Raw genomic sequence first — 72089 nt, forward strand, 5'->3', positions numbered from 1 at the left:
AGGTTTGGGGAATGACTCTGTAGAAAGGACCAGGTTCAACATTAGTCCACGAGAGCCAAATCCTATGCTCCTGATCCACTTAGCTCGGGGTTTAGCATATTCAGCACAAAAAATAGCAACTGGTCCTTGGTTTCATCAAAAAGCATACATGATTGACATTGAGCAAGCCTGGACTTTGCAGGGTCCCTCAATGAAGTCTACACAGCTGTTGGAAGGTTCTCATATCTGAACTGAAGAAACAATGAACAAGCATGTACAGGATATATATCATTTAAAACTTTAGGCATGCTTCAGGCATGGATTTTGCAGTAAGAGAATGCCTTGTAAGGCTCCCTGTGTGCCTAGGCAATTAATTTTGGGTGAAAACTATCTCACAAAACCTTGATTTGGCCATCATCCCTGCACGGGCTGGGATTGACAGAGGATCTTCTAAAAAATTATCTAGGCCTACCTCGTACCATGTTGTATTCTAAATAGGGCTGCATTTGAATGTATTTGTAGCATTGAAGTTTAATAATGTCAAAAATGCCCTCTCTGAAGGGGCATGGTTCGTCAGTAACCCAAATGCACACCAATAAAGTAACATCCTTGCTGTGGCCAACTCGGAGACAGGGTTAAGGTCAAGATCCAATCTAAGGTGCACCAGGGGTGCGCTGCTCCCTAATTCATTTAGGGCTCTAATAAAGCTGCTCTCACAAGTTCCCAATGTGGGCAGCCACTTGATTTTCTTGGAGCATTGCAGTTTAAGTATGTCAACAATGCCCTCTCTAAAGGGGCACAGTTCTTCAGTAACCCAAATGTGCACCCAATAAAGTAACAGCTTTAGGGAGGTCAGTTCAGAGGTGGGGTTAAGTTCAAGACCAAGTCTAAGGGGCACCAGGGGTTTACTGCTCCCTAATTCAGTTAGGGCTCTAATAAAGTTGTTCTCACTACTGCCCAATATACCCCTATGGCTATATCCCCGTAGTTCTGCACCATATAGTGCTGCATCCCTTGACTGCATAGCTCTTCTTTGCAAGTAGGATTGAAATGCCTATTCAGAAAACCTAAGAACTGCTCCTGCTCCAAGGATTAACAAGTGCAAACTTCTGGGAATCTGCAGAGCCCAGGAGCCAATCAACCAAATGAATTCCCAAGTATTCAAATTCCCTGACCCTTTCAAATGTTTCCTTCCCCAAGCTTATAGTACCCTTCACTCTCTTTGCCCATGGAGTAAGCCAACTGCCTTGTTTTGGAAACATTGATGTCAAGACCAGACAAAGAATAGAACAGTCTAAAGTTATCCACAAGAACTTTGAGTCCAGCCCTAGTTTTATCCAACAAGAGAGTGTCATCTGCAAAAAGAGAGCCAGAACTCTCTGGATCGTAATGGTGGGGAAGTCATGGAACCATTGGTCAGAAGCTGGACACAGTTGTTAATGTAATTAAGAAAAAGGATGGGAGCCAGAACACAACCCTGATGCACACCCCTATCAACGGGAATTGTCTGACTTAATTCTCCTTTTGTACCACATTGAACCCTGGAAAAGTTCTCCGTATGAAGCCGCAAAATTATGTTTAACAAATTACAGGGATTCCCCATCCCAGATAAGACCTCCCAAAGTTGATTCCTGGGAACCAGGTCAAATGCAGAAGGGAGATGAATAAAGACTACAGAAAGTGTTCCCCCTCCAACATCTACAGTATTCCACTTGACCAAAAGGAAGCACAAGACCTAATCGATCTGGTCTTGAATCTGAAACTGGCCTGGCATTTAGACAGAATGTGATTTTCACTGATCTAATCCAAAAGTCTCTCCAGGACATGTTTGCAAAAGACCTTTTGCAAGTTGTCAAGAGGCTAATTAAGCGGTAGCTGAACAGGATGACTGGGCTTCCCTTCTTATAGATTGGAACAATCTCTGCCCCTTTCCAAGTAACTGCCATTATTGCCCTTGTAGCTATTGCATTGGAGACTGTGTTAAGATGGGGAACCCATGTATTGGGGTCAGGTCTAAAAGGGTTGGATGGCATATTATCCAAGCCAGGATACTTCCCTTGATTTAGTGACACCACTTCAAAAGCAGTCTCTGCTAGAGTAAAAACAACAGGAGTAGGAGGTGATGTGAGTATAATATCTCTCTTGGTGGCAGTAAAGGTAAAATCGATTTTGTGTAAGCAGGAGTAGAGATTCTTAAAATGGGCAACCCAGTAACGGGGCAGAATAGATCACCCCTGTGGTTTCCCTGGATTCCCGCTGCTTTGGCTAAGTAGTTGCCTACATTTCCTAAAATCATTGTTGGAAGATGTGTCTCGAAGGTCAACCAATTTGTTGCTCTCCCAAGTAACTTTATCTTTCCTTACTTCATGCCGGTATTGAGCCCTGCATGCCCTTATTTCCTGGCTAGTCCCTTTATTGATTACTATAAAAAAGGCTTCTCTTTGCCACTCTGCGATGCTGTGTACAACAACCAATCATGATAGCCTTTGCACGGGCCCTCATGAACCCTTTTTGAAAGAAATCTTTGCGTTTAACAAGTAGTTTGGTGTGCTCATATACAATCATTTCATTATTCCCCAAGTAGTTGGACATGATCTCCATATGGTATGTAAGTACATATTTGAAAGCACCTTGGGTGAAGAACACAGCGCTTTCCACTTCACATTCTTATGAATTGTAACCTCTAATTGCTGGTCACCTATCTGGAGAGAAGGGAGAGAAGCGCTAGAGACCAAGGGCCAGATGTAGCAAAGGTTTTTACCCATTCTGTGTCTATGGGAAAAAGTGTTTGTACATATGGCCCCAAGTCCTTCATGATTCAAACTAGGGGATTATGGTCCCTCTCATTTCTCTCTCTGACACCTTCATATCTTACACCAATCTCCACATTATGAAATCTAAAATTAGGTAGCCACTAATACTCACATCTGACCCTCTTCTAAATGTTGGCAAAGGGGTAATATCAGATGTTGAATGGCTATTGCAAGCTCGCAATCCATCTACCACTTGAAGAGCAGCCCTTGTAGGGTTTCTCTTCACTGGAGAAACTAGGGATTCCCCACACTAAGGCCCTCATTATGAACACGGCGGTAAACACCGCTGACTGCTGTGGTGACGGTGAACAGAAGACCGCCATTGGCGGTGAACAGAAACCCACCATATAAAGTTGCAAAAATCAGATTCTGACAAAAAAGTCCCAGCCACCAGTCACTGCCAGGACCTTGTCGTTGGAAATGCAGGACCTCTGACCCCACCACCGCCAAGCACACAAACTCTCTCCCTCCAAATAATGATGCACAGACCACCGCGGTGGTCAGTGGAAGCCCAACAACCATTGGCAGTACAGACCGCCACGGCCAGCAATGGGACCCAACCGTAAGAACTGCACACATTGGCAAGTCTGAAAACCACACACCTGAAACTTCCACAACACAATAAAACACTCACAGACACACCCCACAATCCTTTGCAATGACATTCGGACAACTGATACAGAGAACTCTAGAAGCAGACACTGAACGCCACAATACACGATACATACACCCAACTACACAACAGCGCCCTCACCTGCATCCACACAACACACCACTCACAACACACACCATGGCACCCCCCAAACACCCACGCTTAACAGAAAGGCAGCTAGGGACTATGGTGGATGAGATACTGAAGGTCGAGCCACAATTATTCGGGGCACAGGTCCAGCACACACCCATCGCCAGGAAGATGGAGCTATGGCAGACAATAGTGAACAAGGTCAATGCAGTGGGACACCATCCACACACGAGGGACGACATCCACAAGAGATGGAACGACCTGCGTGGGAAGGTGAGGTCCATGGCATCCTGGCACAACATTGCAGTCCAAAAGACAGGAGGAGGAACTCCACCAACACTACCTGACTACACTGACTGGGAGGAAAAGGTAATGGCCATCCTGCACCCTGAGGGCCTCACTGGACTCACTGGAGGAATGGACTCGGGTAAGTCATCTACAATTACCCCTTATCCATCACACCTGTAATGCATGCACCACCCCACCCCACCCCTCCAACATCCACCAGGACCACTACCCCACCCATGCCACAATCATTACATCCAGTCACCCTGCATGTCCACTAACCCACTAAAAGGCCTACATCCCTCCACTGTGCACAGTCACCTACCCCTGCAAGGAATCACAAAGGCACTACACTACCCACAATGCACCTCTACACACTAAGCAAAATGCAATGCAAACCTCACAAAGGCACCCTGCATGGTCCAAAAGTGTAAAACCTCCACAAAACAGCCCAGCCCTCTGCACCCCATCCGATCATGCAACTGTAACAGACATGTCCATTACCCCCAACAGGCACCACCAGCCATGCCACCCTGACGGACAGGACAAGGAGTGGCAGTGCCCCACATGGGGACAGAGGCACCACCCAGGACACTGGAGAGGGAACCCTAGACAGTGACGAACACCCTGACCCCTCACACAGTCCTGGACTGTCACCATCCAGCAGCCCCAGCCAACAACATCAGCCCAGGGCAACTGTCCCCACACCTATGTATCCAGGCCACAGACTGGTGGAACACATGGACAGAGGCCACAGTCACCCCCTACCAACAGCCAGGAAGACAATGGCCCCAGTACAAGTGGTTCCACCAGATCTGTGAAGGGGTCACAGGCACGGGGGCAAGGCCAGAGGGAGGGCATCACTGGCCCAGGGGGAAGGCCACAGGATGGATTCTGCAGCCCAGGACGTGATCTCTGAGGTCTTGGGAACATACTGCCATACTGAGGACAGATTGGCCCAGATTGTTTCCACCCTGGAGCAGAGTCAAAGGATGCAGGTAGCACACCACCAAGAGGCCATAGAGCAGTGGAAACTGCACAATGCCACCATGGCCACCATAGCAGGTGTGCTGCTGCACATTCTTCCCAACCCAGCCTGCGGCCCCCACAGACCAGGAAGCTCCTACTACAGGCCAAGTTACAGACCGGCCAACAACATCAGCAGCAGCAACTGGACTTGTGCCACCATCTCAGGACACACAGGAGACCTGCATCTCAACCCGTACAGGCCAACACCAGGCACCCAAACGGTCCTCAGGTCCAGATATGGCACAGGAGCACCTGCCAAGACCAAGGGCCCCTCAAAGAAGTGACTCTGGCAAGAACTGTCTTCCAAGTGTGCCACTGAACCAACGTCCACACCGTGTAAAAACAACCCCAAAAACTGTAAATGATAGATGCATATACCACCACTGATATGTAGCCATATTGGACATCCACCAATAGCCCACTCCCATCAGTGTAAACTGCACAATGTCATCCTGCACCAAATAAAACACCTGTTCACCAATGTCAATGTCCCCTGCCATTATGTTGAAACAAATGGAAGTGTGGATGCAATAGTCTTAGAAATCATGTATTACAATCTGAGTTGTAGGAATTGCACCCCACGCATAACATGTGGTTGTGCCAACAGAATTGTCAAATAATTTCTCCATAATGTTACATGTCCCATGCAAACCTGGTCACAGTGACAATGTCCATAGACTTAACTCCCCCATCAAGGAGAAGGCACACTGACTGTATGCTGCACAGACAGCAACATCATTGAATAGTCCCACATAGTTACTGGAAGTAAAGTTGTATCAGTTGGATCCTGGAATGTACATCTTCCCCCTCCTCATCATCACCATCACTCTCATCCCCTCCCTGAGGAAGCTGGTCTGGATATACAGCACCCACCTCCTCCAAGAGGGGGACAGATTTCCTCACAGCCACTTTGTGCAGCATGAAGCAGGCCACCACTATTCTACACACCTTTTTAGGCTCATAGGCCAGGGATCCGCCAGAGATATGGAGGCAACGAAATCTAGCCTTTAGGAGACCTATTGTGCACTCTATCACCCTCCATGGGCCTCATTGTAATTCCTCTCTGCATCTATCTGAGGATTCCTCACTGGTGTCAGGAGACAACGCATGTTGGGATAGCCAGAGTCACCTGAAAAGGGGTGCAAAGCAGGACTGTCACTGACAACCCTCAGTGGCAGACAGCCTGGTTGTCTGCTATGTGCCAAAAAGTGTCAGACACACTTACCTATGATCCATCCTCTGTCCCCTTGTAGTTGTTCCATCTTGTGTGGCACACTACTGTTCCTCAGCACAAAGGAATCATGGACAGATCCAGGGAACATGGCATTCACATGCGACATGTACTGGTCTGCAGTACACACCAATTGAAGGTTCATGGAGTGAAAGTTGTTCCTGTTTCTGTACACCTGTTCACTGACTCTTGGGGGGATGAAAGCAATGTGGGTGCCATCGATGGCACCTATCACATGCGGAATGTTTGCACAGGCATAGAAGTCTGACTTGATGGCAGGGAGGTCAACACTTTGGGGAAACCTCACATAAGACTGCAGGTGTTGTACAAATGCATTCAGGAATCTGGATAGTATAATGCTAAACATGAGCTGTGAAAAACCTGCACCCATGCCCACTGTCACTTGAAATGAGCCTGTGGCCAGGAAATGGAGTGCAGAGAGCACCTGCAGTTCAGTAGGGATGGCATGCTGATTCCGATTAGCTGGTCTCAGTGCTGGATCCAGTAATGCATAAAGTTCATGAATAGTAACACGGTTGAGTCTGTAATTGATGTGACGCTCCACCATGGTCCTCAAATCAACAAGTGGTCTGTACACCGATGGGGCCCTCCCTCGCCACAAGGTTCTGTACCTAGGAGGAGTTGAGAACACACGTGAGGAACACACATACATCTGCCCACAATGTTTCCTATTCAGCACAGCTGGCATACAAGTCGATGACACATATGCATAGTAGGTGTGAAACTGGAGTAACATGTCCCCAATGATTCTTCAGGACTGTTGTAGTGAGTAAATGTATATTTGTTAATGCCTATGGGGGTTGGGGACAATAGGGCCTGCATGGGGCATATGAGGATTTTATAACTGCGTAGTAAAAGCCAAAATGTCTGCCCCCTGTAATCCAGAAGTGTTGTAGTGGAAGTGACCTCATACCGCTAGCGGTTGACGTAATAGCGTAAGGCGGTGTTCACCGCCGTGCAACCATTCATTGATTAACATGGTTGCCAATGGGGATTCTTAGCGTATCATAATCGCCGCCGGCGGTAACAATGCACATGGCCGCGGTGCGTATGCTAACTCGTCACCCCAACTTCACTTGACGCCCGGATTTCACGCATGAAGGTACTCCACTGAGTGTGCTGCTGTGTCCTGCCTCTGGTCATGGAAATGGCATGTGTGGCAGGGGAAAGGGCCCCAACCTTTACCAGGGAGGAAATGAAGAAGCTTGTGGACGGGGTTCTGCCCCTGTACGCCAAGCTCTACGGTCGATCAGAGGTACAGGTGAGTAGGTGGATTGGGGGCATGGATGTGTGTAATGGTGGTAGACCGCTGTAAACATGTGTGCACGTTTGACACTGTACAGTCCTGGGTTCCTGACATGCTGCGTCTGTGTGTGCTGTTCTGTTGTTGTAAATGAAAGTCCCAAAGTGGACGTATAGCCAGCTGTATGTCATGATTATTGTCTGACTTCTGTGTTCCTTTTTCTGTGTGTCTCATATAGGTCAGCGCCCATCAGAAGAGGGGACTGTGGCAGGCCATCGCCAGGGAGGTGCGGACTCTGCGGGTGTACAACCGGCAGAGCACCCATTGCAGGAAGCGGTGGGAAGACCTGCGGCGCTGGGTGAGGAAGATCTGCAAGGCCCAGCTGGGGAAATCCTCCCAACGAGGAAGGGGTGCCCGTCGGGCACGGACCCCCCTTTATGCGACGCATTCTGGCGGTGGCGTATCTGGACCGGGATGGGCGCTTGAAGGCTGCACAGCAGACACAAGGGGGTGAGTACAGAAACCATTGTATGGCTCCTTGATGGCTGTGGTATGTATGCTGTCTAGTGGCAGGGATTCTGACTGATGTCAGTCTATATAATGGCCCCCACGGGGAGTAGGGTTGTAAGGTTCAGGTCTGCAGTACTTCAGGTCCTTCAGTGCTGTGAGGAATGGCTGTAGAGCAGGGTTGCGGCCACTAGTCAGGGGCATAGCCATGTGTATAGCGGTAGTTGCTGCCTGGAGGAATATTTGCAGGGTGGGTGTATGTGTGAACCACTCATGTACCTCCATTCAGCTATTTGCAATTGTCTCTCCTGTTCTGTCTCCCCATCCCTGTTCTCTTGTGTTGTCTGTGTACATCAGCATCATCTGGCGAGGGAGCTGAGGCACCGGCGAGTGGGGATGCAGCGGCCCACAGTTCCATGGAGGCAGAGTCGTCAGACGCCAAGGGGAACAGTGGGTTGGAGGGCCACGGGAGTATCACGGGGGAGGCAACTACCACTGGAGGTAGTGACTCTGATACCTCCTCCAATGGGAGCTCCCTGGCGGTGGCGGACCCTAGTGCCCCCACCCACAGTGTGTCATCTTCCGCCACCACCCATACCATCACCACCCTCCCATTTTCTCCCCAACGAGTTGCCTGTGCCCGCTCACCCAGAAGGGTTGGCGTCTCCTTCGCCCCAGGCACCTCCTCCCCTGCCCCAGTCAGCCCTGCTACCCTCACGGAGGAGACTATTGACCTCCTGAGAACCATCTCTGTAGGGCAGACAACCATTGTCAATGCCATTCAGGGGCTAGCATCAGAGGTGCAGCAGACCAATGCCTACCTAAGTTGCATTCATGGTGCCGTGTATGGCCTACAGAGATCTTTTCAGACTCTGGCTCCTCTTTGACGGCAGTCAGTGTCCCTGCTCAATCCATCCCCCCTCCAACCACCTCTACCCCTTCAAGCACCCCACTCCCTTCACCCATCCAAAGTACACATTCTGACAAGCAGGCACACACCTCAACACACAAGAAGCACATTTCGAAACACAAGCACCACACTTCCCACCACAGGCATACACACAGCCAACATACACAGGCACACACACCAACATCCACTTCCCTCAGTGTGTCCACATCTTCCGCCTCCCTGTCTGTTCCCTCTACATGCACACTCACAGGCACTACACCCTCATTCTATGTTGCTGACCCTACTCTTGCAGTCACCACAAAATCAGACATCCGTTCATGCACCCCAGACAGCACACATGCACTCACCACAACAACTTTAGTTGACACGTGCAGCACACTTACTAAACTTGCAGACGCACAGACAATATACAATTACACTGGCAGTCTGTCTTGTCCCACTGGGTCCACCTCCCTCCTCCCAAAACACTCAAACGCACCAAAACACCCACCCAACACACATCCACCACACCTCAGCATACTGTCCAGTCACCTGCACTCACGTCACGCACACCTACACCTGTCATGACCACTCCCTCTACCTCCACTCCCACGCCTTCCTCCAGGTCAACTCTGATTGCCCCTAAAAAGCTTTTCCTATCTTGTGTTGACCTATTCGAACCCACTGACTCACCCCGTCTCGTCCCTAAACGTGCCCACCTCCTTGCCCTGTCCACTCCTCCCACGTCACATCCCCAGTCCGCCCTTCCCATTCCCGTGCTACCTCCCCTGTGAGCAAGAGACCCCGTGCTGGCCCCGGAACATCTGCCGCACCCCAGGACAAGTCCGCTCCACCAGCTTCACTGTCCAGACCCAAGCCCCCTCCACCTCCAAAATGTAAAGCCAAGCCCCCCCAGTCGTAAGTCCCCAGACCCACCACCATCCTGCCCCGATTCCCTGAGGTGCCTGGATGCCCCATTGTTGCCCCTATGAGGTGGAGCACCTTTGCACTTGTGGGAGTCAAGTTGGGGCCATTTTGGCCCATCGGCTACAAACGATGGACAGGCCATTGGCCTTATGTTGCACTTACGTTGCTCATTGAGGTGGATTAAAATTTGTCTTGCTAGTGTTGTTTTTGGCACAATCAGGATCGGTGGTTCATCCTTTCTTTGGTTGGGGGTGTTGGGCACATGTGTACTTTGGGCAGGTTGGATTTGTCTTGTGTCGGGTAAATACCTCTTGCTGTGGGGTGTATGGCTTGTGCTGTTGTGAGGGGTTGTGGGTGCGTTGCGGGGTGGGTGGAGTGGGTGGGTATGTAACTGTGCCCTTATTTCCCTTGTTTAGTAGGTTGCGGCACTTACCGTCATTGTCTTTGTCAGCGGTCTCGGTTGTGGAGGTGTATGGCAAGGAGCAGGGCTGGCATGATCTGCAATGCTCTATCCATTTCTGCTTCGGCGTGTTGTGTGTGCCTCCGGTGTTTCCTTTTATTTAGTTTGCTTCCGCCTGGCTTTGTGTGGCGGTGGTTCCTGCCCCGGAACTGATGGAGGTCTAGTGCTTCATTATTTGATAGGCGTGTAGGGCCTTTCCGTCGGCCTGTGGGCAGGCTCTGCCGTCGTTGTCGGCATTCCTCTGCTGGTGGAGAGTGGTTTTCAGGCTGCCTGTTTTTAAGGTGGTTCATAATTTGGCGGTCCAGACCGCCAGACTGTTGGCGGTTGTTACTGCCACTGCCGCCGGAGCGGTGTTTACCGCCGTGTTCATAATGAGGGCCTAAGTCTTTCTCATCACTCAAATCCTGGGTTATGCAATTGTGTTTGTATGTTAGGTTCAAGTCACCTACAATAATGGCATAATGAAACAGAGTGCTGAGCCAAAACCTCAGTCAACAGTTGGACAGAGGGAGATTCTTGTTGATTGTCACAATTTCAATTGTATATGTTGATCAGGAAAAGGGAAACATCTTTTGGAAGGATAAAAAACAGTGCTTGAATGTCTAGTGATCCTGTTTGGAGTTCTACTACAAGGCAAGAAAAAGTGGTATTCACCATGGCAAGCAACCCAAACGATGGACACCCAGCTTGAGACCTAATAGCAGGGATGCAGAAACTCTTAAAGCGGCTTGTGAATACGTGCTCAGTCACTACGTTTCCTGAAAAAGACAAATCACAACACTGTCAATAAATGGGCCCCACATAACATCATCTAGCTTTGATTTAATCCCATCAATATTATAACTAACAATAGCAGCAGAGTTGGACACCAAACTTACAGAGAGAATACAATTATGAGGTGGGACCAATGGCCACTGTGCGAAAGCCATGAGGTGGACTTTGTCCTCTTCAACCAGCTGGGCAACAACAAAGGGTAGTCACATAACATCAGCGATCGATTTAGAAGCATCATCAGGAGTAAACCTAGCTACTGTCAGTGGAACAACTCCAATGGAGTGCATGGAGGGGCTTGGAGAAACTGACATTGAAGGCCGGAGCAACAAAGTGCCAGCTCCAAAGAGAAAAAAACTAGGTAGCTATGGAGTTGTGGTCAGCATACAGCAAATCATCTTTGATAAGATTCAAAGGGGCTGTATGGTGACTAACACTATCACTGCTAGTAATTAATGATCTAGGAAGGTGAGTCAGAGGCATAAATCTAGACTAGGAGTGGCGATAAAAACAAAATGGAAAAAGAGAGATGTCAGATCGAAATCCAGTGGCAGGGCGATAGTTAACTAATAGCCTCTGTACAATGGCAGGATATCTAAAATTAACAATCAAGCAGTCATCCAAGAAGCAGTTTGCCAAGGGGCCAACCAACACTATGAACCATTAAAATATCAGGTGCCGCTGAATATGGAAAATGGACCTGGAAATTGCCCCTGGTATGGAGCCCATGGAGAATCTTGTTCTTAAACTGAGCACAGGACTTAACAGTTTTGGGTGACAGGCGGGGAGCAGTTGATAATACAACTGCATATGAACAAGCTTCAGGGGGAGGTTGATTGAGATGGGTTTAGATTCCTGGAAGGGTTTGCATCCCACTGCCCCAGTAGCCCCTTACCCAATGTCTCCCTTACACCCACTGAATGGACCTGTTAATTTCCAGTGGACTCTGGGTAGGCCCTAGAATGTGGTTGCTTACTTGCCCTTTCCAATCGATAATTTTGCATCAAACCAGTGTTGCCCTCCCTAATAACAGAGGTGTTAGTATAGATGGTTTTCGAAGGGGCCATGAGTAGCAGGTAGAAGCATATTAAGGGGCTGTGCTGGTTTAGGTTGCATTGTTCCACCTCAATTACGTTCAGGCATTCATAAACTTGCTTTAATTTGGTCTCCATAGTGTTGAGAACTTTACTGCACAAATCCCCAATTGCGTCAATTAAAATGTCTTCATGAAAAGGGCTGGAGATGAAAAACTAGAAGAACTGGAAGAACCTGCCCCCATAGTAGTAACAGAGACTGTGCTTCCCATCTCAGGGTCTGAGATAAAAACAACAGAATGAACGGGTTGCATGGGAAAACCTGGGGTGAGCGACAGACAGCACTCAGCAAGATTGTTTTCTTTGTTCAAAACACTTACTGCACACTGAAGAAATCCATCCAAAAAGGTCCAATCCATGGGTTGGACAGGTTGGCAGTTGGCTTTCACTTCACAATTCTTCTTGGTCTGAATAAGTTCTAAAAGTAAGTGCTGTAACAATACCTTATTGGAATACAGATGGATGATGTTAGGCGTTCATCCAAATGAATGGAAGTGGCCCAGCCCAGCTTCTTCCGGGCCATGAAGGGCACAGCAGGTTCCCCATCAATTCAATTAGGAACTGCATGGCATGACAATCAGGTTCCCCCACCTCCTGGCATGTGGGAGCCTAGATGATGAAGTCGGGCTGCAGCTAAGGATACCTGCACAGCGGGTCTCGAGGCAATTCAATAAGTGCCCCTATGTCACGACAGTCAGCTCCCCCAGCCTTCTGGCATGTGGGAGCCTGGATGGTGAAATCGATGCTGCAGCTATGGATTTCCCAACCACAATGTCACTCTAGACAACCACATGAAAATCAGAACCGACCCTACTCCTCATAGGAACAGTCCATCATGATATGCTACATACAGCTCCTTCCAGAAGAGACTACAACAATCCTAAACTCATTTTGGCCTTGTTAGGCCTTATCATTGAGGTAGAATATGGATACAGTTGCAAAGAGAGCAAAGGGCCCATGTATGGGCATACTCTTGGCCGAATAGGGCCTCACATCAAACACACAAAGGGTGATGAGAGAAATGCTTGCAAACAGTCTGACCACTGGCAGTCATTCTTGGTACCAATACTGTGCCACTCTAGACCGAGGTCTGCCTTATTCAAATCAGTAATGACCCTGCCCCACAATTAAAATGTTCAGCTGACTCCTCTGACCTCCTGGTCAGCGTCTGTTGCCTTCCCCAGCTCCTCCTGCTGCTGCCTCTGCCCTGGGAACAAACTGAGAGCCTGCCTGACTCTCAGTTTGAGGTCTTCCTCCACCCATAGGGTCCTGCCTGCACCTCATCCCTGGTGGCCTAGTGGCCATCTACAAGTAAGTGTCTTCTGTCTCCCTGTGCCTCTCCTTACTCCTTTTTTACTTCTGTCTTTTACCTCTGTTTTGACACAGTTTTTCTTTTTTCTTTTTCTGTCTCTTCTCTTATTTTACCTGTTACCCTCTCCCCCACGCCTCTGCTGCCCCTGTGACCCAGCCTCCTCCACCTGCAAAATTATTTTTCCACCCTCCAGCCTCCCAATTGACCGAAACCTCGCCTCCTTTCCCTTCTTAATGATTCCCACAGTGAGGCCATGCCGATGGTGCACCAAAGGTGCACCAAAGACAAGCCTGTCTGCGCCTGGACCGCACCCAGTGCCACAAACCCTGGTTCTTGCCCTGTCCACTGGTTCAACGCCAGCACTCTACGTGCCCTCAACCCAGAAAAATACACAGTCTGCCACCAAGCCGACCCCAGGAACACCCATGGACCTTCTTCTTGCTGTGCCTGCTCCATCACCCTCTAAGGACTACCCGATGCTCCAGCACCAAGCACGGAGAGCCACATCAAGTGCATATTCCTCAAAACGCACACCCTCGTCAAACACGCAGTAGAAGTCTGGGACCTCCTTGACTCAACAGCCCCAGACATCATCTTTTTCACGGAGACCTGGATCACCCCCACCACTGCCCCAGACAGCGCCACGGCCATCCAGGACAACTACAAAATCATCTACAAGGACAGAGCCAACAGGCCTGGAGGAGGCATTGGCATAATCTACAAGAACAACCTCCACCTGACTACCAGCACAGAGTCACAGTCTCAGTCAACGCATGAGCACCTACTCTTCCAGATCCAGACCAACCCAAACACCTCCCTACATGGCACCCTCATCTACAGGCCATCAGTACCCCACTTCTGCAAAGACATCACCGACCTCGTCACCCCCCAAGCACTCACCTCCTCTGACTACATCCTCCTCAGTGACCTCAATTTCCACCTTGATACCCTCAAAGACCCCAACACCTCAAACCTCCTGGACAACCTCACAACTCTCGGCCTCAAACAACTTGTCAACGTCTTCACCCACAGAGCCATTCACATTCTCGACCTCGTCTTCTCAGCAGGGAACAACATCACCATCTCCCACACCCTCAAACACCATTGGACTGACCACAAATGCATCCACTTTACCTACACAAAGAACACTGTCCCCTCGGCAGACTCTGGGGCAAAGTCACAGAAGCATAGCTCACCAACGCTCTCAACCACTTCTTCCACCGGATGCAACAGACGCTAATGAAGCTGCAAGCAACCTACACCGATGGCTCTCAAACTGCGCCAACCTCGTGGCCCCCCTAAGGAAATCAACAGGGAATTGACAGAGAAAAACACCCAAGTGGTTTACGCCAGACCTACAGGAATACAAGCGCACCTGCAGATAATTGGAACTTAAATGGAGCCTCAGCAAATCCACCGAAGACCACACAACCTACAAAATAGCAGTCACCACACACCACCAGAATATCAGAACCACCAAAAAAGCTGCCTTTCAAGCATGCCTCAACAACAGCTCTCACAACAACAAAGAGCTCTTAACCATCATCAAAGAGTTCACGAACCCCGGGGCAGACACCTCATCCATCCATCCCTCCCTCCCAAGACATCTGCAATGACCTCACCACCTTCTTTCACCATAAGATCCAGGACCTCTACAAGACCTCCACATTCCCCTCAGACTGGAAACATGCCAAAATCAACCCGCTGCTTAAGAAACACACCGCCGACCATAGGGAACTGAAGAACTACATACCCATCTCTTTGCTCTCTTTCCCAGCCAAGGTAACAGAGAAGGCCATCAACCAGCAACTCACTGAGTTCCTCGAGACATACCATATCCTGGACCTTTCCCAGTCTAGTTTCAGAAGCAACCACAGCACCAAAACCGCACTCTTAGCAGCCACCAATGATACACGCTTCATACTGGACCACGGAAGCACTGCCGCACTCATCCTCCTTGACCTCTCTACTGCATTTGACACCGTCTCCCACTCCACTCTCTGTGACAGACTGCCTGACGTCAGCATCTGAGACAAAGCCCTGAACTGGATCAGGTCCTTCCTCACCGGAAGCACACAGAAGGTCAGACTACCACCATTCAAATCAGAACCTAAAGACACTTGCTGAGGAGTGCCCCAAGGATCCTCACTCAGCCCGATGCTTGTCAATGTCTACATGGCCCCACTCACCAAAATTACCAGACAACACAAGCTAAACATAGTCTCCTACGCTGATGACACCCAACTGATTGTCTCCCTGTCCGAGGACTCTGTGCAAGCCAAGAGGAGTTTCCACAACGGGATGAAAGCAGTCACCGCCTGGATGGAGGCCAGCTGCCTCAAGCTCAACTCAGACAAGACAGAGATCCTCATGATCTGCTCTACCCCTTTTGCCTAGAATGACTCCTGGTGGCCCACCGCACTGGGAAACACCCCCACAGACCAAGAGACCATGCACGCAACCTAGGCATGATCCTGGACTCCACTCTATTGATGACCTGCCAAGTTTACGCCATCTCCTCGTCTGGCTTCCACACCCTCCGTCTCCTGCTGAAGATCTTCAAATGGATTCCCCCCGACATGAGGAAGACAGTCACCCACACACTCATCACCAGCAAACTGGACTACAGCAACACATTATATGCCGGCATTAGCAAGAAACTTCAATCAAGACTACAATGAGTCCACAATGCAGCAGCCAGACTCGTACTGGACATCCCCCGACACAGCTGAATCTCCTCCCAGCCAAGAGACCTACACTGACACCCAGTCAACAAGCGCATCACATACAAACTCCTGATCCACACCTTCAAGGCACTGCACAACACAGGACCAGCATACCTCAACCACCTCCTCACCTTCTACGTACCCAACAAATGTCTCCGTTCCTCCCAGCTTGCCCTTGCAGCCGTCCCTAAAACTTGGAAACGTACTGCAGGAGGAAGATCCTTCTCCTACCTAGCAGCACGGACATGGAACACACCTCCCCTGAAGCTCAGGCATACCGCATCACTGAAGCAGTTCAGGAAGGATCTCAAGACCTGGCTCTTTGACTGAGCAAGCATGCCTTCTTTCAGCACCTAGAGACCTTGTGGGTGATTTGCTGTGCTTTACAAATCCTTGATTGATCCTTGATTGATTGAGCTGTGCCCAGTAGTATGTCCACCACTTAGGATTTGCCACTCGAACCACTAGTCTGTATTATTATAAATAACTCACCTTTTTCCAGTCTACTTTGAAACTCTTGTTTCCATAGAAGTAGATAGCCATTGGTCCTTCTGCATGGCTTGTTGTTGAAACTTGGAGATTATGGGGGTCATTACAACCCTGGCGGTCTTTGACCGTCAGGGCTGTTTTGCAGGAAGCACCGCCAACAGGCTGGCGGTGCTTCCAGGGGGGATTACAACTGCGGCGGAAGCGCCGCGGTCACACTGCTGGGACCGGCGGTTTCCTGCCACTTTTGTCCCGGCGGGAGTAATCGTCCAGGGCAGCGCTGCTTGCAGCGCTGCCCAGGGGATTACGAGTCCCCCTCCCACCAGCCTTTTCATGGAGGTAAGAACCGCCATGAAAAGGCTGGCGGAAAGGGGAGTCGGGTGGCCCCTGGGGGCATCTGAACTGCCCATGCCACTGGCATGGGCAGTTCAGGGGCCCCCTGCCTCGGCCCGTGCAGCTTTTCACTGTATGCTGTGCAGACAGTGAAAAGCGCGACGGGTGCAACTGTACCCGCCGCACAGCCGCAACACCGCCGGCTCCATTTGGAGCCGGCTCCTGTGTTGCGGCCGAGATCCCCGCTGGGCCGGCGGCCGGAAACTAGGTTTCCGCCTGCCGGCCCAGCGGGGATCTCATTATGGCAGCAGCGGGAGTGCGGCCGGATTGGTGGCCGCCCGGCTGTCCAACCTTGGCGAGCGGCTTCAGCCGCCCGCCAAGGTTGTAATTACCCCCTATATTTCTTCCAAGAGGAGACAGACTTGGTGAACAAGAAAGTAAAATAATGTTAGTCTCATTACAACATTGGTGGTAAATGCCGCTTACCGCCGTGCAGAAGACCGCCAACACACCGCGCGGCAGCGGAATACCGCCACAGCTATTACGACCCACAGCTCGGAATCGCCAAAATCCAGACACCCACACAAGTCCGCCACACCAAAGGTCAGTGATAAACTGGCGATAACAAAACCAACACCGTCACGCCAACAGGAATAGGCCCACACTATCACAACCCACTAATCCACGCGGTGGTCTTTCAACCGCGGTATTCCATTGGCGGTACACACCGCTGCGCTCAAAATACACACACACTTACAAAACACAACCACATTGGACAAATCGAAATACACACACCTGATACACATACACACACCACTCCCAAACACACACTCACATCACCCACAAACCCCTACGACCACAATTGCGACAGAAGGCCAGAGAGAGACACCACCATCAACAAACTAGCATCTACAGGCACTCAACACCATCGCTCACACAACATCCACGCACCTCACACAACACATACAAACACATCCCCTCACACATCACAACACACACCACCTCACACATCATCCACACCACCCCATGGCACCCCAAAGACACCCCAGGTGTTCTGAGGAGGAGCTCAGGGTCATGGTGGAGGAAATCATCCGGGCAGAGCCACAGCTATTCGGATCACAGGTGCAGCACACCACCATAGCTAGGAAGATGGAGCTATGGCGCAGAATCGTGGACAGGGTCAATGCAGTGGGACAGCACCCAAGAACTAGGGATGACATCAGGAAGAGGTGGAACGACCTACGGGGGAAGGTACATTCCGTGGTCTCAAGACACCACCTTGCAGTGCAGAGGACTGCGGCGAAACCCCCACCTCCTCCCTCACAACTAACAACATGGGAGGAGTAGGTCTTGGCTATACTGCATCCTGAGGGCCTCGCAGGAGTACCAGGAGGAATGGACTCTGGTAAGGCAAATCTTTCACTACTTCATCCCCCACCCTACCTGCATGCCATCACATACCCCCACCCTCGCCCTCACCCCCATCACTCCAACTCCTCACATATGTCCCACTATCACAACCCACCCATCCCAACACCAAGCCCTGCAGCAACAACAAAGCATGGACACCCATCACCAATGCATGGCCACTACACATACTAACACAGACCCCAAACCAATGATCACACAAGGTCCTACACAAGAATGCAAGCACTGGGGTACAGGGTCACCCACCCATTGCACACCATGGCACACACAGATGCAATAATTATGCCTTTACACCCCTGCAGGACCCCTACCCAACATCACCAGACTGGATGTTCCAGACATGTCCACTCCACCCACAGAAGAGGCCCACAGTGATGACAGCAGCTCTGTCCAACTGGATCTAGATGACCAGCCTGGCCCATCTGGGACCTCGGGACAGTTGGTTCCCATCACACTGGCACAAGCCACAACAGAGCCTCCCCCCTCTGGAAACACCAGCACAGCACCCACCCAGCGGGCCCATACCTCTGTCCCCAGGACACGTCAATCAGCAGTGTACCCACCACTATAGGGAACCCAGGCTAATCCACCACGCCAACAACAGCAAGGACCTGGGGGCAGTGGCAGTGGGCGCACGGTTCAGGGGACAGAGGCCCAGGAACACAGGGGAACTGGGAGGGCTGCTGTGCGATAGGAGGAGGACAGGCCCAGGGAACCCATTCTCCACAAGGCCCTCTCCAACATCATGGGAGCCTACCACCATTCCCAGGAGATGATGGCAACAGTACTGGCCAAGTTTCAGGAGACCCAGCAGCTGCAGGAGGAACAGAATTTGGGGTTCAGGGAGGAACTCAAAGCCATCAATTCCACCCTGGGCACCATTGTAGGGGCACTGAAGGAACTCATCAACACCAGGAGGGACACTGTGGCACAAGAAGGGGCCCCTGACACTAGCCTGGATAATGAACTGCCCACCACCTCCGCCGGCGCTAGTGGACAGGAGGCACCGCCACAGGACCACGATACCAGCACCCCACCCCTTGCAGATGGAGAACCACCCCGCAAGCGGTCCCTGAGATCCAGGACAAAAACAGAGAACAATGCCAAGACCACAGCCAAGAAATGAGACCACTCTGATTGTCATCCTTTTGTACCACTTTGTCACCCTGTCCATCCATCAACTGCCCCAGCTCCACTTCCTATGCCCCTTTGGACAATGCACCTGTGAGACTAATAGACTGGACTCTGCCATGGATATTCCTCCACCATCACCCCTGACCATTTTACAAACCCCACCACTATTTATCACTTAAATAAACACCCTTAAATCACAAAACTATCTGGAGTCAGTCTGTTCTTTCAAAAATGTGTATTTGCAATAACTGAGGAAAAATGCAATATCCATTGTATTGTCAACATACATATGTCACACAGCTCTTGTCCATGAGGAAACAAAGCAGATGTCACACAGTGGGACTCTCATCTGTGAAATTGAAAGGGAAAGTGACAACTCAGTGTTCATACACTGGGTGAAAGTGACAGACAGATGAGAGGTAGAACAAGTGTATTAGATGTAGCAGGCAGTGATGTCTTCTTACCTGTGTCTCACAGTATTGATGAATCACTGTGTTTCTGTTGTCGATGTCCTCTTCTTCTGCTTCCTCATCTTCACTGTCCACAGGCTCCACAGCTGCCCCAAGACCTCCATCTGGACCATCCTCCTGCAGAAAAGGCACCTGTCGTCGCAAAGCCAAGTTGTGAAGCATACAGCAGGCCACAATGATCTGGCACACCTTCTTTGGTGAGTAGAATAGGGAACCACCTGTCATATGGAGGCACCTGAACCTGGCCTTCAGGAGGCCGAAGGTCCTCTCTATAACCCTCCTAGTTCGCCCATGTGCCTCATTGTAGCGTTCCGCTGCCCTTGTCCTGGGCTTCCTCACTGGAGTCAGTAGCCATGACAGGTTGGGGTAGCCAGAGTCACCTTCAAATGTCGAGGGACAACTGTTAGACACACACTAACCCTTAGGGTCAACCCCAGACAACTATTCACACTGAATAGGGTCCATGTCCTCACCTAATAGCCACACATGGTGCCTCTGGAGTTGCCCCATCACATTAGGGATGCTGCTATTCCTCAGAATGTAAGCGTCATGCACTGAGCCAGGAAAGTTGACGTTCACATGGGAGATGTACTGGTCGGCCAAACACACCGTCTGCACATTAATTGAATGGTAACTCTTCCGGTTCCTGTACACCTGTTCACTCCTGCGGGGGGTACCAAGGCCACATGTGTCCCATCAATGGCACCTATGATGTTGGGGATATGTCCCAGGGCATAGAAGTTACTTTTCACTGTAGGCAAATCCTCCACCTCAGGGAACACGATGTAGCTGCGCATGTGTTTCAGCAGGGCAGACAACACTCTGGACAACACGTTGGAGAACACAGGCTGGGACATCCCTGATGCAATGGCCACTGTTGTTTGAAAAGACCCACTTGCCAGGAAATGGAGTACTAACAGCACCTGCACTAGAGGGGGGATTCCAGTGGGATGGCGGATAGCTGACATCAGGTCCGGATCCAACTGGGCACACAGTTCCAGGATTGTGGCATGGTCCAATCTGTAGGTGACAATTACATGTTGCTCTTCCATTGTTGACAGGTCCACCAGCGGTCTGTACACCGGAGGATGCCGCCATCTCCTCACCTGCCCCAGTGGACGTGCCCTATGGACGAGAACAGCGAGCAGAGGGTCAGCCAACACTGAGGTACGAAAACACAACTTTATTGCACACATTTTTCGATCCGGTCTGTCCCTGTCGTAATGTGTATGCAAGGCCTAGATATGTGTGACGCATTTAAAATTAATGCCATGTGGCCCCTGAAATGGCGACTGCCTGACCTATAAGGTGGGACAAGGGGATATGAGGTAACTGCGCTGGCGTTGTAAACCGTTGCGGCAGGCGGTCGAAGACAGCAGCGTAATCCTGCATTGGTTAACATTGGACCCTATGGGTCCCAGGAGCCAGTGACGATGTACGCCGGCAATGGCGGTATGCACCACCACGGACGTGATCGCCATTTCATGTCTTTTCACTCACTTGATACCTGATCTTCAACAAGAGAGGACCTACACTGCAAGTGCTGCTGTGACCTCAGTCTGGAAGAGACAATGGCTCATGTGTCTGGGGAAAGGGCCCCTGCCTTCACCACGGAGGAGTTGGTGAAACTAGTGGATGGGGTCCTCCCCCAGTACACGCTACCCTACGGTCCTCCAGACAAATAGGTAAGTACACTGTGAGCATGCTGTATGGGCAATGCCTGTGTGTAGTGGTGTGGATGGAAGATGGGGGAGAAGAATGAGGTGTGCATGAAACGACGGTGAGTGCATGTGCGTCAGGGCAAGGGTGGGAACGTGGGCCAATGACTGTGACGGCCCGGACGGTTATATCTCATCCTTTTCCCCTGTACCATTCCTGTAGGTCAGCGCCCACCAGAAGAAGGATATTTGGTGTGCCATTGCCAAGGAAGTCCGGACCCTGGGGTCCACCACAGGCAGAGCACCCACTGGCGTAAAGATGGAAGGACATTCGCCGCTGGAGCAAGAAGACGTCAGAGGCCCAGCTGGGGATGGCCTCCCAACGTGGGAGGGTACGCACCGCCACAGACGTTACCACCATTTTCTGTCTGTTCACTCACTTGATATCTGATCTTCGACAGGAGAGGACCTACACTGCAAGTGCTGATGTGACTTCAGTCTGGAAGAGACAATGGCTCATGTGTCTGGGGAAGGGCCCCTGCCTTCACCACGGAGGAGTTGAAGAAACTAGTGGATGGGGTCCTCCCCCAGTACACGCTACTCTACGGTCCTCCAGACAAACAGATAAGTACACTGTGAGCATGCTGTATGGGCAATGCCTGAATGTAGTGGTGTGGAATGGAAGATAGGGGGGGAGAATGAGGCGTGCATGAAACGACGGTGAGTGCATGTGCGTCAGGGCAAGGGTGGGAAAGTGGGCCAATGACTGTGACGGTCTGGATGGTTATATCTCCTCCTTTTCCCCTGTACCATTCCTGTAGGTCAGCGCCCACCAGAAGAAGGATATTTGGCGTGCCATTGCCAAGGAAGTCGGGACCCTGGGGGTCCACCACGGACAGAGCACCCACTGCCGTAAAAGATGGGAGGACATTCGCCGCTGGTGCAAGAAGACGGCGGAGGCCCAGTTGGGGATGGCCTCCCAATGTGGGAGGGGGTGCCCGTCGCACCATGACCCCCTGATTTTCCGGATCCTGGTGGTGGCGTATCGGGAGTTGGATGGGCGCTTGAGAGCATCACAGCAGCCACAAGGGTGTGAGTACACTCTCATTCAGCTGAATCTGCACTCATTACGAGATATCTGGGTGGGGGAGGTGGGCTGTGGGTTCCCCTAGGCCAGGGCGAGTTTAGTAGGCAAGGTCCCTTCGTAAGGCAGACCATGTGGCACCCCACCCCACCAGTGTTCGGAGGCAACTACACCTAGTGAGGCTCGTGTGACATCCATATGTGCATCAATCGGGCATAGGCCTTGTACCCCATGTCCCTGTAAATAATTAGGGAACTCTAAGTGCACGGCGTAGTGCAGAGGTTTTCTGTGTCTGTAGTGTCCGCCAACAGTAGCGGTATTGCATGCACTTAACATGTCTTTCTTCTGTCTTTCCCCCCTTTTTTTAGTCTCCCTGTTCTTGTGGGCAATAGCATCATCAGGCGGAGGAGCAGTGGCACCGGAGCAGGAGGGAGCTGCATCCCACATGGCCCTGGAGGGTGAGACAATGGAGTCTGAAGACACCAGTGGGACGGAAGGCGAGGGGAGCTCCACGGCGGGGACGGGAGCTGAGACCAGCGACACGAACTCCTCCTCTGATGTGAGCTCCCTTGCGGTGGCGGACCCCTCTGTGCCCCCGCATCTACAGGTACAGCCGCCACCCCCCTACCAGCACTGCCCTCCCAGCAGCCCCTCAGCATGTGACTCGTGGCCGCTCACTCAGGAGGGTGGGCATCTCCTTCGCCCCAGGCACCTCAGCCCCTGCCCCTGCCCCTGTCAGCCCTGCAGCCCTCAGTGAGGAGGCCATTGACCTCCTCAGATCCCTCACTGTTGAGCAGTCTACCATTCTGAATGCCATCCAGGGAGTAGAGAGGCAGTTGCAACCGACCAATGCATACCTGGAGGGCATTCATTCTGGTCAGGCAGCCCAACAGCGAGCTTTACAGATTCTGCCCTCAGCAGTGATGGCAGCCATTGTCCCTGTGTCCAGCCTCCCCCCTCCAACTTCCTCCACCCAGACCCAAACCCCTGTACCTCAGCCTATCCCAAGCACACCATCAGACCAGCATGCACACACTTTTTCCGTGATTTTTTTCAGATTGCTGTATTCCGCTTGTGCATTGTGCCGTTTCACCGTATTTGTGACTGTATTCCGTATTCTGTCACTTGCTATTGTGCCTTTGTCCTTTTTTCCAAATTGTGCCTTTTTGCTGTTTTCCACTTTTTGTCGCCCCTTGGGCGCTCCCCCTTGCCGCTTTTCCCTGCCGCTGCCTCCCTGCGGCCCGCCCCCCTCGCGCCCCCATTCGCTGCTCCCTCCCGCCTCCCAGCTGCTCCTCCCTCCCCCTCCCTTCTTAATGGCTGGCGCTGCGCGTCGAGGGTGAGCGACCTCTGACCTGTTTTCGGTCAAGAGCTCGCCCCCCCACGTCCGCAGCACCACCTTGCTGTCTCCGTGTCCCTGACCCCCGCCCACGCTGCTGCTAGCTTGTTCGAGGCCCTCTTCCACCCGCAGGCATCCTCCTGCGCCTCATCCCTGGTGTCTAGTGGGCTTCTGGTAAGCGCCACTAGACTCGTGTGCATTTTGCCGTTTTCGCCGTATTTGTAACTGTATTCTGTTTCTGCGCCTTGCTTTCTTGCGCTTTTTTGCCCCCATTTTTGCCTTTTTCAGATTGCTGTATTCCGCTTGTGCATTGTGCCGTTTCACCGCATTTGTGACTGTATTCCGTATTCTGTGACTTGCTTTTGTGCCTTTGTGCTTTTTTCCAAATTGTGCCTTTTTGCTGTTTTCCGCTTTTTTCACCCCTTGTGTGCTCCCCCTTGCCGCTTTTCCCTGCCGCTGCCTCCCTGCGGCCCCACCCCCCTCGCGCCCCCATTCGCCACTCCCTCCCGCCTCCCAGCTGCTCCTCCCTTCCCCCTCCCTTCTTAATAGCTGCCGCTGCGCGTCCGCGCTGCTGCGCGCCAGAGGCGCACCAGAGGCAAGCCCATATGCACCCGTCCGCGCTTGGATCGCGCCCAGCACCACCCCCCCTGGTCCGCACGCCCCCCTCACCAACAGACGCTGCTACTCGGCCAACGAACTCATCGCCCTCAACCCCGGCTCCTCCACAACTTGCTTCCAGGCCACACCGAAGAACACCAAAGGGCCCTTCTCCTGCCACGTCTGCAACTTCACCTGCAACAGAACAAGGAAACCTGCAACAACCATCACAAACCACCTCCACTGCATACTCCTCAACACACGCTCCGCACGAAAGCACACCATCGAGCTCTGGGACCTGCTCGACACCACCGCCCCAGACGTAGCCTTTCTGACCGAACCTGGTGGAACGACTCCTCAGCACTTGACCGCCATAGCCATCCCAGACGGCTACAAAATCACCAGAAGAGATCGCCCTAATGGAATGGGAGGAGGAATAGCCATCGCCCACAAATCCACCCTCAAAATCCACACCCACACGGACGACACCCTCAAGACCGCCGAACACCTGCACTTCCGGATCCACACTGACCCCAACACCACCCTCAGGGGAACGCTCATCTTTTGACCCCCAGGACCACGAGAACCCTTCAGCGACTCTATCGCTGACCTCACGAGCACCCACGCCCTCGCCTCTATGGACTACATCCTCCTTGGAGACCTCAATTTCCACCTGGAGAACAACAACGACGCCAACACCACATCTCTGATAGACAACTGGTAAACACACCCACCCACATCGCCGGCCACACGCTCGATCCAATCTTCTCCTCAAGCAACCACGTCACCTTCAGCCACACCACCGAACTCCACTGGACCGACCACCACTGCGTCCACTTCACATTCAAGAAGCACACCGAACACCACCGCACCCAACTACCACCTCACCGCCACTGGAGCAAAGTCACCGAAGACCAACTGACCAGCACCCTCACCAAGAACCCGCCCACTGACCCCACCGACCCAGACACCGCCGACATCAACCTCCGACGGTGGATCAACGACTGCGCCAACACCCTCGCACCTCTCAATAAGCCCACCGACAACCAAGGAAAGAAAAAAGCCACCTGGTTCACGGACGAACTCATTACCTCCAAACGCACCTGCCTGAAACTAAAGAAGAAATGGCTCCTCGAACGCACACCAGACAGCCTGACAGCCCACAAGGAAGCCACCCGCAAGCACCACCAGCTAATCCGACTCGCCAAGCGCTCCCACTTCACAGCACGCCTGAACAACAACGCACACAACAGCAAAGAACTCTTCTGCATCGTGAAAGAGCTATCCAACCCCAGCACCAATGCCAACGATATCCCACTCTCCCAAGAACTCTGCGACGCCCTGTCCACCTTCTTCTATCAGAAGATCGCCGACATCCACAACAGCCTCAACACCACACCTCCGCCAGACCCCATCTCCGACGGCTCCACCTACACCAACCGCCTGACCGCCTGGACCCACGTACACGACTCGGAAACCTGCAAGATCATGAACTCCATCCACTCAGGATCCCCCTCAGACCCATGCCCCCACCACGTCTACAACAGAGCCGACTCTACCATCGCCCCCCAACTCCGAAAGATCATCAACTTTTCCTTCGAAACTGAAACCTTCCCGGAAAGCTGGAAGCATGCGACATCCACGCCCTCCTCAAGAAACCCAAGGCAGACCCCAATGACCTCATAAACTTCCGCCCGATCTCCCTCCTCCCCTTCCCGGCGAAGGTCATCGAGAAGACCGTCAACGCTCAGCTCACCCACCACCTCGAGGACTACTCCATCCTGGACGCCTCCCAGTCCGGTTTCAGACGCAACCACAGCACCGAAACTGCTCTCCTCACCGCTACAGATGACATCAGACAGCATATGGACAACGGCGAAACATCAGCCCTCATCCTCCTGGACCTCTCCGCAGCCTTGGATACGGTTTGCCACCGCACCCTACTAACACGCCTCCATGAAGCTGGAATACAAGAAACAGCCCTCAACTGGATCTCCTCCTTCCTCTCCGGCAGAACCCAGAGAGTCTGACTCTCTCCCTTCCGCTCCGAAGCCACCAACATCATCTGCGGCGTAACCCAAGGCTCCTCCCTAAGCCTGACGCTGTTCAACGTCTACATGGCCCCCCTCGCACAACTGGCCCGTCAGCACAACCTCAACATTCTCTCCTACGCCGACGACACCCAGCTCATCCTCTCCCTCACCAAAGACCCACACACCGCCAAAGCCAACCTCCATGAGGGAATGAAGTCTATCGCCGAATGGATGAGAAAAAGCTGCCTGAAATTGAACTCTGACAAGACGGAGGTCCTCATCCTCGGACGCACCCCCTCGGCCTGGGACGACTCCTGGTGGCCCACCGCATTGGGACCCCCTCCAACATCAACCAACCACACATGCAACCTGGGCTTCGTCCTCGACTCCGCCCTCACCATGTCCAAACAGGTCAACGCAGTCTCCTCCTCCTGCTACAACACCCTCCGCATGCTCCGTAGAATCTACAAATGGATCCCGACGGACACCAGAAAAACGGTGACCCAGGCCCTCGTCAGCAGTAGACTAGACTACGGCAACGCACTCTACACAGGCATCCCAGCAAAAGACATCCGACGCCTCCAACGCATCCAAAACGCCTCCGCCCTACTGGTCCTTGACGTACCCCGCCGATGCCACATCTCCCACAACCTGAAGGACCTCCACTGGCTCCCCGTGGACAAGAGGATCACCTTCAAGCTCCTCACCCACGCTCACAAGGCACTCCACAACGCCGGACCAGCCTACCTGAACAACAGACTTAACTTCTACATTCCCTCCCCCCAACTCTGCTCTGCCAACCTCGCCCTCGCCATCGTTCCCCGCTTCCAACGCAAGACCTCCAGCGGCAGATCCTTCTCCTATCTCGCCACCAAGACCTGGAACGCCCTCCCGACCGCCCTGTGACAGACCCAGGACCTTCTCACCTTCAGGAGACTCCTCAAGACCTGGCTCTTCAACCAGTAGCAGCAGTCCCCCCCCCTCCAGCGCCTTGAAACCCTAACGGGTGCGTAGTGCGCTCTATAAATATTGTGATTGATTGATTGATTGACCTCAACACACAAGGGAAGCTCTGGCAAACATAAGCACCACACATCCCACAGGCACTCACACAAGCATCATACCCATGCAGACATACCAACAGGCACTGCCTCCACTGCGTCCCCCTCCTCCACGTCCTCCTCCTCTCTCGTCTCCACTCACACCTGCATGCACTACATCCTCAGCCACTGCCTCCATCACCAGCACGCCCATCACCTTGCGCACATGCACTCACCACCCCCACTACCATTCACACATCCCCTGTGTCCTCTCCCAGTGTGTCTGTGAGCCCACCTCCCAAGGTACAGAAACGCAGCCACACACCCACCCAACAGCCATCCACCTCACGACAGCCTCCAGCCCATGCACCTTCACCCAAAGTCAGAAAACGTACACCTCCTACAACCACTACCTCTTCCTCCACTCCCAAACCCCCTCCATCTACCCGTCCCAGTGTGTCTAAAAAACTTTTCCTGTCCAACCTTTACCTCTTCCCCTCACCTCCCCCACCCCTTCAGTCCCCTAGGGCACACCTTTCCAGGTCCCAACCCAGCACCTCAGCCACCACATCAGCGGGAACAGTGGTGCCAGCAGTAACCGGCTTCTGGAGTGCGCCAAGCAGCAGGGCAGCCAGTGTGCCAAGGAGCCAGACCGTGGACAGTCCCCCACTTCAGAAGCATAAGAAGTTGGCCACTGCCCGGAGGGAGAAGGGTAAAACACCTGCCACCAAGGGCCCTCCCAGGACTACAGTTGGGAGTAGGAAGAAAGCTGCGCCACCATCCAAGGTGGGGAAGGGGCACAGAAAGAAAGGCAAGTCGCCGCCAACCTCCACAGCGGACAGGACCGATACCAGCACCGCTGCCCAGGACACCACCGCCACCAGCACCGCTGCCAAGGACACCGCCGGCAGCAGCACCGCTGCCCAGGACACCGCCGCCACCAGAACCGCTGCCAAGGACACCGCCGCCTGCAGCACGCTCACTGAGCCACCCACCAGCACTGCAGGCCCATGAGCGCCGCAAGCACCGCCGATACTGAGGCCGCCACGAGCAGGATGAAGCACTCTGGGCACAAAGCCCCCTCCAGAACCAGTGGAGATTCACATCCCCTACCTCTGTCCTTGGCAGGATGAAGCACTCTGGGCACAAAGCCCCCTCCAGAACCAGTGGAGTATCACATCCACTACCTTTGTCCTTGGCAGGATGAAGCACTCTGGGCACAAAGCCCCCTCCGGAACCAGTGGAGAAAGACATCCACTACCTCTGTCCTTGGCAGGATGAAGCAATCTGGGCACAAAGCCCCCTCCGGAACCAGTGGAGTATCACATCCACTACTTCTGTCCTTGGCAGGATGAAGCACTCTGGGCACAAAGCCTCCTCCAGAACCAGTGGAGAAAGACATCCACTACCTCTGTCCTTGGCAGGATGAAGCACTCTGGGCACAAAGCCCCCTCCAGAACCAGTGGAGATTCACATCCACTACCTCTGTCCTTGGCAGGATGAAGCACTCTGGGCACAAAGCCCCCTCCAGAACCAGTGGAGACTGTTATCCACTTCAGTGGGCAAACCACCCACTGGACAGTCTTGAGAGACTGTGGCTTTGCACTCCCCAGGATAAAGCAGTGGGCAAACCACCCACTGGAAAGACTTGAGAGACTGTGGCTTTGCACTCCCCAGGATAAAGCAGTGGGCAAACCATCCATTGGAAAGACTTGAGAGACTGTGGCTTTGCACTCCCCAGGATATAGCAGTGGGCAAACCACCCACTGGAAAGACTTGAGAGACTGTAGCTTTGCACTCCCCAGGATAAAGCAATGGGCAAACCACCCACTGGAAAGACTTGAGAGACTGTGGCTTTGAACTCCCCAGGATACACCAGTAGGCATGGAGCTCCCACGTGGATTCGGTGTCGTGCACTCATCTGGCTGAGGTGCCCCCCTTTCCCTTCCCCCTGAGGTGCCTGTTGTTTTTCTATCTGATGCCCCTGCAGTCTTCTCTCCGTTTTGATCGGGTATTGAGTGTAGGCCTCACCAATGCATATTGGGCCCAGTGGTCCACGGACCTAAATGGTGCAATACCTGGACTTGTATTCTTGGTGTATATATTTGTTTATAGTGTATATATATTTTTGAGTACTGGATTTTAATAGATTACAATGGTTACAATCATTTCCTTTTGTCTTTGCATTCTTCCGGGGGGGTTGTGGGGTGTAACTGTAATGTATCAACATATATTAGTGTGTGTGTTGTAGTGGGTGAGGGTGGGGGTGGGGTTGTTGCGTGTGTGTGTCACTCTCTTTTCCGTCCCCCCTCCCCTGTGTCGCAGGTGCAGTACTCACCGTGGTCTTCGCCGCCGGCATTCGTGCTCCTGGTAGAGGAGCAGGAAGACAAAGGCAGGGAGAATATGGAGTTCCGGCTCCATGGCGTCATGGTTCCTCGTGGGGTGTGCAGAGGTAAGCGTTTTCCCTTCCAAGTCCTGTTTCCGCCGTGTTTTTGTTCGTGGTGAATCCGCCCCGGAAAAGGTGGCGGATTGGCCTGTTGTAAAACTGTGGGCGGTACATTGTCTTCCATCTGCCTTTTGGCGGTTAACGCCGCGGTGTTTGTTCCTACCGCTGTGGCGGTCAGAGTGTTAAAGTGGCTGTCTTTGTTGGCGGTTTCCGCCATGGTCCTGATTCCATTTTTTTTTTCAGCCGGCCTGTTGGCGGTCTTACCGCTGCTTTAACACCGACCGCCAGGGTTGTAATGACCACCTTAGTCTAGTCTACCTGAACTGAAAAGTGTCAGAAAACCCAACAGATGCTGGAGTTCTATTTCCAAAACACCAATTAAGTAACAATCTCAGCATTTATCCTGAGTTAAATGATCACAGAAGCACGAAATACCAATTTTACCTAGGCTAAGCCTGTGACATCCATCGCATGAATCACCATTTGGCATTGGTTATGCAAGTTATCTGTGTCAAGTACGGTGTCCATCCTCTATGTACCTCCTTTTTCCTATAGAAGCAACATATTTTAGCTGTACAGTTCTTTGCATCTTCACTTACAGCTGAGAATTGGAATGCAAGATTAGGCATTGGAGCTAACCATTTTATTTATTTCAAGAAATTGTATAGAGGCATCCACTGCAGACTGCAGATTCCATACATGTTTGATGGGCAGAAGTTGTGTGCTTCCAGAAACAGTTCTTACCCTTCATGCAGCTGTGATCATTTTATTTATTTATTTATTTAGCTGTTGGAACTTTCACGGGCACACGCATGACATTGTTAAGCTATTAAAGTGACTTAGATACTAGGGTGGTCATTCTGACCCTGGCGGTCTTTGACCGCCAGGGCGGAGGACCGCGGGAGCACCGCCGACAGGCCGGCGGTGCTCCAATGGGGATTCCGACCGCGGCGGTAAAGCCGCGGTCGGACCGGCACCACTGGCGGGGTCCCGCCAGTGTACCGCCGCCCCATTGAATCCTCCGCGGCGGCGCAGCTTGCTGCACCGCCGCGGGGATTCCGACCCCCCCCTACCGCCATCCAGATCCCGGCGGTCGGACCGCCGGGATCCGGATGGCGGTAGGGGGGGTTGCGGGGCCCCTGGGGGCCCCTGCAGTGCCCATGCCACTGGCATGGGCATTGCAGGGGCCCCCGTAAGAGGGCCCCTACATGTATTTCACTGTCTGCTGTGCAGACAGTGAAATACGCGACGGGTGCAACTGCACCCGTCGCACAGCTTCCACTCCGCCGGCTCGATTCCGAGCCGGCTTCATCGTGGAAGCCTCTTTCCCGCTGGGCTGGCGGGCGGTCTGAAGGCGACCGCCCGCCAGCCCAGCGGGAAGGTCAGAATTACCGCCGCGGTCTTTCGACCGCGGAACGGTAATCTGACGGCAGGACTTTGGCGGGCGGCCTCCGCCGCACGCCAAGGTCAGAATGAGGGCCTAGATCATTTATGAGGTTTTTCTCTGGCAGCAGCACAGATGGGAGGAGAGCAGTCATTAACATATATGGATATTTATGATTGACTTGACAGTGCAACTGTCACCTGATTATTTAACCTGTGCCAAGATTGTTCTAAAGTTCTGTGCTTCTGCACAAATATATATACATTCCCATACTATCTACTTTAGAGTTGCCTAAGCAGATCTTACAAGCACCTGCCCGAAAAGACCAGAAAGCACCGTCAGAATCTAGAATAACCAGGTCTTCACCTTCTTTCAAAAAATCTCTAGAGAGATAGTGTTTCTTATCCTGAGAGGTTCACAATTCCTGGTTTAGGCCCTGAGTGTTTAATGGAAGGTACCCATGGCTTGCCATTTTTCCCTGAGGTATAACAGCAAGGCCCAAGTTATGTAAATGTAGAAGAAGGTTAGGGACACGTGGGCTACCAAGCTCTTAAGTTACTTAAGGGCATTTTGAGTCATAGCCCTGTACATAAAGCACAAAGCTTTACATTTGACCCATTTCTTGATTGTCAGCCTTTGAAACTTATGCAGATGGATTGAAACTGAGACATGCTGTAGGACACAGCATTACAGTCTGGCTGCAGCATTCTGCACATTCTGCCGTTTATTCAGAAAATACTTTGAGACTCCCAAGTACATAACATTTCCGTAATGCAAACACAAAGTAATCAATGCATGATTGTACAGCAGTTTTTGGAGCAGAGATGGGAGAAACCCAAGAATTTTACTCAAATATTTAAGGAGATCAAAATAATTAGTGGACACCTTATTGATCTGAGAGCCCACCCTGAACTTGCTGTCCAGGCAAAAGCCCAGATCTTTTACCACTTGCTTAGTATTTAGACCCTGCTCACCAGGTCAACCTGGTGATCCTTAAAGCTGTTGTCAATTCCCCACTACCAAGACATCTGTCTTGTTGCCATTTCATGTTAAGCAATTGTCTTTCATCTATTTAGTCATGGCCAATAGGCAGGGCATTAACTCGATGCAGCAAGTGCCCTCAACAGAGGACAGAGAGAAAATTATTTGTGTGTCATTGGCAAAAGAAATCAAATGAATGCTGAACATTTTTACTATGTCTGCTCAAGGTCAGTATAGTTGTTGAAAAGCATAGGGCACAGAGAAGAGCCCTGAGGAACAGCATATGTCGAACCAAGGAGGAAATGGAATGAGAAGTAACCTGGAAAGTGCCATCCTTTAGTATCTAAGTAGATAACACAAGCTTCACAACAGCTCTTATGATAAAGGTAAACTTAAACAAAAAGTCTAAGGGGCATATTTTGGTGCTGCCATAACGTAATTTTTTATGCTAAGGCAGCACAAAAGTGGCTTTTCCCCCACGTCATATTTACAAAGTGGCGCAATGCTTGTAAACCCTTGTGCCACATTATGCCTGCACCAGGCATAATGTATGCAAGAGGGCGCACCGGCATTAGAAGGCCCGCAAAAATAGCGTAGTGAAATCTAACAGATTAAATATGACACAACCATGGTGTCAATAGGAGCCGGTAAGGAGGGGATGCAGAAAACTGGCACATCAGCTCTGATGCACCACGTTTTCATTAAATATGGGCCTAAGTTTAAACCAAAAGTCTAAGTTTAGACCAAAAGTCTAACTTTACTGGCATTAAAGTTAGACTTTGGTCTAGGTGTAGACTTTTGGTAAACTTAGAACAAACATCTAAACTTAGACCAAAAGTCTAATTATCCTATGGGTAAAGTTAGACGTTAGGTCTAAACTTAGACTTTTGGTCCAAACTTAGGCCCTCATTACGACCCTCGTAGTCGGTGATAAAGTGGCGGTACACCTGCCAACAGGCTGGCGGTAAGTACTGCCAAATTACGACCATGGCGGTGATATCTCTGAAAGACAGCTAATGTACCACAACGACTACCAGGGCGGAAACAACAGTCACCACGGCGGTAGCCGCCTACAGCCAGGCGGAAGACAAAGTACCGCCAACCATATTATGATATGCTAAACCAACACCTTTTCTGGGGTGGTACCAATGCCATCAGAAGCTGGCGGAAAGAGAGCACAGAAGTGAAAGGACTCACTATTGGAGACACAGGGAAGAACCACGCTGCCATGGAACCAGAACTTGAAGTCTTCCTGATGATCTTCTACGTTATGCTTCACCACAAACACCAACGCCAGTGAAGTCGATGACGGTGAGTGCAGCCTCCTAGTACAAGGGAGAAGGGGAGGAAAACGAGAGTGACACACACACATGCACAACACACACCCCATACACACACCATACACACAACCAGCTGCACAAGGAAAACAATTTATCCCCGTAAATCGGCTGAATAATGCAAGGGCAACAGGAATAGACTAAAGAGATTGTAATAAGATCAACATCAAAAGTAATGATTCGATTTGGCAATGCAACAGATATGTCCAAATGTACAAAAAAGGGACACTGCCCAGTCCTCAATTCACAGGGGCCATATGGCCACAGGGCAAAGTCCAAGGCCCCACTCGTTTCCTGAAGCAATATGGAGAGAACACTGCAGGGGCATCAGTTGGCAAATAGGCAGGTACCTCAGGGAGGGGGGCACCTCAGCTGGATGCGGAAACAAGACCACTGGTTCTGGAGGGGGCAACATGCCCTGTGCTTTGTCCTGGGAAGTGCAAGGCCACAGTCTCTCAGGGTGGGTAACTTGCCCACTGGTCCTGGAGGGGGCAACATGCCCTGTGCTTGGTCCTGGGGAGTGCAAGGCCACAATCTCTCAGGTGGGTGACTTGCCCACTGGTTCTGGAGGGGGAAACATGCCCTGTGCTTGGTCCTGGGGAGTGCAAGGTCACAGTCTCTCAGGTGGGTGACTTTACCACTGGTTCTGGAGGGGGTAACATGCCCTGTGCTTGGTCCTGGGGAGTGCAGGCCCACAGTCTCTCAGGCGGGTGACTTGCCCACTGGTTCTGGAGGGGGCAACATACCCTGTGATTGGTCCTGGAGAGTGCAAGGCCACAGTCTCTCAGGTGGGTGGCTTGTCAACTGGTTCTGGAGGGGGCAACATGCCCTGTGCTTGGTCCTGGGGAGCGCAAAGCCACAGTCTCTAGGGTGGGTGACTTGCCCACTGGTTCTGGTGGGGGCAGGACGCACAGCAGACCATGGAGGCTGGATCATATGGCGTCCGCCGGTGGTGACAGCTGCACTGTGGTGGTGGTGGTAGTGGAAGGCTCCTGCTCAGCCTCTGCACCCTCCAATGGCTGCACTGTGGTGGTGGTGGTAGTGGCAGTGAGAGGCTCCTGCTCAGCCACTGCACCCTCCGATGGCTGCACTGTAGTGGTGGTGGTAGTGGGAGGTTCCTGCTCAGCCCCTGCACGCTCCAATTGCTGCACTGTGGTGGTGGTGGTAGTGGGAGGCTCCTGCGCAGCCCTGGCACTCACTGATGGCTGCACAACCACAGGTGGCGGTGGGGACTCTGTGTCAGCTGCTGGTACAGGCTCCTTCCCCTTTCTGCTGGCTGGTGCAGGCTCCTTCCCCTTTCTGCTGGCTGGTGCAGGCTCCTTCCCCTTTTTGATGGCTGGTGCAAGCTCCTTCCCCTTTGTGAGGGCTGGTGCAGGTTCCTTCCCCTTTTTGATGGCTGGTGCAGGCTTCTTCCCCTTTCTGCTGGCTCGTGCAAGCTCCTTCCCCTTCAGTATTTGTGACCTGGAATCCCTTCTACCAGGAGTAGGTGCTGATGGAACTAGGCCTGTGGACTGTTTGGCTGAGGTGCTTGGCTGGGTTCTTGACACCATGGCCATACGTGCAGGACAGGGGGGGCAGGGAACGGTCAATGGGGGAAAGGAAAAGCTTTTTAGGGACATTGTAGTAGGAAGAGGCAGAAGTAATGGAAGTGGAGGTTGAGGGAGTGGTTGTTTATAGGTGTTTGTCTGCTGGATTTGGGTGCAGGTGCATGGGTTGTATGCTGTTGTGAGGTGGATGGCTGTTGGGTGTCTGAGTGCTTGCGTTTGTGTACTTTACGAGGAGGGGACAGACACTGTGGGAGAGGACACAGGGGATGTGTGCATGGATGTTGTGGCGGTGTCTGCCAGTGAGGTGTGTGTTCTGCTTGGTGTGGTGATGATGCAGGTAGTGGATGATGATGTAGTGCATGCAGGTGGGAGTGTGGACGTAACTGGGTGGGAGGTGGATGAGGAGGAGGAGGGGGAGCCAGTGGAAATAGTGGATGTTGTTGTGGGTGCAACTGTGTGTTGTTCGTGTAAGTGCCTGTGGGATGAAGTGTGGTGCTTGTGTTTGCTTGTGACATTCTTGGTTGTTGTCTTGTGTGCATGCTCATCTGGCTGTGTACCTGGGATAAATTGGGTTGAGGAGATTGGGATTGGGAAGAGGAACTTGGAGGAGGGAGGGTGGAAACAGGGACAATGGCTGCCATCAGAGTGGAGGCCAGAGCCTGGATCTATCTCTGTTGGGCTGCCAATCCAGTGTGAATGCCCTCCAGGAATGCATTAGATTGTTGCATCTTGGCTGCCAGCCCCTGGATGGCCTTCACAATGGTTGATTGCCCTACAGAGATGGATCTCAGGAGCTCAATAGCCTCCTCACTTAGGGCAGCATGGCTCACTTTGGCAGGGCCTGAGGTGCCTTGGGCAAAGGAGATGCCCACCCTCCTGGGTAAGCGGGCACGGGCAACTGACTGAGGGGCTGCAAAGAGGGCAGTACTGGTACGGGGTGGCGGCTGTACCTGTAGCTGGGGTGGTCACCGAGGTGTCCGCCACCACCAGGGAGCTTCCATCGCAGGAGGTATTAGAGTCTTTATTGTCCCCTCCAGTCTCCGCTGTGGTGCTTCCCTCGCCCTCTGTCGCACTGGTGTCCTCAGCATCGGTGGACTCTGCCTCCAGGCTCCTGTTGGATACAGCTCCCTCCATCCCCAGTGCCTCCGCTCCTCCACCAGATGATGCTAATGCACATAAGGACAGGATGAAAACAAGAAAGAGGGAGAGAGAGACAAAGGATACCCTGGGTCAATGACTGCACCAACACCACCGTTGGCGTACACAGGACCCTCACACAGAGGGTACAGGCCTACGTACTATGCATTGGACTACAAGTGATATTGCTAGCCACCAAGGCATGAGGAGGAGCACACACCACCAACTGCAGCACACCTGGGACCCATGCAGCCCTAACCAGTAGTGGATTCCTACAAGCTAGGTAGGCAGTATTTCCCCTTCAGACCCTTAGCCACCTGAGGACCTACGCTGCTATTTCTGGTCTGGCCTAGGGGCACCCACTGACACACACTCACCAACCAGATACCTCCAACCATTTCGTTCAATGATGGCCACTGTACCCATCCCCTTGTGGCTGCTGTGATGCCCTCAAACGCCCATCCAGCTCTGGATAGGCCACCGCCAGTATGCAGGCCATCAGGCTGGTCAGGGTTCGACGGGCACTCCTTCCTCGTTGGGAGGCCATTCCCAGCTGGGCCTCCGCGGTCTTCTGTGCCCGGCACCTCAGGTCCTCCCACTGTTTGCAACAGTGGGTGCTCCGCCTGCCATAGACCCCCAGGGTCTGCACCTCCTTGGCGATGGCACGCCATATACCCTTCTTTTGGTGGGGCTGACCTGCAGAGGCAATACAGACAGGAGAACACCATTAGGCAAACAGTGCAGCCAGTAACACAAATGGCCCACCATACCCGTTTCCATCTCTAGTGGCACACACATAGCCCAGCAGTCAATGTGTACCCAGCCAGGAGAACATCCCTCTCCCCTTACACGATGCCTTTACACACCTCCACACATTCATGTCACATGTATCGTGCCCACAATGTGCTCACCTGTTGTTCTGGAGGCCCATACAGCAGTCCGTATTGGGCTAGGACCCCATCCACCAGTCTCTCAAACTTCTCTGAAGTGAAGGCTGGGGCCCTTTCCCCGGTCACACAGGCCATGGTAGGTTCCAGACACAGGTCACAGCAGCACATGCAGTGTAAGTCCTCTCCTATGGAGGGTCAGGAAACAAGTGAGGAATCAGATAGAAAATGGCAGTCACGTCCGCGGCAGTGCATACCATCACCGCCTGCGTAGATCAACATTGGCCACTGTACACCATAGGGCCCAATTTTTACAAATGATGAATTGCACGGCGGCTCCCGACCGCCTCCTGTCATGGCGCACAACGTCAGCGGCATTACCTCACTTCACCCTCTCCCTCCACACAGGACAGGTGGACGACATTTCGGGGGGGGGCTATGGAATAATGTTGTGTCACAGCAGAACTAGGCATATACTGGACAAATCACACTGATCCATTAAATATTTACAGATTGCAGACTATTGTTGTGGCTCCATTGTTCAGTTTGTTACAGCCTCCTCACTCTTTTGTCCCTTAGATGCCTAACGCTGCTGATGAATATGAGATGGAGGCATACCCCCGTGTACAGACCCCTGGTGGACTTGGCTACACTGGAGGACAGGCACATAATACTCACCTATAGACTGGACAGGGCCACAATCACAGAGCTGTGTGCCCAATTGGAGCCTGACCTGATATCTGCTATCCGTCATCCAACTGGGATCCCCTCTCTTGTGCAAGTGCTATCAATTCTCCATTTCCTGGCAAATGTTTCTTTCCAAGTGACAGTGGTCTTGGTCCACAGGAAGGTCACAGCCAATGTTCTCAATAGTTCTGACAAGAGTGTTGTCTGCCCTGATAAAAGACATGTGCAGCTACACTGCATTCCCCCAGGTCGAGGATTTGGCCACTGTGAAGGCAGAGATTTATGCAATGAGACATATCCCCAATATAATTGGGGCGATTGACGGAACACATATTGCATTTGTCCCCCCCACCCCGCCAAAATGAACATGTGTTCAGAAATCGTAAGAGTTTCCACTCTATGAATGTGCAGATGGTGTGCTTGGCAGACCAGTATATCTCCCATGTCAATGCTAAGTATCCTGGGTCGGTGCATGATGCCTTTGTCCTGAGGAATAGAAGCAACCAAAATGTGATGGTCCAACTACAGAGGCACAGGGTGTGGAAAATAGGTGAGCCCTGGTTCCAGTATATATTGGTGCATGGCTATGGTGTTGGCCATATAGGATAGTGTGTGAATAAATGTTGTCCCTCAATATTTGCAGGTGACTCTGGTTACCCAAACCTATCATGGCTGCTGACCCCTGTGAGGAATGCCAGGACAAGGGCAGAAGACAGTTATAATGAGGCACATGGGAAAACCACAAGAATAATTGAGAGAACCTTTGGCCTCCTGAAGGCCAGGTTCTGGTGCATCCATCTAACAGGTGGATCCCTGTGCTACTCACTCAAGAAGTTCTGCCAGATAGTAGTGGCATGCTGCATGTTGCACAACCTGGCCCCCAGACGCCATGTCCCTTTTCTGCAGGAGGAGGAGACTAGAGATGCCCCTGTGGCAGCAGTGGACCCTGTGGACAGTGAGGATGAGGAGGATGAGGATGAGGTCAACAGAACATCTGTAATCTGTCAGTACTTCCAATGACACACAGGTGAGACAGTGTAACTTTACATTTCAATGACTTTGGTTGTATTCTGTGTGGCATTGGCATGCTGGTATTTCCCACTTCTATGCCCACTTACTGTTCCCTCTGGCTATTTATTTTGCAGATGCTGGTGATTTGACAAAAAATCCTGGTGTTATCATAACAGGCAGCTAGAGGTCATTAATTCTATGCTCATTCTATGTAAAGTTAATTTGCAATGTGTGTACCTGTTTCAATCAATACATATGTGTTGATATGCTCCCAGGACCTTAGAGAGTGCCTCCTGGAGAGTCAGTTCCCTGGTCCCGTCCTCCCCCTGGTGCACAGCAGTCCTCCCAGTGTCCCTGTTGGCCTGTGCCTCTGTCCCCTGAACCCAGTGCCCACTGACCCCAGGACCCTGATTGTCTTTGGTGCGAGGTGTAGCCTGGGGTCCCTGTACAGGTGGGCACACTGCTGATTAACGTGTTTTGGGGACAGAGGTTTGGGAGCGCTGGTTGGGTCCTGTGGTGTTGTTTCCTGATGTGGGAGGCTCTGTGGTGGTCTGTGACTGGGCTTGGGTAACCGGGTGTCCAGTGGTCCCTGATGGGCCAGGTAGATCGTCCAGATCCTGAAGTCCAGAGTTACTGCCATCACTGTGGGCCTCTTCTGTTCGGGGACTGGATAGTGCTGGCACCTCCTCTCCGATGACATTGGCTAGGGGACCTGTGGGGATGTAAATGATGTGTTGTGATTAATGTGTATGACATTTTGTACATCCTTGGCTTCCCCTCTATGGTTGGTGTTGCCCTGCCAGCTTTTACTTGTGTATGTTGGTTTATAATGGGATTGTCAGTTCTCTATGCTGTGCATGCTTTAGTGATGAGTGTCCATGCAGGGCTGTGAGGGGTGTCCATGCATTGGTACAGCATGCAGGGCTTGGCTTTGGGATTAGTGAGATGTGATGGTGGGGTGTGTGGGATGTAGTGGAGTGATGGTGAGGGTGAGGGTATGTGATGGCATGCAGGTATGGTGGGTGATAATTGTTGAAAGTTGACTTCCAGTCCTCCTCCGACTCTGGCCAGGTCATCAGGATGCAGTATTGCCAAGACTTGCTCCTCCCATGCTGTGAGTTGTGGAGGAGGAAGGGGGGTCCACTGCCAGTCCTCTGGACAGCGAGCTGGTGTCTTGCTGCTATGGAACGTACCTTCCCCTGTAGGTCGTTCCACCTCTTCCTGATGTCGTCCCTTGTTCTGGGGTGCTGTCCCATGGCATTGACCCTGTGCACGATTCTCCGCCATAGCTCCATCTTCCTGGATATTGATATTTGCTGCACCTGTGCTCCAAACAGCTCTGGCTATACCCTGACGATTTCCTCCACCATGACCCTTAACTCCTCCTCAGTGAAACGGGGGTGCCTTTGTGGTGCCATGGGTGTTATGTGATGTGTGTTTTGGTGTGGGTGTGTTGGGTAATGTGTTGGGGTATGTGAAGTGGGGTGCGTGAGGGATGTATGGGTGTATGTGGAGTGTGTATATAGTTGTGCCAGTGGTCTTGGTGTCAGTCTTGTGCCAATGAATTGCATTCGTAAGGGGTTCTGGGTAATGTGGGCGTGTGTTTTATAGTGGTGTGGGTGTGGTGTGTGTATGGGTGTCAGGTGTGTGTTGTTTGAATTGTCCAATGTAGTGTTGTTTTGTATGTGGGTGACCATTGTGAGCGCGGCAGTGTGTACCGCCAATGGTTTACCACCATTGAATGTCCGCCACGGTGATTCGTGGGACATAATGTGGTGGGCGTTGTTCTGTTGGCGTAACGGTGTGGGTTTTGATACCACCAGTTTATCACTGACCTTTGGGCTGATGGATTTGTGTTTGTGGCTGAATTCTATCATATTAGTGTGTGTGTCATAATACGGTGAACAGATATCGGCCGCCATGGCAATAAGTTGGCAGCCGTCAGCATGGCGGTAAGCAGGATTTTACTGCCAGGGTCATAATGAGGGCCTTAGTCTTTTGGTTTAAGTTTATCTTGTGAATCGGGCCCATGGTGTTTTTCTCTGGTAGCAGCACAGATTTGAGGAAGGCAATCATTACCCTCAATGGATTTTTAAGTCTGTCTTGACAGTAAAGTGTCACCCGACCTTATGTGATGAACAAAAAAGAGCTTACAGAGTCCTTCTGAGAGAGAGGTTTAAGTCCCACCCACATTTTGGCCCCCTTGAGTACAGGATTTGATTGTGATTTCACTAAAACACTGCATTGCAACATTGTTACTTAATGCAGCAGGACTGAGTTGGTTATGATGCAAGCCCAATGATCATTATTATTGTTCTGATCTGATTATTAGGAAATGTTATGATAAAGGCACTAGGCATGACTTATGTATTGTAAAAAGCATATGTAAAAGTCGATAGGCATTTAAGTGTGGGTAGTCATTACTCGACATTAAAGCCTACAGACAGGTATTTTATTACATGGAATCACACAGACTACCATAGTAGGTAGGATTTTGGCATTGGTCAAGCACTCTGACAAACCCAGGTGTGTTTCACTGTATGATTCTTGTTAGGCCCTGTTGAGCAGATTTATATATTATTCTGCAAGCTGTATTTTCTACATATTTGTAACTTTGTACATGCGTGCACGTTTGTGTGTGTTGGTAATAGGGGTGTTTTGGTAAAGTGTAAAGTGAATGTTACAATGTAAAAGCATCATCAGGTTCATTGGGAAAAGAATGCTAGATTTCATAGGTTTGATGTATATTATGGAACAGTGACAAAGCCTGTGGACCTAATCTTGGGATTGGGAAGAGGAACTTGGAGGAGGGAGGGTGGAAACAGGGACAATGGCTGCCATCAGAGTGGAGGCCAGAGCCTGGATCTATCTCTGTTGGGCTGCCAATCCAGTGTGAATGCCCTCCAGGAATGCATTAGATTGTTGCATCTTGGCTGCCAGCCCCTGGATGGCCTTCACAATGGTTGATTGCCCTACAGAGATGGATCTCAGGAGCTCAATAGCCTCCTCACTTAGGGCAGCATGGCTCACTTTGGCAGGGCCTGAGGTGCCTTGGGCAAAGGAGATGCCCACCCTCCTGGGTAAGCGGGCACGGGCAACTGACTGAGGGGCTGCAAAGAGGGCAGTACTGGTACGGGGTGGCGGCTGTACCTGTAGCTGGGGTGGTCACAGAGGTGTCCGCCACCACCAGGGAGCTTCCATCGCAGGAGGTATTAGAGTCTTTATTGTCCCCTCCAGTCTCCGCTGTGGTGCCTCCCTCGCCCTCTGTCGCACTGGTGTCCTCAGCATCGGTGGACTCTGCCTCCAGGCTCCTGTTGGATACAGCTCCCTCCATCCCCAGTGCCTCCGCTCCTCCACCAGATGATGCTAATGCACATAAGGACAGGATGAAAACAAGAAAGAGGGAGAGAGAGACAAAGGATACCCTGGGTCAATGACTGCACCAACACCACTGTTGGCGTACACAGGACCCTCACACAGAGGGTACAGGCCTACGTACTATGCATTGGACTACAAGTGATATTGCTAGCCACCAAGGCATGAGGAGGAGCACACACCACCAACTGCAGCACACCTGGGACCCATGCAGCCCTAACCAGTAGTGGATTCCTACAAGCTAGGTAGGCAGTATTTCCCCTTCAGACCCTTAGCCACCTGAGGACCTACGCTGCTATTTCTGGTCTGGCCTAGGGGCACCCACTGACACACACTCACCAACCAGATACCTCCAACCATTTCGTTCAATGATGGCCACTGTACCCATCCCCTTGTGGCTGCTGTGATGCCCTCAAACGCCCATCCAGCTCTGGATAGGCCACCGCCAGTATGCAGGCCATCAGGCTGGTCAGGGTTCGACGGGCACTCCTTCCTCGTTGGGAGGCCATTCCCAGCTGGGCCTCCGCGGTCTTCTGTGCCCGGCACCTCAGGTCCTCCCACTGTTTGCGACAGTGGGTGCTCCGCCTGCCATAGACCCCCAGGGTCTGCACCTCCTTGGCGATGGCACGCCATATACCCTTCTTTTGGTGGGGCTGACCTGCAGAGGCAATACAGACAGGAGAACACCATTAGGCAAACAGTGCAGCCAGTAACACAAATGGCCCACCATACCCGTTTCCATCTCTAGTGGCACACACATAGCCCAGCACTCAATGTGTACCCAGCCAGGAGAACATCCCTCTCCCCTTACACGATGCCTTTACACACCTCCACACATTCATGTCACATGCATCGTGCCCACAATGTGCTCACCTGTTGTTCTGGAGGCCCATACAGCAGTCCGTAGTGGGCTAGGACCCCATCCACCAGTCTCTCAAACTTCTCTGAAGTGAAGGCTGGGGCCCTTTCCCCGGTCACACAGGCCATGGTAGGTTCCAGACACAGGTCACAGCAGCACATGCAGTGTAAGTCCTCTCCTATGGAGGGTCAGGAAACAAGTGAGGAATCAGATAGAAAATGGCAGTCACGTCCGCGGCAGTGCATACCATCACCGCCTGCGTAGATCAACATTGGCCACTGTACACCATAGGGCCCAATTTTTACAAATGATGAATTGCACGGCGGCTCCCGACCGCCTCCTGTCATGGCGCACAACGTCAGCGGCATTACCTCACTTCACCCTGTCCCTCCACACAGGACAGGTGGACGACATTTCGGGGGGGGGCTATGGAATAATGTTGTGTCACAGCAGAACTAGGCATATACTGGACAAATCACACTGATCCATTAAATATTTACAGATTGCAGACTATTGTTGTGGCTCCATTGTTCAGTTTGTTACAGCCTCCTCACTCTTTTGTCCCTTAGATGCCTAACGCTGCTGATGAATATGAGATGGAGGCATACCCCCGTGTACAGACCCCTGGTGGACTTGGCTACACTGGAGGACAGGCACATAATACTCACCTATAGACTGGACAGGGCCACAATCACAGAGCTGTGTGCCCAATTGGAGCCTGACCTGATATCTGCTATCCGTCTTCCAACTGGGATCCCCTCTCTTGTGCAAGTGCTATCAATTCTCCATTTCCTGGCAAATGTTTCTTTCCAAGTGACAGTGGGCTTGGTCCACAGGAAGGTCACAGCCAATGTTCTCAATAGTTCAGACAAGAGTGTTGTCTGCCCTGATAAAAGACATGTGCAGCTACACTGCATTCCCCCAGGTCGAGGATTTGGCCACTGTGAAGGCAGAGATTTATGCAATGAGACATATCCCCAATATAATTGGGGCGATTGACGGAACACATATTGCATTTGTCCCTCCCACCCCGCCAAAATGAACATGTGTTCAGAAATCGTAAGAGTTTCCACTCTATGAATGTGCAGATGGTGTGCTTGGCAGACAAGTATATCTCCCATGTCAATGCTAAGTATCCTGGGTCGGTGCATGATGCCTTTGTCCTGAGGAATAGAAGCAACCAAAATGTGATGGTCCAACTACAGAGGCACAGGGTGTGGAAAATAGGTGAGCCCTGGTTCCAGTATATATTGGTGCATGGCTATGGTGTTGGCCATATAGGATAGTGTGTGAATAAATGTTGTCCCTCAATATTTGCAGGTGACTCTGGTTACCCAAACCTATCATGGCTGCTGACCCCTGTGAGGAATGCCAGGACAAGGGCAGAAGACCGTTATAATGAGGCACATGGGAAAACCACAAGAATAATTGAGAGAACCTTTGGCCTCCTGAAGGCCAGGTTCTGGTGCATCCATCTAACAGGTGGATCCCTGTGCTACTCACTCAAGAAGTTCTGCCAGATAGTAGTGGCATGCTGCATATTGCACAACCTGGCCCCCAGACGCCATGTCCCTTTTCTGCAGGAGGAGGAGACTAGAGATGCCCCTGTGGCAGCAGTGGACCCTGTGGACAGTGAGGATGAGGAGGATGAGGATGAGGTCAACAGAACATCTGTAATCTGTCAGTACTTCCAATGACACACAGGTGAGACAGTGTAACTTTACATTTCAATGACTTTGGTTGTATTCTGTGTGGCATTGGCATGCTGGTATTTCCCACTTCTATGCCCACTTACTGTTCCCTCTGGCTATTTATTTTGCAGATGCTGGTGATTTGACAAAAAATCCTGGTGTTATCATAACAGGCAGCTAGAGGTCATTAATTCTATGCTCATTCTATGTAAAGTTAATTTGCAATGTGTGTACCTGTTTCAATCAATACGTATGTGTTGATATGCTCCCAGGACCTTAGAGAGTGCCTCCTGGAGAGTCAGTTCCCTGGTCCCGTCCTCCCCCTGGTGCACAGCAGTCCTCCCAGTGTCCCTGTTGGCCTGTGCCTCTGTCCCCTGAACCCAGTGCCCACTGACCCCAGGACCCTGATTGTCTTTGGTGCGAGGTGTAGCCTGGGGTCCCTGTACAGGTGGGCACACTGCTGATTAACGTGTTTTGGGGACAGAGGTTTGGGAGCGCTGGTTGGGTCCTGTGGTGTTGTTTCCTGATGTGGGAGGCTCTGTGGTGGTCTGTGACTGGTCTTGGCTAACCGGGTGTCCAGTGGTCCCTGATGGGCCAGGTAGATCGTCCAGATCCTGAAGTCCAGAGTTACTGTCATCACTGTGGGCCTCTTCTGTTCGGGGACTGGATAGTGCTGGCACCTCCTCTCCGATGACATTGGCTAGGGGACCTGTGGGGATGTAAATGATGTGTTGTGATTAATGTGTATGACATTTTGTACATCCTTGGCTTCCCCTCTATGGTTGGTGTTGCCCTGCCAGCTTTTACTTGTGTATGTTGGTTTATAATGGGATTGTCAGTTCTCTATGCTGTGCATGCTTTAGTGATGAGTGTCCATGCAGGGCTGTGAGGGGTGTCCATGCATTGGTACAGCATGCAGGGCTTGGCTTTGGGATTAGTGAGATGTGATGGTGGGGTGTGTGGGATGTAGTGGAGTGATGGTGAGGGTGAGGGTATGTGATGGCATGCAGGTATGGTGGGTGATAATTGTTGAAAGTTGACTTCCAGTCCTCCTCCGACTCTGGCCAGGTCATCAGGATGCAGTATTGCCAAGACTTGCTCCTCCCATGCTGTGAGTTGTGGAGGAGGAAGGGGGGTCCACTGCCAGTCCTCTGGACAGCGAGCTGGTGTCTTGCTGCTATGGAACGTACCTTCCCCTGTAGGTCGTTCCACCTCTTCCTGATGTCGTCCCTTGTTCTGGGGTGCTGTCCCATGGCATTGACCCTGTGCACGATTCTCCGCCATAGCTCCATCTTCCTGGATATTGATATTTGCTGCACCTGTGCTCCAAACAGCTCTGGCTATACCCTGACGATTTCCTCCACCATGACCCTTAACTCCTCCTCAGTGAAACGGGGGTGCCTTTGTGGTGCCATGGGTGTTATGTGATGTGTGTTTTGGTGTGGGTGTGTTGGGTAATGTGTTGGGGTATTTGAAGTGGGGTGCGTGAGGGATGTATGGGTGTATGTGGAGTGTGTATATAGTTGTGCCAGTGGTCTTGGTGTCAGTCTTGTGCCAATGAATTGCATTCGTAAGGGGTTCTGGGTAATGTGGGCGTGTGTTTTATAGTGGTGTGGGTGTGGTGTGTGTATGGGTGTCAGGTGTGTGTTGTTTGAATTGTCCAATGTAGTGTTGTTTTGTATGTGGGTGACCATTGTGAGCGCGGCAGTGTGTACCGCCAATGGTTTACCACCATTGAATGTCCGCCACGGTGATTCGTGGGTCATAATGTGGTGGGCGTTGTTCTGTTGGCGTAACGGTGTGGGTTTTGATACCACCAGTTTATCACTGACCTTTGGGCTGATGGATTTGTGTTTGTGGCTGAATTCTATCAGATTAGTGTGTGTGTGTCATAATACGGTGAACAGATATCGGCCGCCATGGCAATAAGTTGGCAGCCGTCAGCATGGCGGTAAGCAGGATTTTACTGCCAGGGTCATAATGAGGGCCTTAGTCTTTTGGTTTAAGTTTATCTTGTGAATCGGGCCCATGGTGTTTTTCTCTGGTAGCAGCACAGATTTGAGGAAGGCAATCATTACCCTCAATGGATTTTTAAGTCTGTCTTGACAGTAAAGTGTCACCCGACCTTATGTGATGAACAAAAAAGAGCTTACAGAGTCCTTCTGAGAGAGAGGTTTAAGTCCCACCCACATTTTGGCCCCCTTGAGTACAGGATTTGATTGTGATTTCACTAAAACACTGCATTGCAACATTGTTACTTAATGCAGCAGGACTGAGTTGGTTATGATGCAAGCCCAATGATCATTATTATTGTTCTGATCTGATTATTAGGAAATGTTATGATAAAGGCACTAGGCATGACTTATGTATTGTAAAAAGCATATGTAAAAGTCGATAGGCATTTAAGTGTGGGTAGTCATTACTCGACATTAAAGCCTACAGACAGGTATTTTATTACATGGAATCACACAGACTACCATAGTAGGTAGGATTTTGGCATTGGTCAAGCACTCTGACAAACCCAGGTGTGTTTCACTGTATGATTCTTGTTAGGCCCTGTTGAGCAGATTTATATATTATTCTGCAAGCTGTATTTTCTACATATTTGTAACTTTGTACGTGCGTGCACGTTTGTGTGTGTTGGTAATAGGGGTGTTTTGGTAAAGTGTAACGTGAATGTTACAATGTAAAAGCATCATCAGGTTCATTGGGAAAAGAATGCTAGATTTCATAGGTTTGATGTATATTATGGAACAGTGACAAAGCCTGTGGACCTAACCTACTTATTATGAAAAGCGTTTGTTAAAGACAATAGGCTTATAAGGATGGAGGGCCACATGTACAAAGCATTTTTCTAGTTGACTTACTTACGACTAGAAAAATGCTTTTTGGGATATACAAAGCCCAAATTGTGAATCGGTAACTTGTTACCAAATTGCAATTTGTGTTTTGCGATTCTGTATTAGGAAGGGGCGTGTTCAGGGCATCCCTTCCTAATACCGAATCTGAATGGTATGATTGCTTTGTGATCATGAATGCAGTCGCAAAACAATCGCACTTAACACCAATTTCAAATTGATGTTAATGCATTCGCAAACAGGAAGGGACCCCTTCCCCTTTGTGAATGGTAGCGAAAATATTTTTTCAGAGTAGGCAGTACACCACTGCCTACTCTGCAAAAACTAAAAAGAAAACTTTTTCTTTTTGAAAGGCATCCTGTTGTCCTTTTTGTTACAAGGAATTTCACAGATTATTATAGGAGACAAGGGCTTTGATGTTGGTGGCCTACTCTGAACAAACTGTGGTAATAGAAGATATGCACTACAATAACGCTTAATAGTCTCTTTTAAGAAAGATACTATTTTGCTTTGCTGACATTTTGTGATTCTGGGGAAAGCTCTTAATCTCCTGTGGGAAAAAAATGAACCTGACCTTGTGTAATGTAACTGGTGCTCATCTAAAGCACTCTGATGCTCATAGCCCAAGTTTGCACTATATAAAACTGCAAAAATAAAACAGTACTTTTGTATACATTTGTATTTTTATGACTGTATGTCATATGGTTGCCTTGTGAAAAGCTTGCCTTCAATACAGTGTGCTTAGATTAGGTTATGGTGAACAAGCCAATAACAAAGGCCATATGCCTGATCGTTTATTATGAACAATTACAATAAATGCAGTATGTCTGACATATTGATTGTAAAAGGGATATGTTAAAATCAATTAGCATGTAAGGATTTAGGGTTTAGTGTTATTGCACTGTATTAAAGCCCACAAATATGTATTGTGTTACAAGGAATCTCATAGATTACCTTTGTAGGCAAGGATTTTTGTGCTGGTTACCCTCTCTGATAAGCCATGATGATAGAAGATTTACACTTTGAAAATCCCTGTTAAACCTTGTTGCCTTGTGGGAATGCTTTTTGTTCAGTACAGTAGGCCTGAGTTGGTTATGGTGACAAGCCTATAATAAAAGTTATAGGCTTGTTTAGTGGGCAGGGGAATGCTGTGCTCAGTCCCAACAGTCTGCCATTTTAATTATGAAAGGTTGTTATAAAAGCACTAGGCATGACTTATTTATTGCCGAAAGCATATGATAAAGTTAGTAGGCCCCTAACAGTGGATTGTTATCACATTATGTGATAGGCCATTGAAGATCATAGAAATCTCACAGATTACCATTGTAGGCAAGGGTTTTGTTGCTGATCACCTATTCTGACAACCCTGGCAGTAAACTTTCACTGTGATGTTACTTGTTAGGACCTATTGACAGGGACTGTATATTGTTTTGCCAACTGTAATTTTGTATATATTTGTAATCTTATAAACGTATGCCTGTTGGTTGCCATCTTCTGTACACTTGCATAGGCCTGGGTTGTTTATAGTGTGAAGCCATTGCTAAAGAGTAAAGGTCTTATGAGTTCACTTGGAAAAGTTATGTCAGACTCCTTAGGTTGTATCTGTTTATAATGAAAAGTTATGGCAAAAAAAAGTAGGCCTTATTGCTTATTATGAGAAGTATGTGCTAAAGGTAAGCTGCTTTCAAGAGGTATTGTTATTATACTGTGATAACGCCTGTAAGCAGATGCAAGGAAATACCTCTTTTGCATGATCACCCCTAACTTTAGACTAATGCTACTGTTTTTTTACTCTGAAAGTGCACTGTGCTCCGACACTTAAACAGTATGGGCCAGATGTATGAAAAAGGCCTTTTGCGTATCGGAAATAGCGATTTTTAAGAAATAAATATTTCTGATTCGCAAAATGCAATGTGATTCGGTAATAGCGATTTCTTAAAAATCGCAAATGCTATTACCAAATCGCAAATTGTGATACCGGCCCCATTCGCACCTATGGGCTGGTTGGCCCATATTTGCGAATATTTTGCATGTCCCAAATTGCAAATTCCTAACTGGAATTCGCAATTTTGGGAAATGCAAAGTCCAGGGTGCTGGAGGCCTAAGGCCCCCTCTGCTGCACCCCAAAAATTTTTTTTACAACATGTAAGATGCACACATGCCAAAAGGGCATGTAAATATAAAAAATGCATTTTAAATGCAATTTTAAAATTTGCACATGGTTACCACCAAGTTAAACTTGGTGGTAATAGCAATTCCTTAATGCCCAATTTGCATTAAGGAATTGCTTCTTACATGTGCTTTAGAAATCGCAAATAAGGAATCCTTATTTGCGATTTCTTATTTAGAGATTCGCAATTTGCAACTCTCTAAACAGGGTCGCAATTTTAAGGAATCGCTATTTTAGCGATTCCTTAATATTGCATTCAAAATGCCTTTGATACATTCTGAAATGGCTTTTTGCATTCGCAAACGGGCATTCGCACCATTTGCGAATGCAAAAAGCTTTGATACATCTGGCCCTATATTTCTACTTGGTCCACCCACTATTAGCATCAGTTAACTTACTTATAAGTTCATACTATATGGTACCAGGGGTACTCATGGCCTGTAAGTTAAGCATCCCTTGTGGGCTGCATTGTCTTGCACCTCTGAGACCCCAGCACCGTGAAGCCTGACCGGCACTGGATACCACTGGATGTTGAGGTGTAGCCTAGGATACCAAGTCATGGCCCTGAAAAGTTGCACAAGAGTGTGCTGGACCCAGGAGAGTTGTTGGAGTGTAGTTTGGTCACCCAGCACAGAAGCTATTGCAAGTTAAAAGGAACCGCTATTTTCACAGTAACCAGAGGCCAGTGGATCAGTGGCAACTTGTTTTGTGCTGGACGTCATCTGGACTTTGTGGGACATGAACACCTGAGGCCAAAGTCTTGAGGTCTGAGGGGTGTCCACAGGAAGACCCCTGACACCAGCTAAGCATCCTTGAGCATCTTTAGCATCCTGCATTCCTTGCTATAGCACTACTTCATTGATGCCTTTGGCTGTTCCCTCAAAGAACTTGAAACTTGACGGAAGACTGCTTAAGCTTTAAGGTAACTGCTCAGTTGGTCCTGTCTGAACCCTGTAACTATCTTCGTATGAGAGATGGACCTGATTGTAATAATGTTTGTTAGAATTTCTTTTTAGATGTCTGACAGAACCTTGTAATAAAAAATATTAAATAATATGTACATCCACATATATAAATGTATATCCATATAGATGCATAGAGGGACTTTGGATCCATTTTGTCCTTCCATTGGCCTTCCTGAGTGGCATTTATGCTCTTCTTACATCCATGACAGCAAACTGCCTTGGGTAATGGTTCAGTCTGCATCAGTCATTGTCTTTTTCGCACTGTGAATGATGACATTTTCTGATCATGTGGCTACATCCACCTGAAAATTAGTGTGCTTCAGCATCAGGGATGGTTGGCCATTACTTTATTTTGGAATGTTCTCCTTTAATAGTTCATCTTTCATTTGCCTGCTTCTCCTCTTTCTATTTTAATGTTTCTTAAGAAGATACTACAGCTTTAGAGGAAGTGCTAATCGGTTGATTGTTAGCCACTCCCTTTATCTACAGTATGCCACATTCCATGTGGCCACTTCCTCTAAACTAGGAGAAAATTATCGAATGCTGTTAACTATAGGGTATCATTGTTTCACGATTCTGAGATGGCCAACACATTGGTTTCATATGTGACAGCCATGCTTGAACTTAAAAAAAAGTAGACTTTTCACAATGCCAATGCAAGACAGAAACTCATTGTTAATGTTTTTGTTTTTTATTGCAAAGAGATGTTTTCTTTCTTCAATGTGCATTCTTTCAGTTTATCGTGCATATATGTTTAGTTTGTGTATGTTTTAAACACTGGTTTGCTGCAAATTGAGCAACCTGCCATGCAGTCCTCATGTGTGCTAAGTGTAAAGAAGTCCCAAACCAGAGAGGAGAGCCTTTTCATAGAGCCAAATCCAAAATAACTTGTTTTGTTGGAGTTAGGTGGCTGTTTTGGTAGTTTCCTGGGGTGGGCTGTGGCTGCGGTAGGGCTGGTGGTTGAGTCCCAGGCTTTTGGCAACCTTGCTTTTCCCTGGTCTTTAATAGCAGGGGCCAGAGATCTAATCCATGTCACAATGATCTAATGGGGGCTTGGAGAATATGCGGAAGTGCTCTTTTTTTTCCTTGGAGGAGATAGTGAAGATGATGTGTCAAATGAAAGAGTAGTCACAAACTCCTGCTCTTCTGGAGCCAGGTCAACTTCCTGCACTGCTCCTAATTCCAGATCAGGCATTACAGACCTGAGTTGTTGTTGAGTTTCTTGGGAAGATTCAGTTTGCTGCTGGGGCAATTAGATTTTGGATTTAGTGCTGTCACCCATGACAGTAGTCACTAAACATTGAGAGACATCTGCTTTGGTTTTGATGGAGTTGGTGGTAGCATTGTTGATCCAGGGATAAGCCTCCTCCCAGTGTGGAATCGCATTTTGGTTCTTCACCAATTTGGGCCTAATGGGCCCTGTGATACACAATGGCAATTGGGCCTATCTCTGTGGGACAATGTACAACTAACACAAGCTATGCTTACTGATATGTTTCTGATATTGCCTGAAATGCACTATATTGCAAGGCTTGCCACTAGAACAGCCACCATGAAATATCATTGTCATTGCATGCTAGCTGAAGCAGTCTTCCTTCTTGAAGATACCATTTGTGTACGTGCTGTTCTCAGTTCTGTCATAAGATGTATCACACGATATTAGACATGTAGGACATATTAGGTAACTTCCTTGTCTGTGCTTCAATTTACTATATATGGTGCGTTATGAAGAATTGACTGTAGCACCTTTAGCAATAGTGAAGAAATGATCATACGTCAATATCAAGGACCAATGAAATGCTCGATTCTGTTTGTGGTTTGATATTATAAAAGATCATGTATTACTTCCTTATTCAGACTGTTCGAGCTACATTTATGCTGCTCAGTCTCCATGTACATATATTTGTTTCTAAATAAACCTTTTTGTCAACCAGGAAGAGCTAGCTAACGGTTGTTTGGATCCTGAGATGGGTATCTAAAATTCAGCTTCTGTACCAGTGTATTTAGTCTCCTAGGAAGCTGCAACCGATATACCACAAATGGGTGAGTGCTGATTCCAATGGTGACAACAAATATGTTCTCCTTCCTCATAACTTTCTTGGTAGGAGCCAACGTCTTTGGGTCTGTCTCCTTTACTTCTTCTACAGTTGATCAACAGCATGAACAGAAGCACTTAGCAGAAAGGAAAGGTCTTTGCACTCTGGTGTCATCTAACTCACAGATATCTGTCCATCTCAGTATCTTCCCATCAGCATGTGCCTGCAGGCAATAAAAGTTAAGGAGGAAGAGAGTGAGGCACTTCTTCTCAATGCAGTACGTCATCACCACAATCATCATCAAAATATTATATAAATGTAATGAATAAACAATAAAACATCTGGGGCAGATTCACAAAGGTAAGCTTCAGGCCAATGGGCCCCTATGTGAAACGGTGGGGCAGGAAAAATAGAAAAAAATAGTTTTAAAAAATGAGGTCTCTCCAGGGCCCATAGGGGCAGACAAAAATCACTAAAATTAATAAAAAATTGTATCCTTCCACATCTCATGGAACCCATTAACTAAAAACAACAACTATATACTACAGACTACAATACTCATCCACAAGCACAAATAAATATAGTGGGAAAATATGTGAGAAAAAAATTGAATAATGATAATGTGGGCTTTTAAAAGGTTATAACAATCAATGTTCCCAGCAGAAGGCTTTCATAAGTGCAATAAAAGTGTTGATAATCAGAAACACACACTGGCTCACAAAAAGGTTGTTACCACATGGCCAGCAAAGAAGGAAGGAGCAACAAATACAAAATGACGTCCTTTGACACACTCGCTCACACTGGCTAAACAAAATGGTGGCTACCACAGGGACAGCAAGGAAGGAGGCACTGAAAACAAGGACAAAATAGTTGCCTATAACATACACACTGGCTCCACAAATTGGTGGTTACCACATAGCCAGAAAAGAAGGAGGCATAGAGAACAAAGATAAAATGGCTATCTATGACACATACACACACTGACTACAAAACATAATAGTCAACACCTGGCTAATAAAGAAGGAGACAGAGAAAAAAAGAGAGCATGGCTGCCATATCCTTGCTGGAACCACTCCGTTCTCCCCCAACCCACCCCCCCCCCACAAACAAAATCTTGCAGCATTGCATGTAAAGTATTGCACAAATATATACTCAGACCTAAATATGACTGGGCCCATCCACGTTCCTTTACAAACCACCAGTAAAAGCCAAAAGGTACAAACAATAAAAAAAAAATAATAGCAGAGAAACAAGGGAACGGGAAAAAACATGAAACAGATCTTTACAGATGCCCCAAACACAATGGCATTTACAACAATTACCCCAGCAAAGTACTTTTAAAAGATTAAGAAAACAATTAACCATCTATCTTATGCAAGCACACAAAATTGTGGGCTAGCACATGGGAAGAAGGGAGCTAAACGCAAAGGAAAACATCTGGCTACATGGGTAAAGTTTCCTGGAACCACCCCAAACCTCACAAACTATAGGCTCGTGCAGCCTACAAAATTACCAAAATTACAACAGATCACTCTGATGTAATAAAAAATATGCACAGGCTTAGTTGCAAGATCAGTTGCTGCTGGCCACTTTTTTCAGTTTAAAAATGCTTTGCCAATTTTTCCATTAGGGAAACGAACAAATCTTTTGCAAAAGAAAGGTTTTCAGCCGTCACCGTTTGCAACTTCATGTAGCACTGTACGCTGGCATTTGATTACCTTTTGTTGACTATATGAGTGTATTTTAGTTAATATGATGCAATATTTTGAAGAGGTGAGGGGCTCTTGTATTAAAAGTGAAATGGGAATGCATACTGTTAAATACAGCAGGCATACCAGGATGTCACCTGGGGTCAGATTATCAAGGGCAACACAATCCCATGAGTGAGATTTACTATGCTGAGCAGAGCCACCTCGCACAGCTCTGCATCGCTGAGTAAATCTGGAGTAACGCAAAGGAGCGCAAGTCACTGCCTTGTGTTACTCTGCCTTGGGAATGTGTTCCGTGGGTGGAGCATGAGTGTACCCACGCATCCATTCATGGATTCTGGCATATTCACAGATTTACTAACACTAGTAAACCTGGGAATGTGTCAAAATTTACACCGCCCCAGGGGAGGTGTGACAAGGATAAATATGTTTATAACATCTTTCTGTGTGTGCAGCCTCAGAGGATTGTTGTGCACAAAAACAATCCGGCCTTCAACTCAGGCACCCAGGCCCCACTGTGCAAGGCTGCCTGCATTCGCAATTTGCGGCCACTTGTGTCCCAGCACAGAGGGAGAGCAAGAATGCACCATATCCTACTAGACATGGTGCATTTCTTCACTCTTCTTTTGATGCAGTGTGTGCTGTGTGAAAGACTGATAAATTTGGCCCTGGGGTTTTAGATACAGATCCTACACAGTGACGTGGCTCACCTCAGGTGCACATTGTCTGGAATAGTGAAAATGTAAATATAGGACCAGGGGCCATATTATAGAATACGATGCATCCTCCTTCTTTGCACTGGGAGCTCCTTTCAAAAGGTGCACCCCGAGCAAACAAGGAGATTGTGCAGTATTTTATTTAATGTGTTATCCCCAGTATTTGGTTTTTCGTCTTTCACTCTGTTTTTATCGTAAACTGTGCCCATTTTGTGGTCCGCTTTGTATTTGCGCTCTATTACTGTGCCCGTTATCCTCTCCAGCACTCTCCAGTTTCTCCGACCCAACCGCTGCGTCCCCTGCAGCGCCGCCCCCCTTGTGCCCCCATTGGACACTTCCTCCCGCCTCCCAGCTGCTCCTCCCTCTCACATCCCCTTTTTAATGGCACCCGCTATGCGGCACCTGGTGTGACCCCCTGACCTGTGTTGGGCCAGGAGTACACTTCAGCTCCACTAGTCTGCCTCCCTGACCCCGCCGTTTGCTGCAAGAGAAGATTGAGGCCCTCCACCACCCGCAGGCACCCGCCTGCGCCTCATCCCTGGTGCCTAGTGGTAGGCGTGTCTAGTATACCGTGTATTTCATTCCATAGCTCGTATTTCATTTTTTTGTATTTGTTTTTTTGTTTTTCACACTGTTTTTACCGTAAACTGTGCCCATTTTGTGCTCTGCTTTGTATTTGCGCTCTATTACTGTGCCTGTTATCGTCTCCGGCTCTCGCCGATTTCTCCGACCCAGCCGCTGCGTCCCCTGCGGTCCGCCCTCTTCACGCCCCCATTGGACACTCCCTCCCGCCTGCCACATCCCAGCTGCTCCTCCCTCTCACCTCCCCTTCTTAATGGTGCCCGCTGCGCGGCGCCTAGTGTGACCTCCTGACCTGCTTTGGGCCAGGAGTACACTTTGGCTCCACCAGCCTGACTCCGTTCCCCTGACCCCGCCGTTTGCTGCAAGAGAAGTTCGAGGCCCTCCACCACCCACAGGCACCCGCCTGCACCTCATCCCTGGTGCCTAGTGGTAGGCATGTCTAGTATACCGTGTATTTCGTTCCATAGCTCGTATTTAGTTTTTTGTATTTGCTTTTTCGTTTTTCACACTGTTTTTACCATAAACTATGCCCATTTTGTGCTCTGCTTTGCATTTGCGCTCTATTACTGTATCCTCTCCGGCTCTCGCCAGTTTCTCCAACCCAGCCGCTGCATCCCCTGCGGCCTTGCCCCCCGCATCCTCATTGGACACTCCGTCCCGCCTCCCAGCTGTTCCTCCCTCCCACCTCCCCTTCTTAATGGCAGCCGCTTCACGGCCGCGCCGCTGGCGTGCCGGAGGTGCACCAGAAGCAAGCCTGTCCGCGCATGGACCGCGCCCAGCACCCGTCCCCCTGGTCTACGCTCCTCCGGCCCCACCAAGCCCCACTATTCCCCCACAGAACTCCTTGCTCTCAACCCAGGCCAGCACCCCGCCTGCGCCCAGGCCAACCCCAAACACACATGGACCTTTCACATGCCACTCATGCCATTTCTCCTGCACTCACACCAACACCGGCAACACCAACAAGCACCACAACAACACCAAACCCCCCAATCACCTCAACTGCATCCTCCTTAACACTCGCTCAGTCCACAAACACGCCATCGAGCTTTGGGACCTGCTCTCCACAAACTCTCCTGACATCGCCTTCCTCACTGAAACATGGATGAACTCCTCAACAGAACCCGACATCGCCATAGCCATCCCAGAAGGTTACAAAATCACCTATAGAGACCGCACCAGCAAACCGGGAGGAGGTATCGCCATAATACACAAAAACTCCATAAAAATTTCCACCAACACCAACGACACCCTAGACAACGCAGAACACCTACACTTTCAAGTACACATCAACCCCAACACCACCCTAAGAGGAACCCTCATCTACAGACCACCAGGACCCCGCCCCCCATTCTGTGACACCATCTCCGATACTATCAGCTCCCACACCCTCACCTCCACAGACTACATACTCCTTGGTGACCTTAACTTTCACCTGGAAAGCACCCATGACTGCAACTCCACGGGCCTTCTGGACAACCTCCCGAACCTTGGCCTCAAGCAACTGGTCACCTCACCCACCCACTCAGCGGGACACACGCTAGATGCCATCTTCACCTCCAGCAGCCACATCACCTTCACTCACCTCACCAAACTCCACTGGACTGACCACCATTGCGTCCACTTCTCCTTCATGAAACCCACCGCCAACAGCACCCTACACCCTACCGCAAGTGGAACATGATCTCCAAAGAACACCTGATCTCCAACCTTGCACAAGCTCCACCTCCCATCACCAACGACCCCAACACCGCCACCCTCAACCTCACACGATGGCTAGAAACTTGCACAGACTCCCTCACCCCCTTGAAAACGAACAACACCCACCCCATCAAGACCGCCCCCTGGTTCACCACAGAACTTCAGTCTTCCAAACAAGAATGCTGAAAAATTGAGAAAGCCTGGTGCCAAGAACCCTCAATGAGCAACTTCTCCGCCCTCAAAACAGCCATGCGCAAACACCTCCAACTCATCCGGACCACCAAATGGTCCTTCTACAAAGAACGCATAGACAACAACACGCACAACAGCAAGGAACTTTTTGCCATCATCTAAGAACTCACCAAAACCAAATCCTGCACCACCGACCCCCACACTCCCAAGACCTCTGCAACTCCCTCTCCAACTACTTCCACCGCAAAATCGCAGACATACACGACAGCTTCACATCATCAGCACCCACCATCACCACCACCGATACTACCAACACCACTACACCCTGCCGCACAAACCTTCTGAACACCTGGATCCCCTCCAACGATGAAGAAATCAGCAAAACCATGAGCTCCATCCACTCAGGCTCCCCAACAGACCCTTGCCCCCACCACATCTTCAACAAGGCCAGCCAAATCATCGCTCCCCAGCTCCGGGCCGTCATCAACAGTTCCTTTGACACCGCAAAACTTCCCAGATAGTTCAACGCTCTCTCAAAAAACCCAAAGCAGACCCTGAAGACCTCACAAACGACCAACTCATTTCTCCTCTCCCCTTGCCCGCAAAGGTCGTGGAGAAGATAGTAAACGTACAACTGTCTCGCTTCCTAGAAGACAACAACATACTCAACGTCTCCCAGTCTAAATTCTGCAAGAACCACAGCACCGAGACCGCCCTCATCGCCTACACAGATGACATCAGGACCAGTTTGGACAAGAGCGAGACCGTCGCCCTGATCCTCCTAGACCTCTCTGCAGCTTTTGACACTGTATGCCACCAAACCCTCTATGCACGCCTTTTTGACACCGGAATCCGCCACAAAGCCCTGGACTGGCTCACCTCCTTCCTCTCCGAAAGAACCCAAAGAGTTTGCCTCCCTCCTTTCCGGTCTACAGCCACCAAGATCATCTGTAGGGTCCCCCAAGAATCCTCCCTCAGCCCCACTCTCTTCAACATCTACATGACTCCTCTCGCCAACATCCTCTGAACCCACGGCATCACCATCATCTCATACGCTGATGACACCCAGCTCTTCATCTCCCTCACAAGGAACCCAGCTACCACCAAGATTAACCTGCACGCCGGACTCCTCGACATCGCCAACTGGATGACAGCAAGCCACCTCAAAATGAACTCAGACAAAACAGAGATCATCATCTTCGGCCCCAACAAGGCAGCATGGAACGACTCTTGGTGGCCCACCACCCTCAGACCACCCCCAACACCCACCACCCACGCACAAAACCTTGGCATCATACTGGACTCGTCTCTCTGCATGACCTAGCAAATCAACGCCATATCATCCTCCTGCTTCAAAACCCTTTGCATGCTTTGCAAGACTTTCAAATGGATTCCTTTAGAAACAATAAGAACAGTCCCCCACGCCCTCATAAGCAGCAGACTGGACTACGGCAACACCCTCTACGCAGGGACCACAGCCAAGCTTCAAAGAAAACTCCAGCAAATCCAGAACGCAGCCGCACGTCTCATCCTCAACCTCCCCCGCCACAAACACATATCCACCCACCTCAGATCCCTACACTGGCTGCCCATCAACAAAAGGATAATTTTCAAAATCCTTGTCCACGCTCACAAAGCCCTCCACGACACTGGACAGGCCTACCTCAACGAACGAGTCAACTTCCACATACCAACTCGACAGCTCCGCCGACCTCGCCCTCGCTACAGTCCCCTGCATCCATTGCACCACCTCCGGTGGCAGATCCTTCTCCCACCTTGCCGCCAAAACCTGGAACTCCCTCCTCACCATCCTACGCAAGACCCAGGACCTCCTAACCTTCAGAAAGCACCTAAAAACAGGGCTTTTCGAGCAGTAACCGCCCCCCCTGCCCAACCCTCCCCCCAGCGCCTTGAGACCCTACCGGGTGAGTGGTGCGCTTAAGAAATTTATTTGATTGATTGATTGATTGATTGACCCCCAGGGCAGCCTCCAACTCATGCTGCCCCTAAAACAGTGCATTTAAGAGAAATATGGAGCAGCTGTTTAAAAGCTGTTCCGTGTTTCTCAGTGCAGGCAGCAACCCATCTGCACTTTTCAGAGGGATTAGAGATCCCGTTGCAGTCAGGTGGAATGTGCGGGTCCAGAGGACTCCTTCCCCCACCCTGAAGGCTGCCTTTGGAAGGTGCACTGTAAGTGTGCCATCTTTTTATGGCGCACTTTCAGTGCACCTTCTAAAGGCATGTTTGCCTCTGTGCTCACATGATGGAAGCTCTGCATGTTTAAAAAAAAGTAGCCTTTCTTACAACAAACAATATGGCTCTGATCTGCCCTCCACCAACCACCTTTTTGTACTCACTCTTCCCCAAATTGGAATATTTGGCATTTCATAAGTCACTGTAGAAGATGCTATAGGAGATCCTGGCATTCTAGGTAAATGCTTAGTCATGCTCCATGTTGAGGGTATGTGTATTGCTGTTAAACAATCAACGGAATAGACAGTAACCCATTTCAGCATATGTGCTGTGCCCTTTTTAACTTCAGTGTCATTGTAAGCTCTGTATTGGATATCAGGGGCATGTGGCCTGCACTGTGGCAATGACCAGAAGCTGTTCCAAATTTCCACATTGAAGAGACAATGTTGTAAGGATGTATAGGCCACAATCCATTTTGTATATGTATTCAAGCTGTTTATATAAACTCTTTGAATGTGCCAATGTAATCTTGATTACATTTGAGAAAAAATACAACTGCCAATTCCAGGCATCCTGCAAAGGAAGCCAGTACCTTTCACCACTTTACAGGGGACTATGGGCAATCATTGCCCTGATGGTTTCCTGGATTTATACACACTTCTTCAAAGAGGGTTTGGCGGGCGAGCATCAGAATACATCCTGTCTTCATTGGTTGATCAACGTTCTCTTTCTAGAGAATGGTGCTGCCAACCCTCCTTATGACAGCACCATGCCAAGAGGTGAAGTGAGATGGAGTATGCAGGGCTTTATTTTTTCCCAAGTGTAAGGACTGATGGGCCTGACTCTCTTGACAAAAGGGTGTTTCTCAAAGGACAGTAGGGCCGAGGAAGAATAAGGAACACATGGGGGGTGGACTTTTAGGCATACTGGCCTTTCAGAGGTTCTGGTCTGTCAAGAAAGCTTTTATTCAATAATATCAGATTAGTCACACAGCAAGAAAATCTGAGCAAACTCAAAGAATACCACATGTTAAATACAAACAAATTAAACATTAAGCTCCCATATATTATAACTAAAAGCAAGAACTGCAGTGGGAAAGACATTTTTGATGCCAAAAACAAAGAAGCAGTAGAAACTATATCACGAGATAGACAATTCCTGCTGAGTAACAACGACAGACGACAAGAGGAACAATAGAAGCCCATCATCACATCCTTTACCACCTTTCATGGAGGTCATCATATTATTATATATATATATATATATATATATATATATATATATATATATATATATATATATATATATACAGTCTTAACCCCTTTTGTGCGTGTGATGGCCAATGGCCGTCACACTCACACCCTGCCTGGTATGAGTCACGACCACTGTCCGTCACCAGGGAGGGCTTTGAAATATCCTCAAGTGCAAAGCACCATAGTATCTTTTTTTCTTAAAACCCTGGAGAGATGCTGAATAATTTCTCCCCCGTCCCCTCTTGCCCATCTGTGATGTCAGTGCGGCGTGGCACACTGACATTACAGTTTTCCCTGCCGGAGGATTGGAGATGCAGGTGAGCATCCTCTCCCCACTTGGGTGGGGGAAAATAAGGCCAAAACTGCATCCACAGATGCTTGAGAGGCATTGATGGAAAGAGGAGTTTCCCCTTTCCATTGGTGCCTTCTTGGCACTGTTTTCTGGCCGTGGATCACGTCACGGCTGTGATCCACAGCCAGGAAATGGCCCTAGGCTCCAGGGCTTTTTAAAATTAAGAATAGTTTTTCCCAGGGGGTGCAATCGTGCCCCCCAGGGGGTGAAAACCAATAAAAAATGGTTAAAAAATTGTTTAAAAAAAAAGCACAATGAAAATGCTGGGGTCAGCTCTCCTGACACGGCCCGATCCCCTGTGGGGGCATAAATTTGTGTATACATGTGTGGTTTTCCTTGGGGTCATGATCTGACCCCCAAGAAACCACACATGTAGGAAACAAGTAATATATATATATATATATATATATATATATATATATATATATATAAAGAGAGAGAGAATGTCTATAAGAGATATCTATCTATCTATCTATATATATATATGTACATATATATATATACATATCAGGCATATATAGCTTTTAGGCAGCAATACAAATGTCAAGATAACTATTGTGATTATTTTCCTGCTAGAGAAAGAGATAGGACTTTTGTCTAGTGCCAATTTTGACTTCATAAAGTAGAGCAGAAGGTTTATATGCCTGCTGCAAAGAACAGATCTGTATTTTGTGTGAACAGCTGAGTTGATTAGTAAAGCCAGCCATACCGGTGCTTTAAAACAAATGAAATATATGTGCGAGAGGGGATATGGAGAAATGAAGGGCGCTTTGCGGGGTAGTAGAGAGGGAATCCAAGCAGGAGGTCAAGGGAGGGGGAGCGCCAAAAATGATTGTTGCACTGGGCACCACCAGCGCTAAAGACTGTGATGATGGGTATGTGGCAAGGTGAAGTAACAGTGTGTTTTTTAAATTGTTTTGCTGTCTTTAGAGAACTTGTTGATTAAGGGAAGAAGCGAAGGTAAGGTGACTGACATATACTGTTACACATATCTCCCTTCTACGTAGACTAGTGTTTCAGAGTGACAGTTAGCCAGAAGCAGAGATGGCGTCTTGTTGGATGACTGCCGCTCAAGCTCTAAATCGGGTTACGGAGCACACCTCTAAGGCAGGATCAGAGACTGAGACAGCAGATACTGAGACAGCATCTGAGTGAGAGGACAATGGAGGAGAATCTAGGAGAGATTTTTCACTCAACAAAGTCCCATCCAACCCCTCCTCGTCCAGTGATTCTGAGGGAAACTCTCTTGGTAGGCCCCGACTTCGTTCAGCCCCAAATTCCACCTTTTACTGGTGACGCTGGACGTAAAGTTGATACGGCCAACTTTTTGCCAATTGACTACGTCCATCTCTTTTGGATGTTGACTTCCTTCAGCAAATTATGCAGAAACACATTTGTGTGCCAAACAATTTCTGAGGGAGCATTGAGGCACTCGAGGGCCACGTTCTAGGGCACACCAGTGGACTCCCACTTCGCTGGAGAAGTTGAAGATAGTTTTGGGCAGCCTTTATGCTGAGAATGGGATTAGTGCAGAAACCCACCTTGCAGCCCTACCGGTTGACTCATACAGTTTGGGTAACCCCCATCTTAGCACCATACATGAGCAGAGATAATTTTTTGGTATTGCAGCACATGCTGCATTTCAGTCACAATTCTGCTGCATTGCCCTGTGGTACCACGGACCACTGCCTACTCTAAAAAAATGAAAAGAAAACTTTTCATTTCTGTCTTTGAAATACACATCATTTTCCTTTAAGGAATTGTGCTGCATTAAAAAAAATTGCTTTATTGAAAAAGCAGTTACAGACATGGTGGTCTGCTGACCCCAGCAGGCCACCATCCCTGTGATTGCAGCCATTCCCAAATGGGTTGCAAATTGTAACCTGCCTCATGAATATTAATGAGGCAGGTCCTTTGCGACCCATTTGGGAATCACTAATAGTATCTCAGACACTGTTGTACATTAAGGTTGTGACTCGCATTTGCGACCCACAAAAAAATGCAAATTGCATGTTGCAATCTGTAATGGTCATACACCAGGCCCAGAGATATGAACAGGTAAGAAAAGCTTACGGTAGGTGTGCTTTCCTAGGGATACTGAATTGGTAGAAGGCAGATAGTAAAGGTAGTACAGATACATATGCCATGACATCATCTACACATGGATTCAAACCCATTGATGCTGCGCTCTCCCTGAATTACTATGACATATATGGGTCACTGTTTGACCTGCTTGCCATGTTCATCCTCCTTCAGGACTTAGTAGATGTTCAGTTTGCTGTATGATAAGTGCATTACAGTCACAGCACTGCAAGTAACGGTGGATGGGACATATGCTACATTCTCATGGACTACCCTGTGTGCCAGAATCTACCCTTCTTCATAGTTTACGAAGTTCTCTTTAGGGAACTTTGCGAAAATTTCCCAGCACGTATGTCTTAGTTTCAAAGGCAGATGTACTCACTCCGTTTAAGTAATAGGCCTTGCAAGGCATCTTCGGACACCCCCACCTTCCATCCACAAACTGGAAGGAGTTAGATTTAGCAAAGTGAGTGCACTAAAGTCTCATGAAAGAGTTCTTCCTCGTGGCTCTCATTGGAGCCATTAGTAAAGGTTCACTACGCATGCATATAGCAATGTTCAGGAAGAAGGAGGCGGTTACTTGACAACTGGAAAAATGTAGTCAAACCTATTCCCTCCTGTGGCATGTGAATGTGATGGGCCTTTGGCAGTGGTAAGTTGATGTGAGTGTAATAATTGGTTTGATTGGGCATGTGGCTGGTGGTATGAAAGTGTTGTGTGTTGTGTATAAATGGGTGTGATTGGACCATAAAGCAGTTGATGCTGTGAAGAGGCTTTATGGATCACCTTCATAAGGATTGGTTTCAATATTCAGATACTTTGATAAGTATTTATGCTTTGAAATCTGAATTACTGGTGGTGCTAAAACCAACCAGTGTAAGTGGTGGATTAACTGTAACATACTAGTACAAGGGGAGTCCAAGGGTGCATGACTTGCGTGGCTATCACCAGTTTTCTTTTCAGCCATAGTCCTCTGCAAAACCCAAACTTTCCTTAAAAAAAAAACATTTTCCTTGCATTTCTATGAAGAAAAGTCCTGGAATCTGCAGGCAGCCACAAATTTCGTACCATCCAGCTTTCGCCTAAGTCTCCCAAGAAAAATGGTGCCACATTTGTGTGTGTGTGTGGGGGGGGGCACGTGGCTTGACAGGGAAAGGCCCAAACATATTGTGGTGACATCAAAATTATCTGTCACATGAATGTGCAGGGATCCACAAAATTTCTACCATCCAGTGTTTCTCCCCTTGTCCCGATAAAAATGATACCCCACTTGTATGCCTGTGCCTAGTGTCTGCGTCAGGAATGGAGCACCCTAGGGTGAACACTAGCCCTCATGGAAGGACCACCATTGACCCTTGTGTGATCCATTCTTGTCAGACACACCAGTGGAGTAGAATTTGTATCGGGACAAGTTATAGAATGCTGGGTGGTAAGAAGTTTGTGGATCCCTGCATATTCCTGTAGTTTATGTCAGAAAAATGCCAGGATTAGTGTTTTTATTCAACCTTTCACATTTGAAGGGTATCCTGGGTAAATACATTTGGGGATCCACACAAGCAATACATCTCTGGACTCCCCTTAATGTCTATTTTTCAGCAATGTCTGAGATTGATGGGTTTCCCTAAATGGTTCCGATCCCAGGACTAATTAGTACACCCACCTTAGTTATCATTATCGCCACAACTTGTTTTGGGCCCTTTCCTGTTGCGGGAACTTGGCCTACCTACACAATTGAGGTGCCATATTTATTGGGAGATCTATGGATATGCCAGGCGAAGAAGTTTGTGGCTCCCCGCAGATTACAGAACTTTCCATCACAGAAATGTTAGGAAATGTATTTTTTAGTCAAAGTTTGAGGTTTGCTAGGGATTCTGTGTAAAGAAAACATGGTGAAAGCAATGCACGTCAGTCCACCCTGGATACCCATAGGTGTCTAGTTTTCAAAAACGTACAAAATGGCTTGGTTTCCTTAGGTGTCGGCTGAGCTAGAGTCCAAAATCTCGAGCTACTCACATTGGAAAAAAGGTTCAGTATTCTGTGGAAAAATGTGCTGTATCCATGCCACATTTTGGGACGTTACCTGTTGCAGGCACTTGGCCTACCCATACAAGTGAGGTACCATTTTTATTGGGCGACTGAGGGGAATGCTGGGTGGAAGGAAGTTTGTGGCTCTCTGCAGATTGCAAAACTTTCCTTCACGGAAATGTGTGGAAAATGTGTTTTTTTAGTCAAAGTTTGAGGTTTGCAAGGGATCCTGGATAGAAATATGTGATGAAAGCCATACAAGCCAGCCCACCCTGCATACCTGTAGCTGTCTAGTTTTCAAAAATGTATAGGTTGGCTATGTTTCCATAGGTGCCAGCTGAGCTAGGGCCCGAATTCTCAACCTATCCAGTTTGGAAAAACTGTTGTTTTTGGTGGAAAATATGCTGCATCCATGTTGTGTTTTGGACCATATTCTGCCGCTGGTACTTGGCCTACTCACACAAGTGAGGTACCATTTTTATTGGGAGACCTGGGGAAATGTCAGGTGGAAGGAAGTTTGTGGCTCCCCACAGTTTCCAGAACTTTCCATCACTGAAATGTGAGGAAAATGTGTTTTCTTGTCAAAGTAGAGGTTCGCAAGGGATTATGGATAAAACAAAATGGTGAAAGCCATGCAAGTCAGCCCAAGTGTCTAGCTTTAAAAAATGTACAGGTTGGCTAAATTTTCCTGAGCTAGGGTCCAGAATCTTGAGCTACTCACATTGGAAAAAAGAGCCCATTTTTGGTGGAAAAACGTGCTGCATCCATGTTGGGTTTTTGGCTGTTTCCTGTCACTGGTAATAGGTCTATCAATACAAGTAAGGTACACTTTTTATCATGAGATTTGTAGGAGCATAGAACAATAGAACATTTATTATTACCTATTGGGTTTCACTTCATAGGCGCCTTTCAAATGTAAGCCAGTTTATAAGAAAGATGACATTTTAAATAATACCCTCCAAATCATACGCTCGTACGGGTACCTACAAATTCAGGGATGTAGAAATAACCACTGCTCATAAAATCTACGTCTTGTGTCCATTTCAGAAATACATACGTTTCCTTGCTACCCATTTTTCACTCTCCCTATTTTGCTGTAAGAATTGATCTATACTCTGTACTCACTGAAAAAACATTTTACGGTGCAGCTCAGTTGTTGGCTCTGGGTACCTTGGGTTCTTGGAGAACCTACACACCATATTTATTCCCGCAACCAGAAGAGTTTAGTGGATGTAATGGTATACTGCTTCTGTCAATCAGGCATCACAACAAAAAGTTACAGATTAAAATGCTGTCACAAATGCCTGTTTTTTCCTACTGATTTTCAATATTTCTTTATTTCAACAATTCTTTTCCTGAACAAAACCTTGTTGGATCTGCACATACACCCCTTGCTGAATCTGGAATTATGTTTACTTTTCAGAAATGTATAACTTCTCTGGATCAACCATGGTTTTCATGCAGGTTTCTACCACAAACTGTAGGCTGTTGAGAGCACGAAAAATAGGGAAAATGGGCTACCTCTGAGAAAAATGCAAAAACTGTGGTACAAAATTAAGCTTTTGGATTCAGCTCTGCATGTTCCTGAAAGCTGAGAAGATGGTAACTTTAGTACAGAGAACTGTTTGTGGATGCCATTCTTAGAGAAATAACAGACACTTTTAGCTGAAACACTTTTTCCCTACTTTTTTCAAAAACTCAAATTTTGCTAGATTTTACCTATTTTCTCAGTCCCCTCCAGGGGGAGTCCATAAAGCATAGGTAAGAAAAAGGTATTAAGCCCTAAGCCTGGACTACCCCAAATAAACAAAAAAGGGCTCAGCACGAAGGGAGTGGGGGGGCTGGGAGAAGGCCCAAGAGGCAAAAGGGTTAAGGAAACACTTGCATAGCTTAGCCACCAACCCCGCTTTACTAGACTTTATATAATACACAGGACAAACTCCCTTCCGAAAGGGTACTAACCTTAAAATGCTGCTTTGCCCATCGAATGTCAAAGATAGGAGACAAACGACAATTCCACAGTTTCTCACATTATTCATTTTTTTTTACAAATGCCACTTTTGTTCTTTCTGTAAATCCCGTGAATACAATAAGATACAGTATAAATATAATAACATAAAAACTGTAGAATCAAGCAGTGGTTATTCTGTAACAGCACCTACATGATGTTTCTGATATTCTGCCCCAAAACATAGCACATATGTGCAGCACCACAAGAACACTATTGTAATATTTACAAAGATAAAAGTAAATTCCCCCTATCAGAACACTTTAGCAAATGTCGCCAACAATAATGGAACTTCGCCTTTTTTGTTGTTTAACACGTGCCCAAAAGACGTTATGGAGGAAACAGGTAAATAATACTCCGACAAAGAGAAGGCTTTTGGATTTGAAATTGGACATAGTTAAGCATGGCCTAATAACAAGGAGGCTGTGTTACGTCACTCACTGTAGTTTTTCAGCTGGTACTTCTACCCCTCCTCGTGTAGCAACCTTTCTCTCTCCCTTTATCACACATTATCTCACCTACTCTATTTGGGAACTCGGCCAGATTCAGTACAATTTCATCCACCTAATGACTGCCAAGACCAATCAGCTGAAGGGATTTCTACCACATCTTGCTAATGTAACTATATGTATCAAATCAATATCTTCGTACATGAACATGCACACGCCTCAATAAGATACAAATATATGTCAATTGAGAATTGTATTCTTTGCCAGTCACACTACCAAGGCCAAGTCACTTCTGTTTTCTCAGTACAGAGCTTGAACAACAGAAACATTTCTTGTAATAGTAAAAAAATGCACATGAATCCAGTTGTCTCTCTAATTCAGTCTGCCTGACAATAATGTATCAATAATTTAAAATACACTATCTCTTTTTGTAAATGGTTTCCACCCATTTAGTCCACTGCAAATGTTTGCTTTTGATCACCCGGTTTTTGGATCTTTAATGAGCTTGAGCCCTACTACTTGAGTCACACATTAAATTGATGGTAATTGGATGGTGTGTTTATCACCAGTGCCTGCCTTAGAACAGCTGCAGTGCACCAAATGTAGGGGGCACTGGGCTGGTTACACATGAACACTTGTACCCACGCATGTCCACACATGTGCGAGATGCATGTGAAAGACTACCATTGAGCACAGCCTTGTAGTTGCACATGGGTAGTTTGTCTGTGGTAGTTTTAAACTACAAATTTGACCTGTCAAATAAACCCTTTTCACAGGCCTAAATCTTTCTTTTAAATATTAATAAATCACCAGTAAGTAGACCTTATTGCCCATAGTGCGGGTGCATGATATTTAAAAGTAGGACATGGAAAGGTTTAACGTTCTAAATGTGCTTACAACGAAAATGTATATTTTACCTATAGCAAGGCTGGCTGCATCCAAGAGAAACTCTGTACTACATTGTTACATTTAATTAATGTTAAGACAGCTAGAGAACTATTTCAAAGACTCTTTTTAACTGTAATTCAAAATTCAATTTTTTGGTAAAATCGAATTGTGTTTAACCATTAGGCAAATGCACTTTAAAAAAAGTTAACCTTTTCCTTCCTAAAAAACCCAGTGGCCTTTCTGTAAGTATTCAACTGTCACCTGGCATCTTGATGGCTCCCCCATACTGAGGTGTGAATTGCTAAATGGACAGGAACAAAGGGCTTTGGGTGCGGGAGGTGCTGTCCTTTCCTTGACAGGATGGCCTGTGCCCAGTAACTTGATTAACTTCAAAGGGGCCTTCCCAGTCACAGGTAGATGTAGCTAGGCCTGCCATTTCTTTTGTACCGCTAGTCAGGCTTGTACCAATACCAGTCGGGTGAGGGTCTCAGAACTGGTTTACAGTGACCTCAAAGTAGGGGATGCTCATTTTCTTAGCTGCACATCTGGGTGAGCACAGGAGATCTTAACAGGGCAATAAAGGTTCTCTTATGTTGCATTTAGGCAAAGATGGGCACCATGGAATTTATGTTGTAAGGCACATAGGGAATGCTCCAAACGTGGCTAGAGTTACCCCTAGAAACTTCTATACTATTGACTAGGGTGGGGCCAGGTGTCTCCCCCACTCACATATTTGTGCCAGGCATAAATGTGGCCTCCACTTTAGCCAAGTGCAACAAAACCCTGGACCTTGAAGGCAACATCAGCAGAGCAATGGACAGCAGGAAAGAGAAGTCATCTGGTTCCTTTGCGAAAATGGGCTAACAACTTTGTCAGCAGCTGACTCCCAGAACTAGACGGGCCTCTCCAAGGCCAGTAGCACTGACCCTCATATGCACCCTGAGGACCAGTTAGGTTAAGGCCTGGACTCTAATTTATGCCTTCTAAGATGCCCTTCCAGATGACCAGGAGGCTATGGGGCCAGGAAGTGTAGGCAGGGGGATAATATGCTGGCTGTTGGAGTGTTTGTGAAAGGTGCCCAAGTGTTCCCCATTTCCCCTTTAAAGGAAGCTTCACCTTTAAAGCTTGCATTTTGGGCTAACACCTGCGTTGATTACTGCCTGGGGGAGGTAACACCTCCTCCAGTGGCACACTTCTATTGTTATCTTTCCTGGGAGTTTTTAGCCTGTCTCTCAAGGAGGGCAGAAGGCTGTCTGCAGGACAGACCACGAGTACAACAGTAAACAGGCACTAGAAACCTTGGCCAACTAAAGTGGCAACTTCTAATGTTGCATTTTGCCCACCGGTGACATTAAATTTGATTTAACCTTTACATTGAATTTAATGCACTGAAAGTTTTGATACTTTACGGTGCCACCCTTAGTTGTCCCATTCAGAACCTAGCATGGTTGAGGTGTTAGCATGGGGAAACATCACTTACAATGCAGTGAATGCAGTGAAATGCATTTACCAAGATGCATTTACAACGCATATGCGTTTACTACGCATGGCTTTATCACGCATGCCTTTACCACGAATTTACATTTACCACGCATGCCTTTACAACAAATTTCGTTGTAAAGGCATGAATGATAAAGGTGTATGCCTGGTAAAGGTTTTAAAGGTAAGTACAGGTAAGTATTAGGTGGGTTGAGTGATATACATGTATAAATATATATATATATATTTATAGCGTTTAGGGTGGGTAACAGTTATTGGTGGTAATTGCATATTTAAGTTTTAGGGTGGGTATGGGTTTTGGGGTGGTAAGGGCTTTTTCAGGTTTTAGGGTGGGCATGGGTTTTGGGGTAGTAAGGGTATTTTTAGGTTTTAGGATGGATATGGGTTTTAGGATGGGTATGGTTTTGGGTGGAAGGGCATTTTTAGGTTTTAGGGTGGGTATGGGTTTTGGGGTGGCAAGGGCATTTTAGGTTTTAGGGTAGTTATGGGGTTTTGGGGTGGTAAGGGCATTTTTAGGTGCAAGAGTGGGTATGGGTTTTGGGGTGGTAAGGGCATTTGTAGGTTTTAGGGTGGGTATGGGATTTGGGGTGGTAAGGGGTGTTTAGGTTTTACGGTGGGTATGGAATTTGGGATGGTAAGGGGTGTTTAGACTAGGTATGGGATTTGGGGTGGTAAGGGGTGTTTAGGTTTTAGGGTGGGTATGGGTTTTGGGGTGGTAAGGTAATTTTTAGGGTTTAGGGTAGGTAAGGTTTTGGGTGGAAAGGTGTGTTTGTGTATATATATATATATATATATATATATATATATATACATATATATGTTTATACACACACACACACACACACATATATATATTAAATGTATGCTATATTTACCTCTACTTTTCACCATGCATATGCCTTTACCAACTATGACTTTACTACAACATTTTTGTGGTAAAGACATGCATGGTAAAATACATATGCATGGTAAAAACATTTTGTGGTAAGTGCATGCATGGTAATGACCATGCATTTTACTTACCGCATTGTAAAGGCATGCGTTGTTCCATCATACGTCTGTTATCATGTAACTCTGTACTTGCCAATGGGGCTACTAGCCTTTCACAATAAAAAGGACATGTTAGGGTTTTTACTGCTAGAACAGTAAAAGTACATGTTCTACTTTTTGCCATACTACCCCCTGCCTTAGGGTTCATTAGGCCTACCCTTGAGGTGACTTACATACATTAAAAAGGAAGGCTTGGGGTTTAGCATTGACTTAAATGACAAAATTGACTTTGTATTTTAACACTGCACTTCTAGTCTGCAGTGGCAGACTGAGAGCCATGAATTACCTTATCCCACTCAGGGTTGCACAGCAAGTGCTGCATTCTCTGGAGGGCACTCGCGCCTACAGGGCTTAGTTACCCCTTCTACCATATACTAGGGAATTTCAACT

This window comes from Pleurodeles waltl, chromosome 7 (assembly GCF_031143425.1).
Source record: "Pleurodeles waltl isolate 20211129_DDA chromosome 7, aPleWal1.hap1.20221129, whole genome shotgun sequence".
In the NCBI taxonomy this organism is placed as follows: domain Eukaryota; kingdom Metazoa; phylum Chordata; class Amphibia; order Caudata; family Salamandridae; genus Pleurodeles; species Pleurodeles waltl.